Source organism: Notolabrus celidotus, chromosome 21 (assembly GCF_009762535.1).
Source record: "Notolabrus celidotus isolate fNotCel1 chromosome 21, fNotCel1.pri, whole genome shotgun sequence".
Lineage (NCBI taxonomy): Eukaryota > Metazoa > Chordata > Actinopteri > Labriformes > Labridae > Notolabrus > Notolabrus celidotus.
Genome location: NC_048292.1, coordinates 26682904 through 26754992, shown reverse-complemented (window position 1 = coordinate 26754992; position 72089 = coordinate 26682904). Strand labels below are relative to the sequence as shown.

The window sequence follows — 72089 nt, the reverse complement described above, 5'->3', positions numbered from 1 at the left end:
ACAGTCTATGATAATGACACGCATTTGAAGAAATGTATTTCTTGGGATAAAGCCCTTGAGATGTGCCATCTTGTTTTAAAGGGGGTCCCAGACAGACAATGACAAATAGAAAACAGTACAATACAAAATATACAACAAAACATGAATCCTTCAAAACAAAAAAAACAGAAAAGAACAGTCAGACATTCAACCAACTTGACTTGACTTGACTTGACTTGACTTGACTTGACTTGACCTGACTTGACAACAACAACAACAACAACAACAACAATACGGATTGGTACAACCTTAAACAAGGTACAATCGACAAGAGAAAAATAGAAGAACATTCAATAAACTAAAGCAGCATTGATTAAACACACACAGAATAATAATAATTATAATAGTCGTCATAAAAAATAAATGAACAAATAAGTAAAGGAGGTAGAGGAACAGTGAGGGCTTTACTGGAAACATAAACAGTTTGTTTTGAGATGGGAAAACAACTCATTTTTATTTTTGCTGCTTTCATTCACTTTAACTGGTCCCAGTGTCATTTCCAGCTGCAGCAAAGGGGTGGCACTGGCACTGTTAAGAGGTTTGATAAGACAACTTTAATATAATTTTCTAAATGAACTAACTGGTTACTACCCCTCATTGGAAAATAATATTACAACAGCCCCAAAGTGCATCAGCTCATTGGGGAAATCCTTGGTTTGCCAGATTGCCAGTCTATGCCTGTTATCATTGTTGTGTGGCCTGGCTCTGGTTGAGCCACTTTGTGAAACATTGCCCAATACACACATGTTAGAGTGACACAAAACCTTGTTTTATATCTAGTTTAACAGAAACTCTTAATGCAGCAGAACAGAAACAGATCTTTCTTCATGTGTGTCTGCTGAAGAGCTTCAGAGGGACGATGACTCTTAAAGAGATAGATCTTAATTTGTAAGTGGGATAAGTCTGACCACATTTCATTATTTATTGATTTCTTTTAAATCTTACAATAGTGTTTTCAAGAAAAAAAAAAAGGTAATTATATAGGCTGGAAACTTAATAGATACAGATAAAGGGTAGCAAATGAAAGGTGAAAATGATGTAGTAAATGGTAAATAGACTGGAGCGAGGATTTTTTATAAGGATTTTCTCTAGTCTTAAGTACAGAGGAACACAAATGATTCATGTCCGAGAATAGTGCAAAAAATAAATAGACAACTCTGTCAAAGTAAAGCACCCAACAGTTCTTAAAAGAGTGCAAACTTGCATCAACATTAATGTTGGGCTAGATGTTTCTTGAAATGAGCCGTATGGTAAAACTGACCCTGTTTGCAGTGGTCGATAGCCTAACTTCCAGGCCGGTCACTGCCTGCTCTCAATAAGCTGGAGCTGAACTGACTGACATGCCTGTGGGTAACACTCTTATTATTCACAAGTACCTCATACAACCCTCCTTAATAATTAAATGAAGAACTAACTCCAACAGGGTCTTATCATGACACTTTGTTAGCTCTTATTCCCTGTACTCTAATCAACCTGATCCAACATTTAAGGCTGTCTTGAGGCTTTATCCATGACTGTAATCGGTATCAGAATAAGTCATTGGTTGTTGTTGCATGTGATATGTCTCACAGATTTCACTTGGTACCTGTCAATTTAGCCACTTTAGCTTAAGAACTAAGGGGAGAAATAAGAAGCTAATGAGACATTTCAAGAGCTAGTGGCACGTTATTCTTAAAGTGGACAGAAACATGACTGAATTGCTCCTGGTCCACTCAAAATGAAGAGTATTTGCAAATACATTTACGATACTAACTTTGAAAATATGTAAGTTTGTATGCACAAATGTTGTGCTGCCCTCAAGTGGCCAAAGATCTAGTGTAACAATCTTGAGCAGTGAAGGAACAACAACTGATCAGTCAAACAAAAGTAGCATTGCTTATCAAATTCACTGCAGGACAAGAAAATTAAACAATGTGCTCATTTCAGGGTGTTTTCTCATTTCCAGAAAACAACGAGAGCCGGTGGCTGTCATTGTGCTTTCCCCCTTTAAAGTTATGTCATTTAGTAACTCACTTTTCTTCTTTCAGGCATGTGGCTCACAGCTATTTTGTGGGTGTCAGAACGACTGCTGCAGCCGCTGCGAGGTGATTAAAATCAGGTGTTGCTGTATGATTGATGCAGTGTGCGCCACATATGTGCTGCTTTCACACTGGTAATTACAACACTTTCAAAAGATGTGGAATCTTCTTTGATGTATGTTTGCCTGAGAGGACTTTAAAGAACTCGGCGGAGGACCATATGGGACTGCACAGGAAGATGGTGGCGGGAAAGAAAGGAATAGAGCGCTTCTGCAAAACTCATGTCAGAAAATTGAGCTCTATGTGTATATATATGAGTTCTATATGGAGCCTAAATGTTTCTGTATCAAGACCTTGGATGAGCTTCTGTTATGTGTCCAATATAAATGACTACCAGGGGAATGTCCTAACTGTTAATGTTAAGGGGCATGTGCTTCTGCCATTTATTTCATGGATCCAGCAGTTAGTATGTCACCTTCAGGGAAATATTCATTAGAGAGTTGTTTCAGTTTACATGATAGTGGGCTAAAGCAGATCATGTTACATGCATGCATTATTGCAATGTTCTGTGGGTTGTTCATCTCTGTATTAACAACTGGCTTAAAGCTGGGGTTGGTAATCAGATTTAGATACACTTTTTGTCATACTGGTTAAAATGATATTTATGTCCTGATGGCAATCATTACATGATGTGTTCCTAAAAAAGAGTGAAAAAAACTGCTATCTACAGCCGGAGTAAACCTGGGAAAACACCAACCAATCACTGTTTTTTGGCTCCCCAAATTTTAAACCAATCAAATCCCGTCCTGCCGTTCTGCCCTCCTCCTGAGCGTACATTTCCCCGGCGTGCACTCCTCCGAGTCCCCGTCTCCTGCCTCTACTTCCCCTGACTCTATTTACTGCCCCTCTCGCTCGTCCTCGGGCCTGTCCCCTCTGACCTGATGAGGTGCTATGCTCAGGACTGTAGTCCGGATCAGAGTCTAAAAAGCTCTCACCAACAAGCAGAATAATTAATGACGTTCAGTAAGTCCTACAGAAAATATATATTTATTGTAGCGTCCGTCCAGATGCTGTAGTGATGACGAGCCGATTCGTGAACACGTTGATCTTTAATAACCGGTCACTGTCGGCCGTGATCACGACAACCAACAAAGCAACAATCAATGTTTGAATGAATGAAGAACTTCTCTTCTCCTCTCTCCCACTCACACACTCTACACCTCTCCTGATGCCTTCACTGACCGTCAACACTGTAGGAATTAAGAACATCTACACTGAACAGGTTTAACAAACAGTAGAGCTGTTACAGTATTATATATGTGTTATAACTTTTCTCCTGATATCGTGTCACCAGTACAACTGGATAATGCTAGTGTAACCGGCTGATTAGCGCTCATGCCCCACAGCTGGGTGGGAACCAATCACCTGCGGTTACCTGGTTGTTTTGCGGGGATAAAATTGAGTGACGGAGCTCCCTTCAGTCTCTGCAGAGCTCCGGGTTGAGAGCAGGTACGAGTCGCGTGTGTTAAGTGTTTTCAATGTTCGTACATGTGAGTAACTTTCACTCTTATTCCAGGACGGTGTTCCTTTCGTGTTGGTGGATCGTTGTGTGCCGCCAGCGCATATAGTACGCGGTACGAGCGCGGGTAGTGACGTGATAGGGTCGCGGACGGCCGAGGTAAACCTCAACTGGGTTTTGTTTATCTTAATGTGCCGTTTTGTTGTAAGTGGTTAACGTTCATGTATTTTGTTGCAGATTGCCACTTTTGCCTTGTCTTTTTGGTGTCTTTTTGTCTCTTTTTGTCTCTTTTTGCCTTTCTATTTAGCTTGTCCTTGTTTTGTTCTTTTTGCCTTGAGTTACAGGCTCTGCTCAGTAACAGTGTGAGTTAAAGACTCTGCTCAGTAACAGTGTGAGTTAAAGACTCTGCTCAGTAACAGTGTGAGTTAAAGACTCTGCTCAGTAACAGTGTGAGTTAAAGACTCTGCTCAGTAACAGTGTGATTTAAAGACTCTACTCAGTAACAGTGTTAAAGTGTCCCAACACTGATTTCTAGTATGTGATTCATGTTGAAGTAATGATAATAATTGTGTTTTAAAACTATTTTTCTGCCAGTTAAATAAAGATGGTGTATATATTTTCCTAAACCATGCCTTTGTATTCATTTGTGAACTCACCTGTGTATTGTTAAAGGGGAAACCCTCTGTTAAAGGGGAGGTAACTAAAAAATAAGTATATTGTTAAAACTCTTTGGGTGAAAGTCCCAAGGTGGCGTTGTTGGTATTTTATCTTCTAATCCCAGAAATCCCTTTCCAGCCCTAGCTTGGTTACACTTTTCTGGCGTTGTCGGCAGGATTTACACAATCAAAGGCATGTGTTGGTTTTAGAAATTTGTTGCTTTAATGCTAATTGGCGATATTTTTATTGTACTGTTGTGTAGTGAGCAGACTGTGGTGTAGTGAGCAGTGAGCAGACTGTTAGCATTTTTTTTCTTCTTCCTCTTTCCATTTATTTAAAAAGACAAGGCAACTGTTGGCGCAGCGTGGGATCTGCTGTTTGTCCTGGGTGCAGACCACTGACCGACGACACGAGTGGCTGCTGCTGTAGTGTCCCACCACCATGGAGGACGAGCTGCAGGACCTCAGGGAGCAAGTGCGACAGCTACGGGCAGACAAGGAGCGGCTACAGGAAGAGGCTGGGCATCATGCCGAAGCACAAGCGGGTCCGAGTGCCCCCAGGACAATGATGAACACTGCTGCCCCTGAACGCATAATCTACCTTCCACGAGAAAGGAAGTGCCCCATGTTCAGGGGTACTCATGGTATTGGGGTAGATGAGTGGGTGGAGGAGGTACGAGCTAGCATGAGGGCTAGACATGTGGGTCTCAATGACCAGGCATGTTTTATTTTTGATCACCTAGAGGGCGAGGCTAGGGATGAGATAAAGTACAGACCATGTTTAGACCGTGGAGACCCAGATCGTGTTCTAGCCATATTAGAGGAGCTCTATGGGTGCCTAAAGTCCTATGTGTCTCTGCAGGAAGACTTCTTTTCTAGGAGACAGCTAGAGGGAGAGTCTCTGCAAGAATATTCTCATGCATTGTATTTCTTAATGGACAAAGTTGTTGCTAGTGCCCCTAATAGAATGACTAACACTTCTATCTTGCTACGTGATCAGTTCGTAGAGAATGTTAATGACTCTGATCTTCGTAGGGAACTGAAGAGGTTGGTTCGCAGTGATCCCACGCTGTCCCTACTTGATGTACGTGCTGAGGCTATCAGATGGGAACGTGAGGGTAGCCCAGCTAACAATAAACACCATTCTATCTCCCCTTTTTGTGCAGTGCAGAGCTCCAGTGTCCAGCGTAATGTTGAGTGCCCACCTAGCAGTTCCACCACCGAACAGCTTGCAGCTTTGACCGCTTTGGTACATAAACAGCAGGAACAGCTAGGTAAGCTCACTGAGGCTATCAAAGCGATGCAGGCGCCCCTAGTCCCCAGACCTAGTCGACCCAGTAGTGTTGTGTGCAGACGGTGTCAGCAGACAGGACACTATGCCCGTGAATGTGAGAATGAGCGTGTCCCACATTATCCAAACAATCCTTCACGTGCTCCTCGCACACAAGCCGCTGTTTTTCAGTCGGCGGGAAACTAGCGCCCCCTAGTGTGCAGAGCCAAACATTAGGTGGTGATCTGGAAGGCTCCACAGACCCTAGCTCAGTTGATGAGGCACTGGTGGCCCGTTTAATTGCCCCCTGTCCCCAGGTTGACATCAAAATAGCAGGTGTTGAAGTTAAGTGTGTGTTAGATACAGGGTCCATGGTATCTACCATTCGTGAGAGTTTCTTTTTGCAACACTTTCAGGATAAATTGAAGTCTTGTCACTGGTTGCAGCTTCGGGCAGCTAATGGGTTGGGAATCCCCTATGTAGGTTACATGGAACCCGATGTCGAGGTGTTTGGACGCTGCATCCCGAGGAGAGGTGTATTGGTAGTCAGAGACCCCCCTGAGCATGCCACCCCACCTGAAATCCCTGGGATTTTGGGCATGAACATTATTAAAGCTTGTTATGATGTTCTCTTTTCAAAGCACGGCCCCAAGTTGTTTGACCTCCCGTCTGTGTCTGGTGCCCCAGAGGCATGGCTGCGAGCCCTCCAGTGTTGCCACCAGGCCGAAATTAAGCCCCCTACTCCCCAGGCAGGATTGGCAAGGGTTAGGGGAAAGAGGTCGATTCGGATACCAGGAGGCACTACAAAAATGGTTGCCACTACCTGTTCGGCACAGTTTGGGTCTTCTGGGTCAGTTTTGGTAGAGCCCCTGACTTTTGAACATGCTCTCCCTGAAGGGCTATTGGTGTCTCCTTCCCTGGTTAACGTGGTCAGCGGCACTGCCTACATCCCTGTTGTTAATGTCGGTGTTTGTGCAGTAACACTTCGGCCCCGTCGTCCTCTGGGGCTCCTGTCACAGGTAGAGGTGGTAGGTCTGCCAAATGAGGTTAGTGGGGTGGGGCCTGAGCAGTCAGGACGGGTTGCTACAGTTAGCTCCCAGGTTCAAGGGATCAGTTCAGTGCAGGAACAGATCAGGGCTCTTGATTTATCTGTTCTTTCTGATGCAGAGCAGCACAATGTGAGGTCACTGTTACTGAAGCATGAGTCAGTGTTTTCTGCATTTGAGGGTGACCTCGGCTGTACCGACCTGATTACCCATGAAATTCCACTAGTCGATGATGTACCTGTGCAGCAACGTTATAGGCGAATCCCTCCGTCAGAGTATGACACAGTCAAAGCCCACATACACCAGCTGCTGGAAGCCCAGGTAATTAGAGAGAGTTGTAGTCCCTACGCTTCCCCCATTGTTCTGGTGAAGAAAAAGGATGGCACACTGCGTCTTTGTGTGGACTATCGTCAGCTCAACAAAAAGACCAGGAAGGATGCCTTTCCACTCCCCCGCATCGAGGAGTCCTTGGATGCCCTTGGCGGAGCTAAGTGGTTCACCACAATGGACTTAGCCAGCGGCTACAACCAGGTACCTGTGGCAGAGAGCGACAAAGCCAAGACTGCTTTTTGCACACCATTCGGCCTGTTTGAGTTTAACCGGATGCCGTTTGGGTTGTGCAATGCACCCGGGACCTTCCAACGGCTGATGGAAAGAATGTTTGGGGCACAGCACTGCCAATCATTATTGTTGTACCTTGATGACATTGTGGTTTTCTCTTCCAGTGTAAACGAACACTTGAGCCGCTTGGATGCCGTTCTGAGTCGCCTTCAGCAGGAAGGACTTAAAGTGAAACTCGAAAAGTGTTCGTTCTTCCAGAGGGAGGTTGAGTACCTGGGTCACCTCATCTCCCAGGAGGGAGTCTCCACGAGCCCAAGCAAGATCTCTGCTGTCGCTAACTGGCCCCATCCTACAAACGTTGCTGAAGTCAGGTCGTTCCTTGGCTTTGCAAGCTACTACAGACGCTTTGTTGAAGGTTTTGCAAAGCTGGCTGCCCCGCTGCATCGGTTGGTTGCTGAGTTGGCTGGAGCGAAGAAGCGGAGCGAACGAGGCCAAGGTTTGGGACCTAGCTGGACAGAAAACTGTGAGGAAAGTTTCCGTAAGTTGAAGGCCTGCTTAGTATGTGCCCCCACTCTTGCTTTTGCTGACTTCTCTCTCCCCTTCATCCTGGAGGTCGATGCTAGCCATAGCGGCCTAGGTGCAGTGTTGTCCCAGGAGCAGGATGGCAAGGTGAGGCCTGTCGCATATGCCAGCCGGAGTTTGCACCCAGCCGAGAAGAACTACAGTTCCATGAAACTTGAGTTCCTAGCCATGAAGTGGGCGATGACAGAAAAGTTTAAAGAATACCTGTGGGGTCAGTCGTGTGTCGTGTGGACGGACAACAATCCCTTGTGCCACCTGGAAACCGCTAAGTTGGGTGCCACTGAGCAGCGTTGGGTTGCCGAATTGTCTGCATTCAACTACAACGTCCGCTATCGGCCAGGCCGCATACACAAGAATGCTGACGCCCTCTCAAGGCAGTCAATGGCTGACGCTCCCACCGAGCTCGAGGAAGTTCTCCCTGGAACAGCAGTACCTGATGCCCTGCAGAGGACAGCGAGAAGGGGTAAGCAGCAAGTTGCCGTGCAGGCAGAGGTAACGGCCTTTCCCTCCCGCACCCCAGCGGACCTACAGGCACTCCAGCAGGCGGATCCAGCCATTGGAGCCTTTCTTCACTTCTGGCGCCAGCAGAGGGAGCCAAGTCAGGCTGAACGACAGGAGCTGAGTCCCCAGGTGCGTGGGTTGGTCCGGCAGTGGGACCGGATTGTGCAGACTGATGGCCTGCTGTATCGTCGGCTGTTTCGCCCAGATGGCGGGGAGGAGATCTACCAACTCCTGCTTCCAGAGGGTCTCAAGGAGGAAGTGTTGACGCAGCTTCACCAGAATCACGGGCACCAAGGAATCGAGCGAACTACTGAGTTGGTGAGGCAGAGGTGCTACTGGCCAAAAATGGACCTCGAGATAAAGGAGTGGTGTCAGCGTTGTGAGCGGTGTGTCCTGGCCAAATGTACACAGCCAAGAGTTCGAGTGCCCATGGGTCATCTCTTAGCAGCTAAACCGAATCAAGTGCTTGCTATAGACTTCACCTTGTTGGAGCCTTCCCGGGACGGAAAGGAGCTTGTGCTGGTGATGACAGATGTCTTTTCAAAGTTCACTCAGGCCATTCCCACCCGGGACCAGAGAGCAGCTACGGTGGCAGAAGTGCTGGTGAAAGAGTGGTTTTATCGCTATGGAGTCCCAGCCCGCATTCACTCTGATCAAGGGAGAAGTTTTGAGAGTGCAGTGGTTCGACAGTTGTGTGAGCTGTATGGAGTGAAGAAGACACGCACCACACCCTATCACCCCCAGGGTAACGGTCAGTGCGAACGGTTTAATCGGACTCTGCATAACCTGCTACGCACTCTGCCTCCTGACCAGAAGAGCCACTGGCCTGAGCATCTCCCCCAGCTTGTTTTTAATTATAACTCCACCGCTCATCAGTCGACAGGTGAGTCCCCACACTTCCTCATGTTTGGCCAGGAACCGCACTTACCTGTAGACTTTTTGTTGGGTTACCTTCCAGAACCGACTGAGGGGAGAGTGTGTGACTGGGTGGCAGAGCATCGCTGGCGGCTGGATGTTGCTTTTGACTCTGCCCGGGACCAAATGGAGGCTGCGGCAAGGCGGCGAAAGGAGCGACATGATCGGGGGGTGCTGGAGGAACCGTTGAAAGCAGGTCAGTGTGTGTACCTGCGGGACCATGCAGCACGTGGCCGTAACAAGATCCAGGATAAGTGGGGATCAACTGTCTTCGAGGTGGTGAGACCACCTGAACCAGGCGGAGTGGTCTATTCCGTAGCCCCAGTCTACGATCTAACTCGTGTGAGGCAAGTGCACCGGACAATGTTGAAACCTGCCCTGCCCCAGTCCCCTGGACAAATTCAGGTCAGGCCGCTGCACGCACCCGAAGTGGCATCGCCTTCAGAAGGTGATGAAGAGGAGGAGACGGTGGAGACTGGGTTATGGGTGGTATTGACGGCACCAGAGGACCATCGGCCCACTCCAGCTCGTCCAACACCTTATCGGAGTGCGCCAGTAAATCAACCGCCTGCAGCAGTTGCCAGTTCCTCCCCTCTCACACCGCTCCATGGAGGCCCTAGCACCAGCGCAGCTGTCCCACGCAAGTCTGTAAGGAAAACGGCAGGGCATCACACAAATGTGCATCGTCTCCCACGACCAGTGCAGGGGGAGGCAAGTAGGGCTACAACCTCTCAGGTATTGGGTTCTGGCAGTCTAGGTGCAGGTATCTTTCGTCCTTGGTCTTAATATTAGTGTTAATGTTAATGTTAGTGTTTATCAGCGGGCCGCTGATAAAAATTGGGGGGGGGTAGATGTAACCGGCTGATTAGCGCTCATGCCCCACAGCTGGGTGGGAACCAATCACCTGCGGTTACCTGGTTGTTTTGCGGGGATAAAATTGAGTGACGGAGCTCCCTTCAGTCTCTGCAGAGCTCCGGGTTGAGAGCAGGTACGAGTCGCGTGTGTTAAGTGTTTTCAATGTTCGTACATGTGAGTAACTTTCACTCTTATTCCAGGACGGTGTTCCTTTCGTGTTGGTGGATCGTTGTGTGCCGCCAGCGCATATAGTACGCGGTACGAGCGCGGGTAGTGACGTGATAGGGTCGCGGACGGCCGAGGTAAACCTCAACTGGGTTTTGTTTATCTTAATGTGCCGTTTTGTTGTAAGTGGTTAACGTTCATGTATTTTGTTGCAGATTGCCACTTTTGCCTTGTCTTTTTGGTGTCTTTTTGTCTCTTTTTGTCTCTTTTTGCCTTTCTATTTAGCTTGTCCTTGTTTTGTTCTTTTTGCCTTGAGTTACAGGCTCTGCTCAGTAACAGTGTGAGTTAAAGACTCTGCTCAGTAACAGTGTGAGTTAAAGACTCTGCTCAGTAACAGTGTGAGTTAAAGACTCTGCTCAGTAACAGTGTGAGTTAAAGACTCTGCTCAGTAACAGTGTGATTTAAAGACTCTACTCAGTAACAGTGTTAAAGTGTCCCAACACTGATTTCTAGTATGTGATTCATGTTGAAGTAATGATAATAATTGTGTTTTAAAACTATTTTTCTGCCAGTTAAATAAAGATGGTGTATATATTTTCCTAAACCATGCCTTTGTATTCATTTGTGAACTCACCTGTGTATTGTTAAAGGGGAAACCCTCTGTTAAAGGGGAGGTAACTAAAAAATAAGTATATTGTTAAAACTCTTTGGGTGAAAGTCCCAAGGTGGCGTTGTTGGTATTTTATCTTCTAATCCCAGAAATCCCTTTCCAGCCCTAGCTTGGTTACACTAGCATGACAGTTGTGAGCACTAACAGCAGCCATGTTTGTTTGTGTTTTTAACTTTCACTATGAGAATGTTTTGGTGAGGACCGGTTTTGAATCAGTCACCATCATATGATCGAGAATCAGCGGCGCTCGTGCATGTGAGCGGGGGGGGGCGTCGTTTTGGAGGAGCTCCAAGGGAGGAGGGGAGGGGTCATGAGGAAAATCTACATTCAAATTCATGCTGGTTTTCCGAGACTACCAACCCTAGCTTTAAAGGTACAGTTTTGCAAGTTACTTCCCAAGTTTCCCTTAAGTTGCTCTCACCTGCTCCGCTCATTGCTAGGATTGCTGGACATGCTCCAATATGAAAATGTCTGCAGCCTGCCGATTTAGCTTACTAACAGAAACTAACGTTATAGCCACATTGTTTTGATGCTAATGGAAACTAACGGTTTCCCCTCACCTTACGGTCTATGGTGTCTCACCTTACGGTCTATGGTGTCAACAAGCAGAAGCTAAATGTGTCTGAACTCTTTTCCGTGGATTGATTTGACATGACGTGTGATCAGTTTGCCTCTGGTGTTGCTCATTTTAGTAAAAGTTATTAACTATTGTTAAGGGATTTCGTGTGAAAATATTCTCTGAAAACTGAACTGAACTGTAAAAATGACATGTCAAAGAAACAACAGGATAGTTTTAGCCAGGACATGTCAGAGGAAAGCAACTGGATCTTATCAGGAGTATAATGGACTAGTTCAACACATATAATGTATAATTGTGCCTGTCATGCAGAAATATGCAGATGGAGCTCAGTGGTAGAGTCAATTGGAGCGTGGAGGGTTTGAACCCAGGTCGTGCTGTCCACATGTCAAAATGTCCTTGTGCAAAACACTTAACCCCAAACTGCCCTCCGGTGGCTGTTCCAGTGGGGTGTGAATTGGATTAGTTGATACTGATGACACTTTACATAGCAGCCTCTGCCATCAGTGTATGCTGAATACTTGAATTGATATCTGCTAAGATTCCTGCCTATTTGATTGTCTTGTTTTTGGTTGAAACAAAAGTTGTAAAAGTAAAAGATATTAGAATTATGAAATAATGGACTTATGTTGATGTCAAGTTTGCAATCATTACCAGAAAAATAACTTTTTGGTCGTCTGCAAATTGAATTTGTTTAATGCTGAGCTAAGCATTACTGTAACACTTGCTCATGGCTTTGTGTAAGACAAGCTGATGTTACACAAACTAACAAAAAGCCTGACTTTCATTTTCCTTAACCTTTTGGAGCATTTAGGCTCCTTCAGTGAGCGACCTGTGACGCCGCAGTGCTCCACAGAATGTCTTAGAAGGACCTTTGTTCCTGCAGCTGTCGGATTTTTTAATGAACACTTGTAGCCATGGATCTGACCCATAGCTGTTAATTATGCCTCAAATGGTGTGACTTTGTTATTTGTTTATTCATTTATTTATTTGTTGTGTTTTGTGACTGTATTGTTTATTGTTTGTTGATTCTGTGAACAGACCCTTGTGGAATATGAATTCCCCCCCACAGGAGATTAATAAAGTTCTCTAATCTAATGTAATCTTTCAGCTCTTTGTTTTGGTTTCTCTAAAGATGCTTTTATTTGTATTAAATAATAGCATGTTGGCTGTGCATGAGTTGTTTTGGGGTTCTTTTTTTTTTTTTTTTTTTGTATGGCTGTGTAAAATATATCAACTTGTTTGGTTGAACTCATATTTGTTAGTTTTGTTGAAACAAATACAAAACAAACTGTTAAAAAATTTGCTTATAATGCTTTTTCAAAAATATTTCCATTATTAACTGACCTTACAAAGACATACCCAAATATTTCCATCAACTTTTGCTCTTTAAACCTTAAACTTTTGATGTCAAGGTTTGGTGTCACAACCTTACAACCAAAATATGAAGGTTTCCTTCTATGACAACTCTGCAAAAATATAAAGCAAACAAATTGCAAGCAACACAATGACAAATGCACTGCGGAGAAGCCACAGAGACCAATTTGTCCAGCACATGTGCCTTAGAACTCTTGCTGTACCGATGTGTGTAGTTGGATTGTCTTTGTTTTTTCTTCTAGAAAAGAAAAGCTCAAGTAAAGTGACTGAAAGCAACAAGTCTAGACATGTTTCAAAGGGAGTAGAAAGGCCCTCTGGGAAATGTAGGAACACAACAAAGTGGAGAAGGAAAAGGCTTGTTGAGGAAAATAAAAAGACTTTATTAGAAACATGATTTAACTGTTCCAGAGTTGGGTGTTTTATTATATTTAAAGCAAGTCAAACTGACTTTTCATTCCATTATTTCACCAATTATGTTATTTAATGAGGTACAATTTGGATAAAACTGTGCACCCCAACATTTAACCTGACAATGGAAATCAGCTCACACCCGCGTTCTAATTTGAACAACTTCAGCAAGCTTTTGTCATGAGACTGCTCAGGAATCCCAGCCTCAAAGCAACATCTGGCTGGTTTTAAGAGTCATGGACAGTTTGCCGCAGGTGGTGGTGGGCGGAGGTTCATATGGGTTATATGGACCGTGGAAGTTTAAAAGGGTCAATACATGCAGATACAACACAACTCATGGCTCATGTGGTGAACTGGAGAAAGTGCATAATGGCAGACTTTCAGGAAATGTCTGCATTCCTTCCATGTTCTTACCGAAGAAGATCTAGACTGATTCTCTGATACAATGGCCACAGTTACATGATGTTTTTTAATTTGGAATTAATTATTCAGAATTAAATAAATCAGAATTAAAGTGTTCTCCTTCGTGTTAACATGGAAATAGTAACTCTGAATTGAGGTTTCCATGGAAAACACGTTTAATCGTCTTTATTTAATTCCGCTTAAAGGTGACATATCACGCTTTTTTCATCAATATATATTGGTCTAAGAGGTCCCCAAAACATGTCTTTAAAGTTTATGCTCAAAAAAACACTTTGAAATCAGATTTTGGTCTGCCTGAAAAACCCTCTTCTTCAGTCCTCCTCAGAACACTCTGTTTTCCCTCTGACCACGCCCCCTCAGGAAGTGGATGTGCCTCGGCTGTCCAACACGTTGATCTAATGTTTACATGTTGGCTGAATATACACGGCTGCTCAGAGATCACGTTACTTCAACCCTCTGAATCTGATCCAGAATCTGATCCTGACGGAGAGGCGCCTGTAGCAGGACCTTTCTGAAGGATTGGTCACAGATTTAGTGTTTCTTGTTGTTTTATTTATCAGTATGTCGACGTGTGTCTTGGTACACAGCTACAGCTACAGCTATGAACATGTAGCTATGTGGCTATGCTAATTAGCGCTAGCACTTATCCATGACAAATAAAAATCATCCACTAGATCTTCAAATCTGCAGACGTGGGGAGTAAAACCGACCTCTGCCAGAAAGGCAGCAGGACCTTTTCTGAAGGATTGGTCACAGATTTAGTGTTTCTTGTTGTTTTATTTGTCAGTATGTCGACGTGTGTCTTGGTACACAGCTACAGCTACGACATGTAGCTATGTAGCTATGCTAACTAGCGCTAGCACTTATCCATGATAAATAAAAATCATCCACTAGATCTTCAAATCTGCAGACGTGGGGAGTAAAACCGACCTTTGTGTTTATTAAGACAGCCTACAACTAGCATGCCTCCCTCCTAAGCTCCTTGTTAGCACACATTTGTGCAGGTAATAAAAAACGGAGGAGGGATTCAGTATTATTTTATACAGTCTATGGGCTGAACAAGCTCCGAGCTCTGACTCCGTGACAGACCGGATATTGTTGTGACGTAACAAAAACACTGAAGTCTGAAACGGCTCGTTTCACACACATTTACAGAAAGGTGGAGAAATCAGAACAGGGGCAGAATGGATTCTTTTCATTCTCGGGGGGTTTGTAGACATGCCAGGGAAACATATTTCAGGTAGAGAACCATTAAAAAGTCAATTTTGCATGATATGTCACCTTTAAGGTCTGGGGGTTAGGAAGGGTTCTGATTGGACAGGGGCGTGCGTCACGTATTTATGTCTACCAGAAGAAAACAGACTCCACTTCCTACTTCTTTTATTTTTGGTTACAACATGAAAGACCACACAACAAGTACAACTTTCACTTTGATTTTGATTATAGTTTTGAATAAGCAGCTCAACACAAACATTCTGCTTTACTTCCGTCAGCTGAGGAGGAGAAGAGAGATAGAGGACCGGAGAAGGGAGGCGGAAGACCGTACTTTGGCGAATCATCCCTGGTACTTCTACTGTTTTCAGCTGTAATTCCTTTGGTTTTGCAGCAGCTAACGACTGGAACAACTTACAAAACACCCTCAAACTCTCAACTTTGACTCCACTAACAACCTTCAAGCTAAAACCTCAACAGATTTCAATTGACTGTTGCTCCTACTGATCACTTCGGACTTTACTTGCATGCATACTTTTTTACACCTTGCGCACATTGCTTGTTACTTGTCCACTTTTGTTCTATTTATGTTTATATGTCTGTGTGTGTATGTGTTCCTGTTGGCGCCTCTTGGTCAGGTCATGTTTGTAATTGAGAACTGGTTCTCAAACATTTTTACCTGGTAAAATAAAGGTCTAATAATTTTTTTTTTTTTAAAAGTGCAACAGCTGCTCTACCTCAGCCCACTGCCACATCTCGCTCGCAAGGCCAGACAGCAGTAGATGAAAGTGCGAAGCTAGGAATGATAAATAAATAGTCTCAGCTCAAGTCCAACGCTTTCTTCGAGCGGCCATCCTGGAATATGTGCCTGCCAGCGTGGAATATGTGTGTCATCGCGACAGGACAAGGGAACGAGCATGCTCAGAACGACCGGAATTAATTTAAAGCGGAATGAACGTATACATGATCGAGGAATTATTCAATTCAGATTTTAAATCAGAATAAACCAGACACTTACTTTGGATTTAAGTTGAATTCAGAATGGTCATTTTCATTCATTAATTAGGTGTTTACATGGTCTTTTTTAAACTTTTTAAAGAGGATTTAATTTGTATTCTGAATGAAAGAGGAATTAAAAGTCTCATGTAAACGTAGCCATTGTGGACTTAACAATGCAAGTATCAACTTTTCACTAGTGGTACCTTTAAGGGACTTTTAAATCTGACTCTCTTTGTGCTTTGTTGCTTTTCTTGATCAATGTTGGGTGAGAAAAAATAGCCACAAATATCCACTTAGACACTGGAGAATCTTGTTCGAGGCCTGGACGGTGGAAATGATTATGTTGCCCCTTGCTATCATGGAAAGTAAAGCTCGGCAGCAATTTGTCCACCTGCACCTCTGAACAGCGGGTTTGGTAACAATTACTGGTCCAGGAAAGAAAACATTACAGAGTCATTACAATAATGATAGTAATTCAGGCCAGGATAGACGTAGCCTCTGCGTGCCTCTCTCTCTCTTTCTTCTCTTTCTTTCACTCGTTCCCTTTCCCCCCTATATCTTCACTTTCAATCTTTGTTTTTAACGCAAATTTATAATTTTTCTCTTTCCTTTAAAATTCTTATTCGAGCCACTTTTTAAGGTCTCCTACACTATGCAATCACAAGGTGCTTTGTGACAGTAGGACCTTTCCCCAGTAACCAGGGACCTTTTGAGGAACTCTGCACGTTTAGCAGGACGCCTAAATGTGTTGATCCACCCCTTGAAAAGTCCCTACTCATGTAGAAGTACTTTCCAAAGGTCCAGGGACTTTAAGGGCAGGGAAAGCAATGCTGAATGTTTCTGATTGGTGGAGTACTTGCAGTGTTTTTACTTCCCCCACCATCCACAATGACATTACACACAACTGTGGTTCACTTGATTTAATAACTCCTTAACATTTGTCTTCTTTGAGTCTGATAGTCTCTGTCAGCTCCCGGTGTTATAGTTTGAGGAGTGACCCTGTTAACTGGCGACTTTCAACTGAGCATGTCAATGGTTGTCCAGTTTACAACAGCTGTTAAAACACAGGAGTCCTCAGTAATGCATCTTAGTTCAGTTTTTTATTCCAATGTACTTGATGGATAAGCATTAACTGATAATCTGAAGTCATTCCTGAGGGATGCATCTTGGTGAAAGTCACCAATTAACAGGGTCACTCTTCAAATAAAAAAAAACGGTGGGTCTCTGCCGTGGCCTTTAAAATCTTTCTTCTTGCTTTAAGCTGAGTAGGTCGGGCATTTTGAAAATGCTTTGCTATTAGCGCTTGTTTCCTTCCAAGAGTTGATTTCACAAACCAATTTGCAATGGAATAAAACAAAACTTACTAACTTACTTACTTACTAACTTACTTACTTACTAACTTACTTACTTACTTACTTACTAACTTACTTACTTACTTACTAACTTACTAACTTACTTACTAACTTACTTACTTACTTACTAACTTACTTACTTACTTACTTACTAACTAACTTACTAACTTACTTAATAACTTACTTACTTGCTAACTTACTTACTAACTTACTTACTTACTAACTTACTTACTAACTAACTTACTTACTTACTTACTAACTTACTTACTTACTTACTAACTTACTAACTTACTTACTTACTAACTTACTTACTAACTTACTTACTAACTTACTTACTAACTAACTAACTTACTTACTTACTAACTAACTAACTAACTTACTTACTTACTAACTAACTTACTTACTTACTTACTAACTAACTAACTAACTTACTTACTTACTAACTTACTTACTTACTAACTTACTTACTTACTTATTTACTAACTTACTTACTTACTAACTTACTTACTTACTTACTAACTTACTTACTTACTTATTTACTAACTTACTTACTTACTAACTTACTTACTTACTTACTAACTTACTTACTAACTTACTTAATAACTTACTTACTTACTAACTTACTTACTTACTTACTAACTTACTTACTAACTAACTAACTTACTTACTTACTTACTAACTAACTAACTAACTTACTAACTAACTTATATACTTACTTACTTACTTACTTACTAACTTACTTACTTACTTACTAACTTACTTACTAACTTACTAACTTAATTACTAACTAACTTACTTACTTACTTACTTACTTACTAACTTACTTAATAACTTACTTACTAACTTACTTACTAACGTACTTACTAACTAACGTACTTACTAACTAACTAACTTACTTACTTACTAACTTACTTACTTACTTACTAACTTACTAACTTACTAACTTACTTACTTACTAACTTACTTACTAACTTACTTACTTACTAACTTACTTACTAACTAACTAACTTACTTACTTACTTACTAACTAACTAACTAACTTACTTACTTACTAACTAACTTACTTACTTACTTACTAACTAACTAACTAACTAACTAACTTACTTACTTACTAACTTACTTACTTACTAACTTACTTACTTACTTATTTACTAACTTACTTACTTACTAACTTACTTACTTACTTACTAACTTACTTACTAACTTACTTAATAACTTACTTACTTACTTACTAACTTACTTACTTACTTACTAACTTACTTACTAACTAACTTACTTACTTACTTACTTACTAACTAACTAACTAACTAACTAACTTACTAACTAACTTATATACTTACTTACTTACTAACTTACTTACTTACTAACTTACTTACTAACTTACTAACTTAATTACTAACTAACTTACTTACTTACTTACTTACTAACTTACTTAATAACTTACTTACTTACTTACTTACTAACTTACTTACTTACTTACTAACTTACTTACTAACTAACTTACTTACTTACTAACTAACTAACTAACTAACTTACTTACTTACTAACTTACTTATATACTTACTTACTAACTTACTTACTAACTTACTTATTTACTTACTTACTAACTTACTTTCTTACTAACTTACTAACTGCAGTTACTTTTATAGCTTCTCCATATGTCACTGACTGATTTGCACAATCTTCGCAGGACTCTAGGACGCAGCGGAAACACAATCAACATGGGCCACAGGAACCCAAGAGTTCCTGGAACTAAAAGCTCCTGATACTTCTGTTCAAAAAGCACCTATACACACATATCCCACAACCCTTTTAATTCTATTTTTGCAATGGTTTGGTTTCATAGTCCCATAAATCACATATATTACTCTGTAGGCACACTTTGAGTGTGGACATGAATAACATATAAATATCATTAGATTAAAAGGCTATTATTGGACTTGACAGCTTCAACGACTTCTCAGACATTCACCAACATCTAAAGTCTCCTGTTCGAACAAAGAAGAGGGGAACTTTAGACAATGGTGGAGGAGGAAAGCTGGAGCCCCCGCCTGCCAGGCAGCACTTAAACAGCCTTATTTATGTTTCAGAAACTGAACCAACGCTGCCAGGACGCGATCCAAGCCCTGACAGCGGCTGCTGCCATCCAGTCTGGAAAACATTTGAAAATCTTTGTTTTGAAAAGAGTGAAAAGATGCCCGTCCTGGCGCTGGCAGAAAGATGTCTCCGTTTTCCATCTGGAGCTCGCTGAGTCAGTGTGGGAGGACGTGTGTACATTTTGAGCACAACAGAGCAGATGATAAAATAGCTTATGAAAAAAGACAAATGGTTGCAGTCAGGCTGGGTGGGCCCACGAGCACATGACGTATTCAGCCTGTGAGGGATTATTTTTGTATTTCTCAGCAGTTTTTTAGCAGAGTTAGACTGATATATGGGGCCATTAAATGTCAGTCCCGATGTTTGGCTTTGATATGAAGTTTCTCTGTCTGAATTTTTTATTATTCTGCGCAGTTATTTAAACTGTTCTCAATCAACTGAACTAAACAGTGAAATAAATCTTGGAGTTCAAAAACTGGAAAGCTGTTTGTGCATGTAGCTGTGTTATTCTGATCTGTTTGAATTTAGCTTTTTGAGACAACTGGTTGTAAACTAAAATAGTATTTGTGATGTTTAGTAGAAGGGAAACAGGACAAATAGCAACAAAAAGGAAGACTTAAAGGTGTGCTTTGCATCAGTTAGGCAGATTTAAACTCTGGCACAGTTTTGCCGTCTAGAAATATTTTCCCTCAAAGCAATGTTGTTGTTTTTTTTTTTCAAAGCTGTGCCCAAAACAGTTGTTTGGTAAAATAAGTAACTTGAAAAGCTCTTTATTAGAGCCTATGATGAACTTTCATTGGAAAAAGTTGTAATGCATCGTGTTGGCTGCAGTTAAAGCTGGGGTTGGTAGTTAGATTTAGATAGGTGCTTTGCTCAGGACTGTAGTCCGGATCAGAGTCTAAAAAGCTCTCACCAACAAGCAGAATAATTAATGACATTTAGTAAGTCCTACAGAAATGTAGATGTATTGTAGCGTCCGTCCGGACGCTGTAGGGATGACGAGCCGATTCATGAACATGTTGATCTTTAATAACCGGTCACTGTCTGCCGTGATCACGCCAACCAACAAAACAACAATCAATGTTTGAATGAATGAAGAACTTCTCCTCTTGTCTCTCCTCTCTCCCGCTCACACTCTCTACACCTCTCCTGATGCCTTCACTGACTGTCAACACTGTAGGAATTAAGAACATCTACACTGAACACGTTTAACAAACAGTAGAGTTGTTACAGTATTATATATGTTATAACTTTTCTCCTGATATCGTGTCACCAGTACAACTGGATAATGCTAGAATGACAGTTGTGAGTACTAACAGCAGCCATGTTTGTTTGTGTTTTTAACTTTCACTATGATAATGTTTTGGTGAGGACCGGTTTTGAATCAGTCACCATCATATGGTCATGAATCAGCGGCGCTCGTGCATGTGAGCGGGGGGTCGTTTTGGAAGACCCCCGGAGGAAATGCTACAAATTCATGCTAGTTTTCCGTGACTACCAACCCTAGCTTTAAGCTATGTTAATTCTTCTTGTGCAATTCCTTCTCATTTTGCAACCATCTTTGTGTCCCTCTCTCTGCTCAGCTGGTGTCTCTGTTTAAATTGATACTGTTATAACCATAGACTGTATATATAATGGACGGCGTTGCTCCGCCTTTTCCCATTGTACTGTTTTGAAGCCAAAATATCCCTCTCCAGAAAGCAGCCATCTTGAAAATTTTCTGCAGCCAGGGTCTGCGCAGTAGGGAATTTGTGTGTTTCCATGGTAACAAGCGCCGCCCTACAGTGTAGCGTCCCAAGGTCCTATATTCTCTCTACGGCAGCTGTCAATCAAAGTAAACCCAGATGTAAAACCCTGTTTTTTAACCTCTAACTAACGAAGAAGAAACTTTTCAGAAAAAAGAGGCCTTGAACACAAAACAGTCAAATACTAACTACTTATCACCACAGCATACGGATGTGAGAAACATTCGTACCACGTGTATTTATCTTTTAAACTTTGACCGCAACCTCACTCAAATTAATGGGGGAGATGGAGTTTGTGACACATACTGCAGCCAGCCACTAGGGGGAGCAGTTTTTGTGAAGGCTTCACTTCGAGCCGAGCGAGATGGCGTCCATTTCATTTACAGTTAATGTTTATAACGCCCAAAAACGTAAATAAAAGAGTCATTATTCATCCAGGTAAATCATTTTACTCATCAAATAACATCACATTAGGAGAGATATATATTCCAGTATTGTTTCTCCTCTCTTCTCCTCTCTTCTCCTTTCTCTCAATGAACAGATTACAATTTGTCTCACCCCACCACCAAGGTTCAGATCAGTAAGACCCAACAGAAGGGTGCCAAAAAAGTAGGACGGTTCAGATTGGTTATTTTGTTACCTTTCACAGCTTTTGAAAATTCAAATGCAAATAATTGCAAACCGTACCATATCAAGCTAATCCAGAACAGTTGGTGGCGCAGAATGACTCTGCCCTTTGAGAGAGTTAACATCTGATAGTGCTTTATCATTTATTATCCAAACATTCTGTTGTTTGAAATGTTACTATGGCGGGGATTTTGGGAGAAACGCTGAGGCATTTACTTCATTTCTAAAATAGATGGACGATCGTTAGAGGTCAAATTTTACAACATTCAGCATCACTGGATATCTTCTGTCATGCATTGGCAACACCAGAGAGAAAAACGACTCTCTAAAAGATTACTTCTTCAGTGAGTGTATTTCCAGTCATCAGAGATTAACTGTCCACTGATCTTTCTAATGTCGCAAAGCCTGAGCCACTGTGCCAAGAATAAACCTCCAAAAATATCAGCTTTCAAAAACCCTTTTCAGTCAAACAATTTTTCTGTGGCTGTGGATTTTCAAAGAGAATCAGCCGAAGAAACTGTCCATCAATGCTCTGTGCAGTGCTTCTGGACAGATCTGTGCGTAGATCAGACTCAGACGTTGCTGCTTGGAGGGGAAAGTGGGAATTTCCCCCCCGAGCTGCTCCTATGCCGACAACTGATGTCATAATTTCTCACTGAAGCCTTAACCAAACAATAAATATTCGACAGCTCAGTTGTTCCAAAAAGCAGCAGTGTTTGCACAACACTGCCTGCCAGAACATGCTCAGGGTTTACCGTGTGGGAAGGTATTAGGAGGTTTTGATTGTCAGACACCAGGTTGAAATCAGAACAGCTCTATTCACTTCAAGTGATGCAAATGTGCCTTTTTTTTATGCCTGATAAACACTCCAAAGTTTCTGCACAAGAGTGTTCCTGATTCTATTTCTGTCTCTGCACTTGATTGGAGTTAAATCCTCTGAATCCTGGATCCACTTGGGGAAAATGTCAAAAAGCCAAGATTGAATTCATCACATATGGAGGAGACTGCCCGTATTGTTCTCATTAATGGCTGGCACACATGAAGAAGTCTGAGTTAATTGCTATGGAATTCCTGCCAGGATAAAAACTGAAACACTCCAAATGTTCCTTCCCAGAGAAACCACTGAAATCCAATCAGAATGTAGGCCAGTCATCAGAACCAGATCAAACTTTTGTTCTGAAGTGTTACTCCCTTGAGTGAGACTCAATGTAGCACAGCAGGTTTCCCAAACACCATTTGGCGGCCCTGGGTCTCAGTAAACAGTGGAGAGGTTAACCTATGAAAACACTCACACCCTGTTATCAGATTAAGTTTCGACAAAGAGCTCTCAGCATCAACAAAGGAGGCAGATATTTCTTCTTTTTAAAGAAAGAGGCTCGATTAGCGCCGTGTCATAGCAGTCCCCCACCTCCCCTCCGTTCTCATTCCTTGCTTTGCTTTCATTTGTTTGAGCTGTCGACAGAAGGCTTGGCCTGAAATTAAAAACCTTTTCGTGTTTGTTTGCTCGTTGTCAGCACAAGGCTTTTCCCATCATGCCTTTTGAAGCTCTATTTGGTGGGGTGGGTGGTGTGCAGGGCGTCTGGCGACAAGTTGGGGAGCTCCAGAAATAGAAAAAATGCATTAAATCCTGTCCTCTGTGACCCCAATGAAAGAAACAACAAATTTCTCTGCCTGGTCATAGATGTACCTTACATTTAGAATAAGATATTTCTGATATCAATATCTGCCTTTAAAATCCACTTTGTTTAACCCTCCTGTTCCCCTCCAATTTACAAACATCTTTTATCCTTGGGGTCAATTTGACCCCAGCAATTCAAACCTCCAGAAACTGACTGACCCAGGTTTATGTGTCAGGTACTTTAGGTTTCTTTGTTGACTACATAAATAACCCTTTAAATAAAATATATTTCAAGCATAAACACAATTTAAAGCATTAAGAAAGACTTTATTTGTAAAACAGAACATCAAACTGCTGTGAGTTTGTCATGCTCTCGTCAGCCCTGCCTTGTTTCTATGTTATCAAAACGTATGACAGGACTCATCATTGAATTTCTTTAGAGACATGGAGGCTGGAAATATTATATCTCAATATAAAGGTTGGCGATTCGATCCCAGCTCCAGCAGTCACATGTGGAAGTGTCCTTGGTCATAGTGACCTCAATGTCATCCAAAACAACCAAAACAAATGTGTGTAAAATGTTGATATTTCTTATGTCATATACTGCAAAAACAGCCTGGGGTCAAATTGACCCCAAGCAACACTGATGCATAATTTTTTTTTTTACAGGAAACTGGAACATATCAACATTTTAATTTTATGTTTTCCCAGTTGTCCCCATTAAATTCGGAAAAGTCATGAAATGTGAAGCCAAAAAACTGATGTTGGTAATTAATTTAGAGACGTTAAAGATTGAATGGGGTCTAATTGACCCCAAGGATAACAGGAGGGTTAAACAAAGGTGTAACAATGTGTGAATTTGAGGCTGTGTCTCTTTACTCATAGTTACGGGTCAAACACACTCTCAGTGACGGTGTGTTTGACTCATGAGTGTGTGAAGTGTCGATTCTCAGAGAGGTCAAAGGTCAGGTGCAGAGTGATGACAGACTAATAGCTTTATTTAAACTTTTAAAAACACCCCTGTCGACTGTTTCAGATAGATTTTTTGACAGTTATGTTCTGCCATCATCCTCACCACAATTTATTCATGTCATACTTTTCCCATGTTTCTATCTACTTGTTGTCAGTGACTTTTGTACTCAGTTCTCTATTTGCTTTCACTGTTTGCTTTGACAGTGTATCCAACAAAGATCAATACAGTTCTGTGAAATCTTTTAAGATCAGGCTCCCATCCCCCCGGCCCCCAGTAGTCTGTTGATATTATAAAAACTGGTCATGAGAAGTTCAGTAGCAGCTGTTTTTTTGGGGGGGGGGGGGGTCACTCTGAGAATAACAGTAACACTGTACATTCATGTATTTTAGTCCTGTTTGATGCTTGACTAAAGCTAAAAATTCAAAAAGTCCTGGTAGATATTTTTGTGAATATGACATAATAAGGACATACTTGGCAACTTCATCAGTCCTCTCTATTTGTGCTCTTGTAATACCATGTTTGATTTACAGTTATACCACAGGTTACTTTTCCACAGGTCACATCCTCTTGTGCTTTAACCTCACTTGAGTCAGAGGAATAGTGCCAAAGATAGACCTTGAAAGGTTTATACATGCTTTTATCTCCACCAGATTAGATTACTGCAATGGTCTGTTCACAGAACTATCAAAACAAGCTGTTCAGCAACTTCATCACATTCAAACTGCCTCTGCAAGTCATCAAAGAACTTGGAAATGTGAACACATTACTCCAGTTTAAGATATTAGCACTTGCTGCTTCTCACTCAGAGAACTGATTTAAAAAATTCTGTGTTTTGCTATAATGCAGCTCAAACCTGGAATAATCTCCCAGTCTACGCCTTTGCGTAGTAGAAAAAAAGAAGTGCCTGTGGTCCCCTTACTTGCTTGTTGGCCTGTTTTAAATTGCTGGTGTTATATGCAACCTGTTAATAAAAGACACCAGAAAATAACGCTGATGTACAATATACACCATGCTCCTATCTGAGTTTCCATCAGGTTATCTAAACAACTAAAAATAGGAAAGCACACACTCGGTGAGGGTTTGTTTGGAACCAAGAAACTTGGATAGCTTTTGATGAGAATTTTAAACCAGGACAGTTAAAAATCAGGACTCCTGGTTTGAAAAATGGGAGAATAGTTTCCAAGTTTTAAAAAACTTTTGTGACTTAACAAATAGAGATTTCTAAAATAGAAAGGAAATCCTAAAAAAAACTCCCAAACTTGACCTTTTTTTGGGGGAACTATTTTCTGGAGAACTTTTTTGGGGGTTCGCGTAGAGCAGGGGTGTCAAACATATGGCCCGAGGGCAAAATCCGGCCCGCCAGAGGTTCCAATCCGGCCCACGGGATGACTTTGCAAAGTGAGAAGTCATTAACTGCAATTTTTCAATAAAAGTACCTACTATTTCAAATTTGTCCTACAATCAAACAGCTGACAGAGGGCACCTGAACGGCAGTAAGAAACTTTTGTTTTCAAAGTGAGGAAAAAGAATATTTGCAGTTTGCATAATCGGCAGAAATTCAGACTTTTTGGACCCCTGCATACAACACTGTCCAGCAAGCAAACTGTTCATGCTGGAGCTGGGGAGTCCAAAATAGTCAACTTTACCTTGTTCATTATTATAATCTATCTTTTCTTTTACTGTAAACATTACACTCTGTGTGTCAGGTGAATGGGTAACCTGTGTGTTTGCAGCAGGTTTCAGGGGTCAAAGAATATCATATTCGGGCCCCACTATGAGACTCATCATGGCGAAAAATACAACAGCTGTTTTTGTAGAAATATAGTTCATCAAATGTGAAATATTTTCAGAATTTACTTTTTTGCACTAAAACAAAAGGAAAAATTCGGAGTTGTCCTTCTCTATAGGTTATTATGTTATGATTTTACAGGTCCGGCCCACTTCAGATCAACTTGGGCTATATGTGGCCCCTGAACTGAAATGAGTTTGACATCCCTGGCGTAGAGTAACCGTGATAACCAGGTCTTCTTGTTCATGTGTCCTCTGTTTTGTGGCTGGCAGCAACTAACGTAAAGAACCACTACCACCCCCTTCTTTGAACCAGTTGGTTACACAGTACAGCAGTATTTTCAGCACTTTATCAACTTTAAAACAAATTGTATTATGACGTTTATCAATACAGGTTACAGCCCTATATGCAATCAGTTCTGTAAAAGGGACAATGTGTCCTCGTCTACTCTGCACACTCAGTTTTTTATAGTTTTACATTTATATTTTTTCTACTCTCCAAACCTTTGCTAGTATTGTATTGAATCTTTAATCTTTGTCATCACATTATTTTTGTTAAATCTTTCCTTAAAGCTGGGGTTGGTAGTCAGATTTCAGAATCAGAATCAGAATCAGAATCAGCTTTATTGGCCAGGTACGCTTGAACACACAAGGAATTTGACTTTGGTAAACTGTGCTCTCTTTGTACAAGGCATAAGAATAAGACAAACAAATAAAAATAAATAAAAATAATAACAATAACATCAGCTATAAATACAAAAGAACAACAAATAGGCATGACTAATATGTACAGGCTAAAATAATATGATAAAGTGCAGTGGTGAGTAGCAGAGGTAGTTTTTACATTATAAGAATAGAAGTTAAATAATACAAAAAATAGAAATATGGAATTCTGCTTTGAGAATTGTTGCATTGTATATCTACATGTATATTTACAGAGAGTATTTATCTGACAGGTATGACACTGTTATGGTTTAGTGTTCATCAGAGTGTCAGCCTGGGGGAAGAAACTGTTCTTATGGCGGGTTGTTTTGGCGCACAGTGATCTGTAGTTCCTGCCGGAGGGGAGGAGTTTGAAGAATTTGTGTCCAGGGTGTGAGGGGTCAGCGGTGATGCTACCTGCCCGTTTCCTGGCCCCAGGACCGGTACAAGCCCTGGATGGGGGGCAGGTCGACACCCATGATTTTTTCTGCAGTCCTTATAGTCCGTTGCAGTCTGTGTTTGTCTAGTTTGGTTGCAGATCCAAACCAGATTAGATACACTTTTTGTTATACTGTTTACAAATGATGTGCTGATGACCGGTTTTGAAAAAAAAAATTTTTTTTATTTTTTTTAACTTTGAACTGTTGTCTGCACTTGTGTTTTTAATGACATTTTTATGAATAATTTTAATATTTTAAATCATTCACTATGCTCTTCTTAATTATATTTATGTGTGATTTTTTTATTACTCTGCAAAGCACTTTCAATCGCCTCCATGTATATGTGCTGCACAAAGAAAGCTGCCTTACCACATACTGTACACTTTTTTGTTGTTGAACACCAACTTGTATCAACATGCATTTTACTCATCAATACTCATTGTTCAATTCAATACACATTTTATAAGAAATATCCCTCCTTGTTATGAGAGGGTGAGAAAAAGTCTTAAAGGTGACATATTACGCTCTTTTTCATCAATATATATTGGTCTAAGAGGTCCCCAAAACATGTCTTTAAAGTTTATGCTCAAAAAAACACTTTGAAATCAGATTTTGGTCTGCCTGTAAACCCCTCTTTTTCAGCCCTGCTCAGAACAGGCTGTTTTCTGTGTCTGTGCCTTTAAATGAGAATGAGCTCTCTGACCACGCCCCCTCAGGAGGTGGATGGGGCCTCCGCTCTCCAGCACGTTGATCTAATGTTTACATGTTGTCTGAATATACACGGCTGCTCACAGACCCGCGTTACTTCAACCCTCTGAATCTGATCCAGAATCTGATCCTGACGGAGAGACGCCTGCAGCAGGACCTTTCTGAAGGATTGGTCACAGATTTAGTGTTTCTTGTTGTTTTATATGTCAGTATGTCGACGTGTGTCTTGGTACACAGCTACGAACATGTAGCTATGTGGCTGTGCTAACTAGCGCTAGCACTTATCCATGATAAATAAAAATCATCCACTAGATCTTCAAATCTGCATTTTCGGGGGTTTTGTAGACATGCCAGGGACGCATATTTCAGGCAGACCATTAAAAAGTCGATTTTGCATGATATGTCACCTTTAAGAGGCATAAAGGTACATTAGGTATCTACTCACTATAAAAAAAAGGTTTAACACAAGAAGGTGAGTAGAACAGACTAGCTGGTGTAATGAACCAAAAGGGTTGATACAATTCTCAGTTCTTTTGACTGTTATATAGCTAGCTACAGATACAGCCAATGAAATTTAAGCTTTGCAAAAATGAGAGGTCATTAAACCAATCAGAAAACAGCAAAAGGAGGGCTCTGCATTTAAGAAGAAACCCTAGAGCGTGATGAGAATTTATGGCTCACTGCAGCTTTTAGACATGTCGAGACACAACACTGCATTCACAACACATTAAACTTGTGCTATAAATTTATTTGACAATGGCAGCAATTTAATTATTTTATTGATGTCTGGATCTTGATTTGAGGTTTACTTTAACTCCTTTAAGTTCTGCGTGTAATTTACACCTCTGTCTCCGTTTACCTGTCTGTTGTCATGTAATATGTTTTCACTGGTGTTCTGATAATTCAATGCTCGTCTTAATTCGCTTCAACTCTGACAGAGCTTTCCAGGCACCATCAACAGAATCAAACATGCTCAAACGAATTGAGAAGATAATTGCAGGCTGCCAGAAAAAACAGCAAGCATCCACAGTGTCACAGCTAACAGTGCATTCACTGAAGGAATGCAAGGAGGCCGGAGTGTGAGATAGTGTTGACAGAACGAACGGAAACCACCTGGAATTCAAACTAAACTCGCAAGGTCACCTTTCCTCATTTTTTTCCCTCTTGTGGCTTGTTAAAAAATCCCCTGAGGTCAAGATTTCAGCAGCCTGGACTCAGTCAGGACGAGTGTTTGACTCGTGCTGAACACAGACAACAATTATCTCCTTATTGGCAATTTGTTTGGGATTATTTCTGAGGTGCTTACGTTAAGTACCACAGGCAGTTTCTCTAAACCTAGTTGATGTCTCAATGAAGTGCACTCTTGAACTGTGTGCGGTAGTGACAGACCATGTTCCCACTTCTTTTCTTGCTATCCTCCATACATGCAATCAAAGTTATTTCATTTTTTAAGAAGTGTACTTGACAGTTCGGTATGTAGAATATGCAGCGCTGCAACCAGTTCTTCCTTAGCATGCCTTTAAACAGGTACAGTATAATCACAAGGAGAAGAAGTGAAGCTGTAAATGTAAATTTGAAGAATTGCTGAGTATTCCAGGTGCAGGGAAATAGCTTAGCCTCTGGCGGTTTGTTGTCAGTGTCTAGGCTCGTAAATATCTCATCACTGCACGCCCTCACACCTAACGCCAACCCACGAATGCACACACTGGAAATGCATTTGAATCCACAGTATATCCATTTGTTTTATCAGAATAAGGGCAAATCCATCATATGACTGTCTATGGGAAAAAAAAGGCCCTTTCATTTTTAACCCTTCAACATTGCATTGCTATCTCAGTGTGTGATTATTCAGAGATGTCACAGGTGTTATGATGCGGTGGAATGGCATTGTTGTTCCGTCCTGTCAGCCTGTGAAGCTGTTACGGTCCTGCTAATACCTGTTACGTTGGTTCAGAGGTAAAACTCCTCCACCCAGCAGTTATCCCCCCTTGTCATTAACATCGATGCTGAAGTGTAACAGATGCACAACAGCCCTGCTTTAAATAGCAAAGTAAGAGGAGGTAAGGTATCACTCATCAGTCCTTTTCATATTGCAAGACCCAGACAGGGCTGTAGTTCAGTGCCGCCATTGTCCGCTGCCCGCTTCTCTGGCTCACACTGATACTGTCTTGCCTCTGTTATTGTGGGTTAATGCGGGAGCACAAGGGTGGGACGTCTTGGTCCCGGCATCTCGCCTCCGTGACTTTCAAAGACACGGCAAGACAGGGACGTATATAGGGCCTTAAGCTGACATCATTCCATAGTGTCAAATTGAGCATTTAGCATCCTTTGGCTCATTGTGTTTTCAGTCTCACAGCTCTATTTCATGTCATTTCCAAGAGATGTTTTCTGCACTTTCTGGAGAAAGCCTCCGTCATATGTACCAAACCTTTCTTGCCAAAGATGAAATAATAGTAAGGCAAGGTTTGCAACTAGCTAGCTAAAAAGGCTAAAGGAACTTAAAGGGATATTTCAGTTTTTTTGAAGTGGGGTCGTATGAGTTACATTACACTATTGCTCCTGTTAGCCACAATGAGTGCCGGTGAGCTCTTCCCCGTGCTCATGCAGCGGAGGAACACCAGTCTGCGAGGTGCGTCCGTTAATAGTGCCAAAACAAAGGGGGTTTCTGACAGCAAACTGAATAGCTCCAATTTTTTCTACTGGAGCATGCATTTGCACCATGATGAGTGCCTGGACCATATTTTCTCAACTTTGGCAAAATTACGTGAAATAGGAGACCCCGTCTGCAGAGAAAATAGCCTAGCTTGCCTGCCGGTCCTCTGGGAATTTTCTCTTTAATGGGGAAGAGCTCATAGGCACTCATTGTGGCTTGCAGGAGCAACAGTGTACTGTAACTCATATGACCTCACTTCAAAAAAACTGAAATGTCCCTTTAAGAGTCTTGTGCGTAGTACACACAAGGGCACAGATACATTCATTTTGGTTATGTTAACTCAGAATGAGACTTTTATATCTACATAGGAAGGGATCCCTTCCCACTGAGGCCACCCTCTTGCACTGCCATGTTTCTACAGTAGTGCGGAACGGACAAACTAATAACAGCCATATGCGTTTTTTAGATTAAGTGAGTGGCCGTCTTAAATGCACCAGAAGAAGATAAAATGTAGAATAGAATTTAAAATCCTTCTTTTAACCTACAAAGCCCTTAAAAATCAGGCACCCTCGTATCTTAAAGAGCTCATAGTGCCCTATTACCCCTCTAGAACTCTACGCTCCCAACATGCAGGCTTGCTAGATGTACCTAAAATCTCTAAAAGTAGTATGGGAGGTAGAACCTTCAGTTATCAGGCCCCTCTCCTTTGGAATCATCTACCAGTCAGGGTCCGGGAGGCAGACACCCTCTCCACTTTTAAGAGTAGACTTCAAACTTTCCTTTTTGATAAAGCTTATAGTTAGAGCTGGATCAGGCTTGGACCAGCTTTTGTCATGCTGCTATAGGCCTAGACTGCCGGGGGAACTGGCACACTGACACACTGGGATCCTAGCTCACCCTCTTCCCCCCAACCCCTTCATCACTTACTTTAACTCTCCCTGTCCCATTAAAGTTACTAACCATAGACCTTTCTGGAGTCCCTGAGCTCCCTTGTCTCGTAGATTCCTCTGAGCTGCCGTAGACGTCCTCCTGCTGTGGACGATCTGGACTCCAGCTGATACGGACGTGCTGGACTCCAGCGGCAACAGCTTCTACGACTCGTCTCATCACTATCACCTCTCTCTCTTACTCCCCTCTATCTGTCTTTCCAGACCCAACTCAGTCGAGGCATGATGTCTGTCTAACATGAGTCTGGTTCTGCTCGAGGTTTCTGCCTGTTAAAGGAAGTTTTTCCTCACCACTGTAACTAGCTAAATACTGCGATGTGCAATGCTCATGGTGGATTAAGGTGGGGTCAGACTGAGTCTTACCCTGTCTTGGTGTTGGGTCTCTGTTCATAATTTGACATAGAGTGGTCTAGACCTGCTATGTTTGTAAAAGCGTCTTGAAATAACGTTTGTTGTGATTTGGCGCTATACAAATAAAGATTGATTGATTGATTGATTGATTGATTGATTGATTGATTGATTGATTGAGAGTGGTTGTTGTGCTCAAAATAATTTGTATTGATAAGAGTTTTTTTTTATTGTAAATCATGCTCATCTTGCATTACAGAAGCTTCTTGTCCCTGAAGGCCACCACCACTTGTTGGCCTCCACCAACAGGAAGGACGAGCAAGGGTTTCTATTCAGAATCTGACTGCTAAACATTTCCATTTCCACACCTACAGTTGTGCTCATAAGTTTACATACCCTGGCAGAATTTAGGATTTCTTGGCCATTTTTCAGAGAATATGAATGATAAGAGAAAAACTTTTCTTTAACTCATGGTTAGTGGTTGGGTAAAGCAATTTATTATCAAACACCTGTGTTGTTATTTGCATAGCAATGGCTTTCTTCTGGCGACTCGACCATGCAGCCCATTTTTCTTCAAGTGCCTCCTTATTGTGTATCTTCAAACAGCCACACCACTTTTTTCAGAGAGTCCTGTATTTCAGCTGAAGTTATTTGTGGGTTCTTCTTTGCATCCCGAACAATTTTCCTGACAGTGCTGGCTGAAATTTTTGTTGGTCTACCTGACTGTGGTTTGGTTTCAACAGAATCCCTCATTTTCCACTTCTTAATTAGAGTCTGAACACTGCTGATTGGCATTCTCAAGTCCTTGGATATCTCTTTATATCCCTTTCCTGTTTTATACTTTTCAATTACCTTTTCATGCAGATCCTTTGACAATTCTTTTGCTTTCCCCATGACTCAGAATCCAGAAACGTCAGTGCAGCACTGGATGAAAAATGCAAGGGTCTGTCAGGAGCCCAGCAATTCACTGACCTTTTATACACACACACTGATCACAAGCAGACAGATCACAAGTGAGGATGGTTACCTTTAATAGCCATTCAAACCTGTTTGTGTCAACTTATGTGCATGTTATCAGGCCAAAATCACCAGGGTATGTAAACTTCTGAACAGGGTCATTTGGGTAGTTTCTGTTGTCGGTATGATTTAAAAAGAGTAAACACAGTTGTTTGACAATAAATGGCTTCACCCAACCACTGACCATTAGAGAAAGAAAAGTTTTTTCTCTTATCATTCATATTCTCTGAAAAATGGCCAAAAAATCTCAAGTTCTGCCAGGGTATGTAAACTTATGAGCACAACTGTATAGTCTGATTTCTCTATACGTATACATTGTGAAGGAATACATGTTTTTGTTACTCATTTGTTTTAAAGATATTAAAGGTTAAAGATAAGGCATAATTTGGGGCGTGGCTCACTTGACCGACATTGAGGCACATTGCAGCTGGTAACCAGGCGGCAAAAGGTTCACCTGAAAACACCACCCCTTACATCTTGATCGGTTGACTAAAAGTTAGGATGAGTCAGCATTTCCAATATGGCGCCTGCCATCGTTGGGCTACGTAACTACATTCAGAATCCAGTGGGTGTCTTCACTGAGACTACATGCATGTTTTTCCAATAGAAATGGATTAACAGCTTGTGTGTGACTCAAAAAAAGAGAGAAACTGAAAACAAATATTCAAAATAACTTACTGACAACTTCCATCTCTGAAGTTCATTTCTAAACAAACAGTAATGATAAAAGAGACATTTTATTAATCTCTCCTTACTTCATTCAACTATTTTCTGTGGAGTCATACCAAATGACAGATTTGGGAGTGGTTTGATCCCCTCATCTTTCTCTCTAAGAAAAACCCTTTAAAAGTATTTGACTGTTCAAAATCTAGTCTAAAAAATACTCTCTTTTAATATATGACAGACCCTGACACGTCCAAACTGCCAAACCCTTTTTATGTAGCTTTGGGATTTTATCATTTCAGTTGTTCCATCAAACTTTGTCATCTGTCAGATCAACCTCTAGAGGCTGATAAAACCTGAAGGGAAAGAAAATTGGACTCCAGTTCAAACTCTTCTTAATTGGCTTTTGCTCCTCTCAGTGTCCATGTAAGACTTTTTAAAAGTAGCAGTATGGAGGTAGAGATTTGAGTTTTAAAAGTGCCTACAAAGGGCATGTTTCTCCAATGCCTCAGAGACTGTGATTCACAGCCCCGGCCCCGTCTCAGCCATTATGGTTGTGTCTTTTACAGGCGGAGGGGTGTCAGTTACTGCCGTCCACAGACGCACAGACAGTCTGACTGATTTAGCTCCCAAGATTTGTGTGGAATTAGTCACAGTGGAGGGTTGGCTGGGACAGCAGGGTGTTAAAGACATTGTTGGGAAAGAGAAAGCCTGGAGTAGGCGGGCATCTTTTTTTTTTTCTTCTTTCTGGTTTTACGACCCCTCAGGTTTCCACCTGTGCTGACACGGCTGAGACTTTACAATTGTCCTGAAAGAGTTACAAGCAGGCTAGTAGAAATTCCAGGCCCCTTTTTTTTTTCTTCTTTCTCTTCTACTCTTTTTTTTCTTCACTTTTTACTGGAAGGGTGGGGTGGGGGCTGCAGTTATTGTGGAACATTTGTCAGGCAGCCAGTTGCAGAGGCAGGGCCAAACGGTGATTTATGGCAACATCTGCAAGATGCAAAGCCCTTGTGCATGCTTTTAATCATACAAAGAGCCGTGGCTGGATTGGAGATTGAAAAGAGATGTCTGATGGGGTCTGATGGAGTTTTATGGAGTCCGTGCTGGGATTCACACTGATGGCAATTCGTGTGAACATATTATATGACCGTGGGATTTTTCAAGCTCAGTGGTTCTAAGCCCAAGCTGCCCTCAGCCAGTTTGAGTGTGAAGTAAATGCTGTTATTGTGATTGGATATGGTCAGAAGATTCTCACAAAGCTTAAGGAAAATCTGCAAATGATCAAAATGTTTGTCACGTTCTGGAGGAAAACCCAATAGATCAACCAGGGGAAGAAAAAACATTTGTGAAAACGACACAACACAAATCTTTTTGGGTTCGTCTGTCAGCAGTTGGGAGGTCAGACCCAAAGTAGGTTACACCTCACATATTAAAAACTGGGGTCTCCTCATTTTTTAAAAATCTGTGTTTCAGCATTGACAAAGCAGATCTAATGTTGAAACAAGCTCAGTGGTCGTAAATGTCAGACACCAATCTTCCAGCAGATTTTCCTGAGCTTCATAACACAGGAATAATCATTTCTGCAAGCCGCCTTTAGCTATTTAATATAATAAACATCTGTCCACATGTCACCACATCTGGTAATAATGAAGGCAAATTAGCTACGAAATGCCGAGTGTCTGGCAATGTGATAAGGCCGTAGCATGCTAAATTCATTTTCCTGGCTCGGTCTCTGGGGTGTAAGGAGCAGAGATAGCCCGAGGAGCTGACCCTGGATCAGTGTCTGACTGCTAACTCCAACACACAAGGGTCAGTAAATGGAGATCAGACGCTGATCTGAGACCAGGGAGGGGTGGACTCCATCAGCCGTCTGCCAGTCATCGGTGGTCTGGAGGAATTGTCAACTTCCTGTCTCATTTCTCTAGACTCAGAATCAAAGAGGGGAAATTATTCTGCAATCTGGCCGGTGTTTTCTTTTTCCCCCCGGCTGGAAATGTGAAGGTTGTCACTGGCTGCAGACTCTGCAGGAGACTCCGAGATCCAGAGCTTCTTTTTTAAAAGTGGAAACCTTCTACGCCTCAGTCTCTTGTTAGGCCACAAATTGTTTTTGGTTGCAACAATTTCCGAGACTTTGCTTAAGGAGTAAATAAACCATTCTGAGGGGAATTACATCCACCCGCTTAATTGTAACATGCATAGTTCAGTGAAGTGTAAAACCTTGCCTACAATAAAGGGAATCACAAATTGTTGAGAGGAGAATTTAAATCCGCCAGAGCAGCTGCTAAACTGTGGAGGGGGGAGGCTTTTTCTTCCCACAGTTGCAATTAAGTGACCTTGAGCATGGCTGACCTTGAGTATGGCAGTTCAAGGAACCCCCCCATCCATCCACCCCCAGGCCCTCTTACGTGGCCGCAATCACCAATTTTAATTCTTAACACAATCCAAGGGGCACTTTTAGAAATGTATGGATAACTTAAGCATGCACAGGATGTAGCTTTTAAGACCTAACTGTTCTAAATGAAGAGGAAGATAAATATTCTTATATTAAACATTGATCAGCTGACTACAAATGCATCCCTGAATCAGTGCATAATCCAAACTCTGTGGTTCGAATGATTTCTTCATTAGCTCATTATTTTGTTGTTGTTGTTTTTTAAATTTAACATTTTTGTTTACCATAATGGTTCACATAATTGTAATTGTAATTATTTTTCTTGTCTAAAGCAAAGGTAAAATTTTGAGCACAAAATGCTCCAAAAACAAACACACGCTACCCACTCAACAACTAATAATGGACAGAGGCAGCAAAATTAGCAAATTAGCCTGTTGTTTGACTGGTTGAGACCAAAAATGAACAAAAAGGTAGAGTTAATATTGGAGTTATATGGTCCACCAAGTGGTCAAGTTTGGGTCCCTGGGCGCTTCACAGGAAGTGAATAGGATATGCGACAGCTAGGGAACAGCTGTATTTGTATCTCTATGTACATGCTAACTGATCTAACTATTTATTCTGCATGCATGAGCAGTGAGTTCCACATGTGTCTCATGTGCCAAACATTTCTAGAAAATGGGAGGAGCCTATTTTTATATGAAAAATATAGAATGAAAGCACTTCCCGAATGCTTTTCAAAGTAAAAGCTTGATCTTATTGTGTCTGTGGTGAGACTTCCCTTGTTTACTTACAAAGCTTCTTTCTTTGATAAAAGAAGTAACTTATAGTGTTTTAATCGAGCCAACAGTGAACTTTTGTTGTAAAAAACAACAATTTTGTACCTATATATTGGACTCCCCAATGGTGTAATATGGATGTCCCGGCATGGGATTTCACATTGGGTTATGGAAGCGGAAAAGGCACGCCATGTAAAACCCAGCAGGGCTTCACATATACATACACTCAGACATGTACACACACATTACTGTTCTGCCCTGCCTGCTCTGAAGCTACATGTCATGTCGCCACCATCTTCCCCCCTCCATTATGCCCCTGTGTGCCCCCTGACGGCAGATGAGAACAAATAGTGGAACGACTTTGTCCCACGTTTCCACCTCTAAAGTGTAAATTTCACACCTTAAACTGAAAGCTATGGAAGAGTCAACAGTGATACCTTGATTACTTCCTGGGTTTTAATTCCTATCCAAGAGTTAAAGCTAGGGTTGGTAGTCACGGAAAACTAGCATGAATTTGAGTGTAGCATTTCCTCAGGACTCCATCTAACCCCTCCCCCCCTCCCCTCGGAGCTCCTCCAAAATGACGCCCCCGCTCACATGCACGAGCGCCGCTGATTTGCGACCACATGATGGTGACTGATTCAAAAGCGGAACAAACAAACATGAAATGTACGCTTTGCAGGAGGCGGGCAGAACGTCAGGACGGGATTTGATTGGTTTCATCATTTGGCTCCTGATGGCAGGGATTGGTTGGTGTTTTCCCAGGTTTACTCCGCCTGTAGATAGCAGCTTTTTTTATCTCTTTTTTAAGAACACATTATGTATTTATTACCATCAGGACATAAAGATCATTTAAACCCTCCTGTTATGTTCGTTTCTCTGGAACAGCAATAATGTTCCTGGGTCAATTTGACCCGAGGCATATTCAATCATCCAAAAGTCCCAGAACCCCAAAAAATCCCAATACACATTTTTTTTAAATCTAATTTTTAACTCCATTACTAACCATTTAAATCAGGGGTGTCAAACATGCGGCCCGCGGACCAAGACCGGGCCGCCAGAGGTTCCAATCCGGCCCGCGGAACGACTTTGCAAAGTGAAAAATGACAGAGAAGACATTAACTGCAATTTTTCAATAAAAGTAACTACTATTTCAAATTTGTCCTCTGGGGGTCACATAAAATCATAGCGCTGAGGGAGCGCACCTGAACAGCACTTTTTTTTGTACCGGGACTTTCTCTCTCAAAGTGAGAAAATAGATTACTTGCTGTTTGCATAATACAACAGCTGTTTTTGTAGAAAGATGGTTCATTAAATGTGAACATTTTCAGAATGTACTTGTACCTTTTTGCACTAAAACAAAGGGAAAATTTTGAGTTGTCGTTATTTATAGGTAATTATGTTATGATTTTACTGGTCCGGCCCACTTCAGATCAACTTGGGCTGTATGTGGCCCCTGAACTGAAATGAGTTTAACATCCCTGATTTAAATCAAGATTTAGTCCTTTGGTGTTTTTTAATACTCATAGATCATGGTTCAATGAGGATAACTCACTCGTTTTTCATTAAAATAAATGTTAAAACTTTTTAAAAAAACTTTTTCAATATACATTGGTAAACCCTAAATATAAATATATACAATAGTTTTACATGTCATTGATTTTTTTGAATTGTTTTTTTTATGAAGTGATGTTGATAAATTAACAAGACACCTCTTCTGTCACATGCTGCCCAGATTTTTTATGCTGCATTTAGCTGGATTGGAAGGCATATATTGCCTAAATAGACTTTAAAGGTGACATATCACGCTTTTTTCATCAATATATATTGGTCTAAGAGGTCCCCAAAACAAGTCTTTAAAGTTTATGCTCAAAAAAACACTTTGAAATCAGATTTTGACATGCCTGAAAATCACTCTTCTTCAGTCCTCCTCAGAACACTCTGTTTTCTCTCTGACCACGCCCCCTCAGGAAGTGGATGTGCCTCGGCTCTCCAGCACGTTGATCTAATGTTTACATGTACAGCTACAGCTACAGCTACAGCTATGAACATGTAGCTATGTGGCTATGCTAATTATCGCTAGCACTTATCCATGACAAATAAAAAACATCCACTAGATCTTCAAATCTGCAGACGTGGGGAGTAAAACCGACCTCTGCCAGAAAGGCAGCGGGACTTTTCTGAAGGATTGGTCACAGATTTAGTGTTTCTTGTTGTTTTATTTGTCAGTATGTAGATGTGTGTCTTGCTACACAGCTACAGCTACGACATGTAGCTATGTAGCTATGCTAACTAGCGCTAGCACTTATCCATGATAAATAAAAATCATCCACTAGATCTTCAAATCTGCAGACGTGGGGAGTAAAACTGACCTTTGTGTTTATTAAGACAGCCTACAACTAGCATGCCTCCCTCCTAAGCTCCTTGTTAGCACACATTTGTGCAGGTAATGAAAAACGGGGGAGGGATTCAGTATTATTTTATACAGTCTATGGGCTGAACAAGCTCCGAGCTCTGACTCCGTGACAGACCGGATATTGTTGTTACGTAACAAAAACACTGAAGTCTGAAACGACTCGTTTCACACACATTTACAGAAAGGTGGAGAAATCAGAACAGGGGCAGAATGGATTTTTTTCATTCTCGGGGGGTTTGTAGACATGCCAGGGAAACATATTTCAGGTAGAGAACCATTAAAAAGTCCATTTTGCATGATATGTCACCTTTAAAAAGGGTCAATTCGACCCGCAACATAACAGGAGGGTTAACCAGTATAACAAAAAGTGTATCTAAATCTGACTCCCAACCCCAGCTTTAACTATAAAGCTATAAAATGATTTCTTGTGCTCCATGTGAATCTAATATTCAAGAGAACAAGAAAAACACACCAAAGTCAATGCTTTATGGATTATATGTAAATGTGTATGCCAAAAGGTGTTTCAAATGATAAAACTAATGTACTTTTATGTACGTTCTTGTGATAAAAACTGCTCTAAAACTCTAAGTTACCCTAACTGTATTTGTTTTACATCTGTTTAAGTACGTCATACATGTTTCACCATTTCATCATACATCATTTTGCCAATAGAAAGGATGAATATGTATTTCCAAACATGTCTGCACAAACATTGTGATCTACAAATTGCTATTAGAATTCACTGAGTGTCCTCATCAATCACTCCCAAGCTTCATCGATAAATCATATTTGTAAGACATGGATTCTGCTTTAGCCTAACAAGGCTCTGCTCACAGATAAGATTATTATCTAGAGGTATACTGGTCTTTGAATGTTGCCTCAGCAGCAGAAGCAGCAGCTGTTTCCCAGGTGTTTGGATGTGTGTGGCTTCACCATCTTGTCTTAATCGCAGCCTCCTCAAAGAACTGGCAACACTTCCAACAAACCCCCCCCCCCTCATTCCTTTTCAGTGGGGTAAAGGCAGAGAAACTGGCGCAGCACAGCTAGCAACCAGGTGGACTTAAACATTAGTCAGCCAGAAGGATGGGAATAAAATAACACATCTTGTGAAAGCAAATATCATCATCAGCATTTCCATACACAAAGAGAGCGAGTGGGAATCCAAACAGCTTCAGGGTTACAACAGAAAGCCTTACATTCTATTACTTCATATTTCTGTTCTGAAGAATACATGCAAGACTGAATCAACTGCTGGCACCACTATCATGAATCTGCCATTTTGTAAACAGAGCTCCACTGTGGTGGGCAGGGAGCCGCTTTCCAAGTGCAAGTTTCAACAGCTAGCCCGGTGCACAAGCACACCTTTTTCCCTCCTGTTGGAGAGGAGAGGCCTAAAACAACAAACCACCAGGCAAGGAGGGCTGGAAGGGGGGATGAGGGTGGGAGGGAGACAGAGGGAATGACTCATCCAGTAAACAGAGAGAGTCTAGTTTAAGCCTTGCTTTATTGTGCCATACTGTTCTAACAGCGATTTGTGGGTTTAAAATGTGGACACATGAGTATCTTAGGTAATATTTAATTATGAGCTTCAGTATTAATGGGGTCATTAACAGAAATAGTTTTAACAGTAGCTTTATTACACTCTGCAAACAGCCAGCCTTTTCAGCAGCGGTCTGCTGTGGCTTACTGTCCTTGTGGGGGGTGTCGTTGAGTCTTCTGGACAACTCTCAAGTCAGCAGTTTCTGTTATGATGTGTACTGAACTAGACAGATACAGTGTTTAAACTAATTAGATAGTATTTACTCAAGCTTGAAATTAAATATTCCAATATTTGGAGTCATGCATTTGTAATTTTTTGACCTGTAGGCCATAATTATTAGAATAAGAATGAAACAATGCTTGAATCTGTTTATGTGTAATGAATCTTGGAATGAATCTAGATTTTCAGGTGATACATTTGTCTTTTACATGCCAGTCTGAAGCTCCTGCATATCTTAAGGGCAGTTTTCTAACATAGGTTCAGAAATAAATAGGAGAATACAGCTCAAGTATATCATGTAGTGATGTTTTACAAACACAGTTGTGGAATATGCTTTCATACCTGTTGATGAACCAAACAGAATTTGTTCCATTAAAGGCAAATAGTACTTTTTGAAAGAAAGGTTTGTTAGCTACTTAGCTACTTGGACTGGCTAGCTTACTGCTTTTTTTTGCTACTTGGAAGATGCACTATTAATCATTTCTTGAGAAGTTCCCTTGAGAATGGGATACTAAGTATGTATGTTTTAAGACTCTGTTTTCTCATCTTGTTTTTTTTTTTCAGATTAAAACAAATCCGTTTTATAAACTGTGCAGTTCTTCTGGACTTTGGAAAAGGAGGACCTACTGGTGGACTTGTGGGGAGCGCAAGAATGCCTCTTGGACAAGTCCCCCCATTTGTAAGGGAAACAAAAGAGTGGAGAAGGACACAAAAAGGAACAGAAATAGCTAATTCTCTTGAAACCCCCAGTGCTATAGCTAGCTAGCGAAAGGTGCATTTCGACCAAGAGTTCCAGAGTCTTTTAGCCCCCAGAAATACTTTACCCTGAACTAAAAGGTTCCTGTGCCATCCCGGGTAGATTGTGCAAATCAGGCCAGTGACGTATGGAGAAAAAAAAAAAGTAAATGCACTACACCACCGGACCAGTAGAGGGCAGTAAAACAAAGAGGAATGCCATTCATCACAGATGACACCATAGAAGCAGACGGACAGGCAGGTATCATTATGAGTAACACAACAGTTAGCCTGTTAGCATGAAGAGACTCAGCTGGCTCTGTTTTAGATGGTGCTATATTTCATCTTCATTGATTCACTGAATCAACACGTGAGAGGAGATAAGCGCGAGTAGCAAAGACCTTTCAACACGGCTTTAAAATCCTTTTGAACTCAAAAAGCCGTGGCAGATATCGGCCGGTGTTTTGGTTTAAACAGTGACCCAGTTAACTGGAGACTCTCAGCCGGATGCATCCCTCATAAACATCTTTAGACGATCATTAAATATCTGATGAGGATATTTTGAAATCTTAATAAACAAAAAACTAGTTTGCATTCCCAGGAACTCCCTCTGTGTTTCAACAGCTGTGTAAACTCCACAAACACTGACACGTTCAGCTGAAGGGCTCCAGTTTACAGGGCCACTTTTAAAACCGTAACACCGGGAGAGACGCATTCACGGTGGGCTGAGAGAAGACTACTGTTACAAGCTGCTAAATCAAGAGAATCACAGCTTCTTCTTTTGAAAAGTACACACACATACAAAAAACATAGAACAAATAAAAACTAATGAAAGAAAGAGAAATCAAGTGAATCACAGATGTGTGTGATGTTATTGTGGACAGGGGGCGGAATAAAAACACTGCGGTTAATCTACCAATCAGACACGTTCAGCATTGCAGGCCCTGCCCCCCAAAAGTCCCGGGACCTTTGAAAAGTACTACTCCCCTAGCAGGGGCTTTTTAGGGTGGAGATTATCTACCCCTGAACCAAATTTAGACCCTGGGTCCACCGGTAGAGGTGCATGTAGTTCCGGGGTAAAGTTCCTCTGGTCGAAAAATGCCTTAAATAGCTATCCCCTGTCCTGAAAGGGACAATGAATCTAGAGATAGTCTGTGACTACAACTGTGACCTGCTGACACATCGTTTATTTGAAGTGAGAGGGGGTCAGACAATGGTCTTCTTGAAGTAAATTTAAAGTTTTTTTCTAGTGTATGGAAGGCATCAGTTGTGATAGAGTACTGCACTGTTATGAATTGTGGTAGTAATAACAGGAGACAGAGTACTGAATCGCACTAGGCTTTGTTATTAATGGCAGAATTAGTTAAGAGAAGTGTGAGCAGCAATGATAGCTTATGCATTTTTTGTGTTCTAGTGAAAAATGTAATCCTTCTCTATGAAAAAGAACTTGCTGGTAGTGAAGAGGTTTAAGTTGTTGCAGTAGTGTAAGTATAATTAGTGGTGTAGAGGCCTGTCAGTAACAGCTGTAGTAGCAGAAGTGCCATGACCCTGGATTTAATCAATCCAGGGTCATGCAACCTGACTAAAACACACGTACCTATGATAGAGCTGGATAACATGGTGGATTCTGTACATATAATTGAGGGTCATTTCCTTTTTGTGAATCATGGAGGAAAGTCTTTGGCTTAATTGGATTCCCTCATTCAGATGAATCTTAATTTGCTGAACAATAGCAAAAGACCATATCATCACCACATGCTTCCTCTGAAACTGGATACATAAATATTTGTATTTACTTCTCAACTTTGCATGAATTGTGATAGCAAACAGTTAAACATCCTCTTCCTTCCACATCCTCTGTTTCTCTTTCTCTCTCAGTGGGGGGGCTGACTGATGACAGTCCTGAACTGTCCTTGGCGGTTTGTGGTTCCGTCTTTAAAGGCCTGCATGTAACACCCACGACCAGCACCACTTTGTCTTCAACTAAAATAAATATCTAGCATGATGTAGATGGTAATATCATTGAAGACATATTACACTTAGATGAATGTAGCAGCACACATAAAGGTGTTTTTTTTTTATTGTTAACATATGTGCAAAACAGTGCTTCATTCAAAGCTGAAATAATTGAATAGACAAGGCTGCAACATACTTATACACACAAAGTAAGCAAAAATAATGGAATCTGTTTATATACAATTTACAAAATATAATAAACTTTATATAAAAATGTATATAATCATCTATATTATTCAACTGAAGCCGTGTCCTTAAAAACAGCTGCTATTTTGCTCCTTTTATTTCATCTCGGAACATTAAATGTCAGTTACATTCACTTGTTGCACATTTGAGGAGTCCTTTATTGCAAAAGCGTCCATTCAGTGAGGTAGAATTGTTCAGATTTTTGGTTGTCCTTCTCTCTGAAAACTTAGAGTCACTCGGCTAAGTGCTCGTTCTCCTCTGCGGGATGGGATCAGTTCTGCTGCCGTCAAACGGCTGTTCGTAAACACAGTTGCTCTGCTCTGAAAAAGAGTCCTTAATGAGACCGTTCTCCTCCAGGTCTGAATCAGCATCTGCTGCAGCGTACGGATTCTCGTGGAGAGTTATTCCATTATGCTTCACTGATGGTGGGCCGAAGCCTGTGTATGGATCCTTATGAGACCTCCAAGGAGTTTTTCCAAATGTTCCTGATGGAGAAAAGAAGCAAAAGAAGTCAGACTTGTACTGACAAGATCTTGATATGGTTCTGAAAACTGACTATCCTAAGACCTACCCATGAAGGAGTTATAGGGAGGAGGGCATTCAACATTTCTCCCATAGTCGTTGGGTTCTGCCTCCTCTGTGGACGGTCTGCGGTCGCTCTGCTGGTGGAAGGGGCCATGGTGGAGACCGGCGTTGGGGAGTTGCATCAGGACAGTGGATGAGCAGAGATCAAAATGCTCAGACAGGAAGTAATCCCTTCTTTTAGAGCTGCTCAGGCTGTCACAGTAGGGGTCGATGGTGGCAGGCTTTTGGTCGATGGAACAGCCTGAATGTAAGAACACATGAATTATCAGCACCAGTGAAAGAGATAAGGGATGTCCTTGAACAAAACTTTCAGGATCAGTAACAGTCCCTCTGATCAAGGCAAGAGTTCCCCATTCGACTGACCTGTGAAGACTTCTGATGGGTCGGTGCAGTACATGTTGTCTCGTCGAAACAGTGACCCGATGGGACCTTGATAATGGCACAGAAGTGGATCGATTGCTGCCTCGATGTCTGTTTCACTTCCTGTATCCATCTGACAAAGACCTGTAATGATGAAAGAACAGTGTTACTTGGGAATGCTGCAAAGGATTCAATCTCAAGTCAAGAAAGAAAGGGAAAGGGTTTGTACCATTCATGTCTTTCGGTTGCAGATAGAAGCCGCTAATTGATGACGTCATATACTGATGACTACTGCCGCTCTCTGATGGGATGTAGCCGTCTTGTCGGTCAGCAAGTGTGCCTTGGGAGGACAGGTAGCTTGGGATGTCGGCAGGCAGATTGGTCTCATCTGAAGCACAAGGAAAACAGGCTATCAGATTTATCCTTAAAACATTCCTGTGACACTTTGAAGGTTGTGAAAATCTCTCCTCTTACATACCTGTATTGGTGACGCTGCAGTCCTCATTGCGTCGCCTGGTGTGGTAGATGATCACCACCCAAACAAGAGATGTTCCCACCACGCAGCACACGACGGCTATGATGACGATCCCCACTGTGGTCCACCCGTCGTCATCCGATCCTGCCCCACCAACATTACCAACACTCACACCGCCCTGCACTCCGGAATCGCAGTTGGGATTTGGTATCACTGCCAGGCGAACGTTCCCCCTCTCTGTGCCCAGAGCATTGGACATCTCGCAAGTGTACTTCCCTGCATCAGCTTCGGCGACATCGACGATGATGAGGAGCTGGTTGGCCGCTGCAAAAAAGTGGCGCTCGGTCACTACAAGCGGGCTGTCGTCTTTGGTCCAATTCAGCCTTGGAGGAGGGCTGCCACCGGCTATGCACTGGAGGACGGCGGTTTCACCCTTGGCCACGGTGCGATCCATGAGGGGCCGCAAGAAGGATGGGGTTTCTGAAACAAGGAACAAGGCAAGGAAATATGTTAGCATGACAAAGACCAAGCTTCACTGATTCATCATCAGACTTTCTGTTCCAACAGTGCCGTTTCTCACCGAGAACAGTCAGCGTAGCATTCGCTGAAATAGCTCCAGCTGTGTTCTGAGCTGTGCAGCTGTAAACACCGATGTCTTCAGTCTTGACGTCCACAATGAAAAATACATCGTCCTCAGGCATAACATGCATGCGGCGTTCACGGGCAGCAGGGAAGTCTGTGCCTCCGTCTTTCTGCCAGGCAATCTGAGGTGTTGGGTGACCCACGGCGGCACACTCCAGTCGGGCTGTTGCACCAGCTCGGATACTCAGGTCCATTGGCATCTTGGTGAAGGAGGGTAGCACTGTAAATGAGGAGAAGACCTTCAGTTTGGTTCATTCAAGAATTTGTAAGCCATCTTATTATCCTTACAGTTAAAGATATAATCAAAACATTTTCTGCCCTTCCCAAACTTACTGTTGACAGTTAGCCTGGCCTTGGTGGAATAGGATGATCCAAAGTGGTTTGAGATGACACACTGGTACTTTCCCTCAGTGGAGAATTCCACATTACGTAGCTGCAAGGTGGTCGTGTACTCCGTCACCTCAGTCTCGCCTCCCACACCTCCTTGCACCCGCAGGTGGGCTTGGTTGTGGATCTCTGCATCATTCAGGCCCTCGTTGTCTTTCTTCCAGGCAAAAGTCATTGGTGAGTCACTGGAGCTAGCCGCAGAGCAGACAAACGTGACATTGGTGCCTCTGAGGGCTGACTGCGTCTCTGGCTGCACCGTGATCTGAGGCTTTGGGAAGTCATCTGGAAAAACAAAAGGGTAAATATTAAATTGTGATTCAAACATTTTTATATTTTTAGCTCTGGAATTGAAACAGTTTTGGGTGTTTTTTGGCTTTTTGTGGGGAAAACTGAAGTAAAATATTCCTCAGTTGTACCCCAGGAAAGTTAAAAAACTTAGTACATTTCCATAACTGTTCCTGCCTGACACTCATTAGCTTGTTCAGGAATCAGGTAGGAAAACAGTGCACAATCTGGGTCAGTTTGTAAATGGAAAACCGGCCATGGGTGTTTTTAAGGCATCACAGTGTGTGTCAGGGTGTTGCACCACGTGAATGCATCACTTACCACACACAAACTCCTCCTGGCTGACGGCGAACAGGCTCCTGCCCTTCAGCATCTGCGGGTGGGCACAGCTGGCGTTGATGCTGGGCAGGAAGGTTTGTTCTGCCACCCAGACGGGAAGCCACTTCAGCTGGCAATCGCACAGGAGGCTGGAGGTGTTGAGATGTCTGCCAAGGGAGGAGATTACCAAAACATTCAATGCATCATGCAATAAAATCACGTTAAAGGATTGGAGATTTTGGACTTGCACGGACATGAAAATACGGACATACATACAATCTGTTCACTTGGAATAAAATATATAGGTCCCCTTGCATGCACCATTACTTTAGCTATACTTGGTAGAAGGATGCCATGGAAAATGTAAACACTGAAGTAGGCACAGTTTGGAGCTGACTTTCCCAGCAGACCATAATGACTTTCACCTGGTTTTCATTCCTACATCATCACTGATAATCAAGCTCAAACAGGGTTATACTCACAGCTCCTGCAGGTTCTTCATCTGAGAGAATGCATTAGCTTGGATGGACATGATGGCGTTGTTGCTCAGGTCTCTGTGAAGACGAGAAAAGAAATTAGGACTTGTGTGATCCTCATAGAGAGAAGGCAGCTTTCTCTGCCAACATCAGCCATGCTCAGGGAAGGCTTCAGAAACTTCAATCAGGGAGAAGAAAACGGTCTGGGCTTCAGAACAATAAAACTCTGGGCAGCAGTTTGCTGTGTTAATCAAGAGAGGCCCAGCTCTGGGCCGCTTTGAGCTCTGGCAACGGCTGGGAAAAAACTTTAATTAGAATCAAATGCAGCTGTTGCACACTCTCACACACACCGTTCCCTTCCCCTCGCCTTGTTGATCGATAAAGTCTGGCACACATTTAAAGATACTAAAGGCATAGTTTTTGTGATTCCACATCAAAGGGAAGGAACTGGAGAAGACAGTTTGGCTTTATGGCTCTGACAAACAGTCTCTGTGTCTCGATGTGATTCACCCTGCTTAGTTTACAGCTTACACTTTGAGAACAATCACTAAAACACAAGGTCAACTCACAGGTGCTGCAACGCGTCCAAGCCAGAGAAAGACTTCTTGGTCACTGAGCGGATCTGGTTCCCCTGCAGAAATCTGGGAAAACAGAACAAACTGATTACTTTCAAACCTCCCTTTTTATGCCTGTAAAGTCATATCTTGTTTATATTCCACTGTCATACAATCAGGAGTGAAAAATATGACACTGATCATGAACTCACAGTTTTTTCAGCTTGTCCAAAGCCGAGAAAGGCCCATTCATGTCCTCAATGGTCCAAGAGATTTCATTATTTTGGAGGTCCCTTCACAAAGAAACAAAGACATGCCGCTTAGTAAAAAACCACACCCAGAAAACAACTGCACTTGCTATGTTAATAAAACTGTATGTGGCTTTACATTTCGTGTGAGGGGGGAAACATTCGAGACTTTAAAATTATATTCAAAGCCGCTCTATGCCTTACAGGAAGTTCCTTCCTGGTGTTTGCGGCACTTTTAAAAGTCTGTGATGGCTGTTCTGTGTTGTATAGAAAAAAGTTTTACAAGAGAGTGCTGCATTATAACATGTGTGCTGCACTTTGATCGCAATTTAGGGGGGACTATACTCTGCATGCAACCAAAATATGTATGTGTGCTACAGATCATAAACCCCGCTGTTATGTGCAAGATGAATCCTTGACTTTGAACACATTGTTTGGATTCATCTGTGGCCAAAGGAGTTTCATATTAACCCCAAAACAAGTTGATGAATTCCAATAAGCTCAGTGATAATGTTATTCCTATAGTGTTATCAAAACCTGTAGAGTCTTGCTTATCAATCAGAACCCAACCTGCCTTATAGTTGCACCTGGAGATCTAAAGATCAATTATATAACAATGCTGAACCACACATCACAGCAACTGAGTGGAATCTGGCTGACATTACAAATTTATACAGTGACTGTCAACTAGCCTGATAAAAGACTAAATAACCAAACAATATCTTATAACAACTCTCAAGGGAGGAGATTACCAAAACAGACCAACCTTTCAAACAGTAATTTGATGTTAATAAAGCTACAAAACGCAGCCACACAGTCACAGTAGCACATACTGCATCAACCGTGAGCTAACTGTATTGTTGCATCCCTTATGTATTAATCTAATACAGTTTTCTGTAGCTTACTTTGTACAGTTAGCTTAGCTAGCCTTGCTTGGAAGACAGGACAATGAAAAGTCAATCAATTGGTGGGGCATGATCATGTGTGGCTTGTCATGACATAACAGTGGAATCTAAGTGAGCAAAGCTAGCTAAACTTACTGTACAATGTAAGCTAACACATGTTTGGCTAGTTTTCCTAGACATGTAGTATTAGTTACATATCAGTAACATCTTAATAAGTAAACATAAATTAGCCAAATGTACAAAGTAAGCTAATGCAAGTTTTGCTAGTTTTTCCATAGGCCTACATGTAGTTTGTGTTAAATAACAGTGACATCTAAGGAAAGTTAAATAAACTAACTGTACAGTGTAAGCTAACACATGTTTGGCTAGTTTTCCCAGACATGTAGTATTAGTTACATAACAGTGACATCTAAGTGAGCAAAGCTATGCTAAACTAACTTTACAAAGTAAGCTAGCGCAAGTTTTTTGCTAGTTTTCCTAGACATGTAGTATAAGTTACATAACAGTGACATAAGTTAACTAAACTAACTGTACAAAGTAAGCTGTAATGTATGTTTTTGCTAGTTTTCCTAGACATGTAGTATTAGTTACATAACAGTGACATCTTTAGTAAGCAAACATATATTAGCCAACTGTAAAAAGTAAGCTAACGCAAGTTTTGCTAGTTTTCTCAGACATGTATTAGTCAATAACAGTGACATCTAAGTAAGCAGAGCTAGCAGAGCTAACTGGTAAAGAGTGAGCTAATGTAACGTTTTGCAAGTTTGTCCAGACATGTAATAGTTACATTAAAAATCCCATCAAAGTTAGCAAAGTTAATTAAGCTAACTCTACAAACTAAGCTAACTTAACTTTTGCTAGGTTTCCTACATATTTAGCATTAAGTACATAACAGTGACATATTAGTATGTAGCTTGTTTGTGAAAAAGACAACCAAAGGCAACTATTAGACCTAGCATATTGTTGTGTAAACTTTAAATGTAGTGTTGTCTAAATGCCACAGCTAATCAAAATATAACTTAGCTTATGTTACAGTTAAGCACGTAAACAGCTGCTGTACCAACTTCCAGTTTAGTTCCCACTTCTTTAGAGACATCAGAACTGGAACCATTTCTTTAGAGGATTTCTCCCTGTGTGATTTTGCAACATCTGGTCAAGGTAGAAACTCTGATAGAAGCTATTCCTCTTTGATTTTGCAGAAATGACACCAGTGCCAGACCTCATACATCTCCTCTCAAACTCAGAATGTGAAACATCTAAACACATTCTTCCTGCTATCCACTGAAAGATACACCCAACAACTTAATACACAGCAGTCCAGTACAACCATCACTAAAAGCCAAGAATTTCCCGGAGAAATTGCCTCCTTTGATCCCTCAGCTGCTCTAATGCTTTCAAACAGTTATTTTCCTCCTCGCCATGCCTGGTTATGGCTGATTGAGATTGAGGAAGGGTGTGTGTATGTGTGTGTGTGTGTGTGTGTGTGTGTGTGTGTGTATTAGGGGGGGGTTGAAGCCCTTAAGCAATCTATGTCCACCTAGCTGCACACCTGCCCTACGGTGACCTCAGCAGCGCAGCTCACATTTGGTTCTAGTTAAAAGAGCCTAACCAGGGGGGATGTCTGAAACTTTTGTGGGAAAGGGGGGATGGGTGGGTGGATGTGTGTATGTGTGTGTGTGTGTTTGAGAGAGGGGTTGAGGTCGGGGTTGTGCCTTTTGGAGGGTTTTTTATGTGTGGAGAGACCTCAACACAGTAATCTATTTCACATCCCCAAAACAAATCAGGCAGGATATTTCCACTCAGGCGGAGGATTGATGGTGGAGGTGGATTTAACAAGGGGGTGGGGGAAATAGAGAAGCATATGAACTTTTTATAGAATTACACAAATTATTTCCTACCATTCCAAATAGTTTGGCATTATAGGAATACTCCATTGTGTGTACCAAGTATTGGATAAGAATATGGATGCCACTGTGATGTCTGCATGTTACACAAGGGAGTTACTGCCAATCAATTGCAGTGGCTTCCTTTCTCTGGTGGCTGGTTTCAGTATTGATTAAACATAAAAAAAACAACGTCCATGACAAGGGGAAAAATAAGAGTGTGTTTTGTAGAAGTCTTTGTGATTTTAACTCACAGCATGTGCAGGTTTGAGAGACCACGGAAAGCTCCGTCTGCGATGAAGCTCACGCGGTTGTTTCCGATGTGGAGCTCGTCAAGGAGGCTGAGCCCCACAAAGCTGGATTCCTCCAGTCTGGACAGATGGTTCGAGGAGAGATTGCTGTAGAACAAACAAAACATGAGTACTGTGGAAAATATCACAGAAGGAATAACTCAGTGTTAAAGGACTGTGGTTCATCATGTGTTTCATATGGATGAGTTTGATTGCAGTGAGATGTTATTTGGAAGGATAAAAGAAGCCCAAAAAGACCCACTCCATGCACAACACAGCTTTATTTTCCCCTTATGTAAAAGAGTCACATATGTTTCTGTATATTTCAGTTCCTTGTGGATACAATACCACAATATATACGTGGCAACTGTTAAAATATCATTTGTAGGACCTCGAAATTTTGTTCAAGTTGTGTGTTTTGATGTGCAGCCCCTCCTTCCTGTTGTTTTCGTCTTCTGTGGTTTCTATACATTTGTTTTCCCCCCCTCCATTCTCCCCTTAAGACACTGTCTGAATCCATCCTATTATTTATTTAATTGTTTTCTGTATACTTTTGTTCCATAGGATTTTGTTATGTGTTTTACTATCTGTAGGTATTCTGATTTCATTCACATCTTTTATTTTTGTATGTTTAGAGAGCTAGCTAACATGCATGGCATCAATCCATCCATCCATCCATCCATCCATCCATCCATCCATCCATCCATCCATCCATCCATCCATCCATCCATCCATCCATCCAATCCATCCATCCATCCATCCATCCATCCATCCATCCATCCATCCAATCCATTCATCCATCCATCCATCCATCCATCCACCCATCCATCCAGACAGCTTATCCCGTTCTGGGTCGCGGGGGCTGGAGCCTAACCCAGCTGACATTGGGCGGGTCGCCAGCCTATCACAGGGCAAACATGGAGAGACAGACAACCATTCACGCACACACTCACACCTCCTGGAAATTCAGTGACCGATGAACCCGGTGTGTCCTTTTTTTGGACTGTGGGAGGAAGCCTGAGTACCCGGAGAGAATCCACGCATGTACAGGGAGAACATACAAACTCCACACAGAAAGGCACCTGCCCGACCAGGGGATTCAAACCAGGCCACAGTGCTACCCACTGCACCACCATGCACAGCAAGTTATGCTATTTTACATGCATGGAATGTGATGTTGTCATTTTATTTGTGTAGGAGCTGGCTGTGCCTTTACATGGATATGCTGTGTGTGTGCCACATTAAAACAGAAGTGCAGAATCCTGGTGTCATAGCATCATAAGCATTAATAACACAATGCAGAAGTCAACTGTTACACATAAATTCATATTTCTGCTGGTCTACAGTTAGAAAGATTTTTGTCTTGACTTCCCTTCCCCTTTCATTTTGTTGTAACTCTTCTTTTGTACTACTTCTAAGAGATAACTAAATATTTCTACAAGCTATTTCTTTAAGTAAACTCACATGAGGACACGTCAGATATCTTGGCACGAAAGCCGGCTTGTTTACTTTTAGGTTCATGTGTGATAAGAGAGAGAAACTCAACAACAACCTTTCTGTGAAAAAACCCCCCGCCCCAGACGCTGCGAGTACTAAACTGACCGCTGCTGTAAACAACAGCCACAACAAAGGAATCCAATCTGCCTGCCGGAATGTGTGTTGATGGGTGGGAAACACTTAAGTTTCTGGTTTAAGTAGTGTTTCACAAGAAACTGCAATTAATAATGGAATTCACAAGAGAGAGAAAAAAATATGCAGGACTTCTAGGGGACATGATTTGGCTCAAGGGAGAACAGAACAGAGAAAAGGCAAAGGGGTGTGTAATACGCTGGCAATGCTTTAAAGTAGGCACTGACTGGCAGAGATCTGCTTTGTCTGTGTGTGTCTCTCTCTCTCTGTGTGTGTCTCTCTGTGTGTGTATGTGTGAAGGGGGGATTGGCGACAGGAGGAACTAGAGTGTGAGGAAGGGCAGGCGGGAGTGCCAGAGAGGAAAAGAGGGCGACACAGAGACGTGTTGGGAGTTCAGAGTGTGAATGGAAAGTGAGGAGGGAATATCAGGAGGGAGGGGAGGGGGAATGAGAGAGAAGGCGAAGAGGGGGAAAAAAAGGAGGGAACGAGAAAAAAAAAAAAAAGAAGTGGACTCACAGCTCACTGAGTTTCTGGCAGAACTCCCAGGCATCGGGTCGGATCCTGCTGATGGCGTTGTGGCTGAGGTGGAGCTGCTGCAGAGTCAGCAGGCCGTACAGCCAGCCCTTACTCACCTCCGTCAGGTTGTTGTAGTCCAGCTGCCTGCAGGGCCCACACACACACAATCAGACTTTATACCAAAATGGAAGAGCTGGAACTCAATGCACTGCTGTTGCAAATGTACATACAGGACTTCCATGTTGCTGAGGCCCCAGAAGGCCCCGTCCATCAGGCGGCTGAGGCCGTTTCTCTGCATCTTTAGGGAGCGGAGAGCGTGCAGGCCGTGGAACGTCAGGCCCTCCACTCTGCGGACTCGGTTCCTGCTCAGCTCCCTGAAACACACACAGTGCAGTTAGACACATGGTGGTTTAATGTGGTCAACTGTACAAGTTTGACTTACATCGTGCTAATATTTAACAACTTATTGACAAGCTATTCACCAAGCAGAGTGATCTCATGCTGGAAAGTCCTAAGAGAAGCACTCTGACCAGCTCAAAGTCTCAGTCGTCACCACAGAGATAGTGGATGACATAATCCTGGTACATGCCTTTTCCTTAAAGGGCTAATGCCATGTCAGCAAATTAGGTTGGGGAAATTATATAGTAGGAAGTGTATTTTATGACAGCTGTTAGCCACACCGAGGAGCTAAGCAGCTTTTCTATCTTTCCTCTGCTAGGAAAGTCTCCTAAAGTGTCAAGATGTACAAGATGTAAGTGAAATCTTAAATTACCACACATGTAAAGCTCTCACTGTGATATTTCTGGATGAAAGATAATAAAGCTTACAGGTGCTGGAGGTTGGGCAGCTGGAAGATCTTGGCCGGGATGGCGGAGAGGCGGTTGCGGTTGAGCCTAAGAACTTGCAGACTGCTGGACAGGTTGGTGAAGCAGCCGGTCTCCAGCGACGAGATCCGGTTGTTGTTCAGGAACCTGGGAAAGAACAATTGAATGACAAGGTTTGTTAAATGTGCAGACAAGAAGTTATAACAGCAAATGTACCCTACAGAATTTGTACACTCTGATCATTTCCCAGCAATAAGTCTAACGTTCTCCTGACAATCAGTCCAAAAAAGAAGAGGTGACACTCACAGGTTCTTGAGCGGCAGAGCGGGGAACGAGCCGGCCTTTATGTCCACAATGTTGTTGTTGCTGAGGTCGAGTGTTTCCAGGGCGAGGAAAGGCCGGAGCTGCTCCTCAGAGATCCTGGTGATCCTGTTGTTTGCTCTGAAAATACAGACAGCATCGCTCCAATAAATGACAAAATACTGTGTATTTGAATAGTGGCGCACACCAGTATCAAGTTTCCAAATACACAAACTGTTGAATCCCTAAATTAGCTGCTGGTTTAAAAAAAAAAAATTGAACTCTCACGCGCCTGTACGGCTAAAACTTACCACCCAACGTGACACATTTATTTTGCTGATCTTGCATACTTGTTTAACAATTTGCTCTGTCTGATCGATGCTGCTGTTCCAAACACCAGCTCCCAACAACCTGTCCATTTATTGATGTGTTATTTTGTTTATAAGGTAATTACCAACAAGGTATTTAAAAAGGTAACCTGCCAATTACTTGGCTGATGAATACCATTCCCTCAGTGAAAGCATGCCTCGGCAGAGGCCAGCAATTTCCTGAGCTGCACGCCTCCTAAATTGCAGTGCAGGGACTGCTTAGTTATAAACAGAGGCTGTACAGTGCCCTCTTTGTGTATGGGACTCGGCTGTAGAGAGAGAGTGAAGGGGGGAGCAGGAATTCCCTCCAATGCACCAGACTACAGGCCTCGTTTTCAGTATTCATTGGGATGGTTGAAGCCCCCCCCCCCTCCTCTCTCCAGCTACACCTTACTGACCAGAGAGCTGTTAGCTTTTCTCCTCCATTTTCCAACAAGTCTCAAATATGAAGAAACCTGAGGAGAGTTTTATTTGGGATGTGTTGACATTAGGGACTTGTTTGTTCAAATCTGACCATCAAGTGGCCTGTTATAAAGACTGCTTCAGGCGGGTGACACTTGTCCAAAGTGTATTAGTTGATCTTTGATAGTTGGTCAACTGTTTTATAAATTTTTCAGGCAAAAAATATCAAACATGCCCAAGTTCCAAATTCTCTGTTATGATCTTCTCAGGCTTGTGCAATAATAAAAGAAGCTAAGACTGCTGATTTGACAGCAGAAGTGATCTGATAAGGTATTTGAGGGCATTAACTTGACTTTGAGTAATCTGTAATCAGCATTAACACCGTTTCTGGCAGTTTAAGGACCGAAAACTGTTCAATCCTGCACTAAAAAGTCTGCAGATGAATTGAAATTGAAGTAATTTTTTAGTCCCACCCATCAAGTGAAGGATGATTTACACATTTCAAGTGGTTTTCTTGGGTAAAAAGAGCATAAACATGAAAATAAAGGTGTAAATAATCAGCATTTAAAGGGACAGTATTTTGAAAAATAACATTGATGCTGTCCCAATCTCGTATATCCGAAACTTAAGCTTTTTAAGCACAAAACTGATTTTAAATAACTAAACAATGAATGGGATTCAGTCACAAGCTCTTTTTAATGCTTTTCATTGGCTGAAATTTTGGGGTGTCCAATGACAGGCACAAAGGGTGACCAAAAAAAATCATACAAGGAGATACAAGGTTTCTCGCTGACAGCAAGGCTTCAAAACTGAATGATTTCTTTACTGAAATGAAACTTTAAAAAGAAAGATGTCTGGTCTTGGTTTTAACAATGATTCAAAGCAAGCACACTGCCTGTTTACTCTCACTAAGGCCTTCCCCTCTAGCAGACTCAGCTGCTCTATCTAATCTCAATCTCAGATTATTGTCTATCTGGTTCTCCTCAGGCAGAGTGGCAGCATGGCACCACACTGCTGTGAATCTTAGATGTCTCACCTGTTAAAACCACAGTGTGGTTACTCTGACCCAATTTACACACACACGCTGCATGTTGACTGCTTTCAGAGCACAGGTCTCCAGAGCAACAAGGCTCTCAGTTTCGGAAAGTTCAACACCTTTTGGAAATCTACATATACAATCGCACAGGAGGGAAGATTCCCTTAGTCAATAAATATCCAAGATGGATGGCGTCCTGGAGAGTTTGGCGAGCAGTGTGGAGCAGTAATGGAATAAAACTCGCCAGAGCATGTTTCTGAGCTCAGCGCTTGAGTCAATACTGATGCTGTTGCACGGAGAGACAAGAGGTTAGGGGGCAGAAGCTTTGAAAGATGGTACATTTCACAAGGATTATATTTAATGATGCCTTGAAACTTCTTAAATAATGAAAATAAAACCACTGCTGGATTAAACAGCTTTTTAAAATACCCCAATCAAACGCCTTGTGGAAAGCCCCTAGAGCAAAGTTGTAACCTCATTAGGCCACAGAAAATATTGATGTGACTCAATCAGTCATTGCAGCCTCAAACATCCCAAATACTTAAAAACCGGAGGACAGTTTTTTGATGTGCAGTAACTACAGTCAAATCCACATCAGTCTCTGCAATAAAAACAGCACAGGCAGCTCTTTTGTTTGCAGATTTGCAGAGGGCTTTCCACGCACCACAGCCCCCAGGTCCTAAACAAAAGGGCTGCACACCACCTGTATCTCAGTTTTCATGTTTCCCCTGACTGGTCGCTGAGAGAAGGGAGGTCGCCTCGTGAGAAAGAACCAGTCTTTCCAGTTTCTCTGGGGTGGGGAGTCGGGGAGGGGGCAGGAAGAGTGGCTGGTGGACATCAAGGATACAGACCCTGAAGTCAAGAAATCTGGCCCACTAATTATCCCATTCTCCTCTAAACTCTCTTAGATTAGTCATACTTAGTTAGCAGTAAAAAATTAAGCCATAGTGTTCCATTAAACCTTCAACCTCACACAATGTAGTAGACAGACAATTGCTAATACTTGCACCAAAATGGCAAACTCCACTAATTTCTCTCTGCAGAGCCACTTAATGAGCACTCTGCTCCAAACAATCCAAGCATTGTACACTTCACACACACACTTCATATTTTATCTTCCTCTTTGGTATCAGACAACATGATTACAGAGTCTTCACAACTGTGGTTGCATGCCTTGGATGCTGTTCATAGTGGTCAATGGAAGGCCAAGCATGTGTCTATAACAGCTTGAGGCATCTTGGGTGATGATAAAATGTGTATGTAGTATTTGACTGTAGCAAGTAGTAGAAACATATGTTCTATATTTGTTTTATCTTCTTCGAATTCCATTTAGTTTACAAAGTTATGTGACACCATCTCTTCCTTAAACCACTTTAAATGTGCACATGGCAGCTCTCCACGTTGTTTTAATACATTTAAAAACCTCTGCTCAGGAAGATTTCAATATTGCAGAGTTTCTGAATATGTTTGCTGTGAACAAGGAGTCGCTCTACGAGTTACATGACTGTATTTTGTATTGTGTCACCCACTTGATTGGTGAAAATTGTAAAGTGCAAACATTTTTTGAACTTATACGTAGTTCAGCATGTGATTAATTTCCATTTCACATTTCAAGTAACACAGTCCATGCAACAAATGAAGAATATATATATTTGCTATCTTAACAGCATCTAGATTTTTTTATCAACTTGGGGCTAAGAAAGAGAAAGAGTTAGAGAGGGAGTGAAAGAGAGACCGATAGGCTACCAAAAATATCTATCAAAATATGACACTATTTCCTATTCTTGTTTTTCATTTATGGATAAAATACAGAGGTCATGTGATTACTTTAACCCTCCTGTTATGTTAGTTTCTCAGGAACAGCAATAATGTTCCTGGGTCAACTTGACCCAGGGCATAATTAATTATATAAAAGTGTCAGAACCCAAAAAATCCCAATAAACAATCTTTTAATCTCATTATTAGCTACATTACTAACCTGTAAAATCAATATTTAGTGCAGTGGTGTTCTTTAAATCTCACAGATCATGGTTCAAAGAGGATAACTCACTTTTTTTTTAAGGAAAATTCATGTTAAACCTTTTTTTAATGTATATATGAAAGAGCTTAATATAAATACAGTAGTTTTACATTATTTAGGTTTTTGTTTTTACATTTTGATTTTTTTTTTCATTTTATTAACAATTTCTTTTGAGATTTTTGAACTTTAAAATGGGTCAATTTGACCCGCAACATAACAGGAGGGTTAAGTAACAGTACTTTGGGCTAACAAAAGGCTCACAATAAAGTAAAAGTAAAGGCATTTCAGTGAGCAGTTGTCAATTTATTATTTAGACATATATTCACACACATTAAGCTACTCTACTTCATGTCAAAGGAAAAGAGCAGAAAACTATATATATATTTATATATATTGCTAGTTTAAGTCTTTTGAGTTTTTTTTAATCCTCTATCTTTTTTTACTTTGACATTATTAACATGTCACTTCCGTTTTCCGTCTGCCCAACCTTTTACTGTCTGCTCTGAATGAGAAACACAAAAGGAATATTCCAAAATCAAAAATAAAGCTTGGTTTTCCCATCTTTCATTGGCAAACAAAAAAAAAACCCAAACAACTAGAACATGTGATTTTGTTGGTTTAAGAAGGAAAAACCAAAAACCATTGGACTTCTGTTACTCTGTCCAAAAAGGAAAAAGAAACAAGGAGTAACCAAAAAAAGAAAAATGGGCCACTGTTGAATGGTTTTATGATTTATTTGACTCAGACTGTAAATGATTTCTGGTTTGAAAACAAAAAACAGAATTACTTTGTTTTGGGATCACACGTGAATCACAGATTGTCCAATAATACCCTGACCAGTTAGCTCAGATTTAGGAAAAAGCTAGCATGTTTTTGAACTCTGTGACATCAAAACTGGTTAAAGTTACTGAAACAAAGTGCTAATCCAAACCGGATCACACTTAGATAGCATGTAGCTTTAGCACTATGTCCTTTACTGTGCCCTTAACTGGAAACTATCATGGTATGATACTTTAAAGTCAATGCACAACACTGCAAATAAAGCCAAACAGCCAACATGTGTCACTGTGGTTATTTCACACATCAACATGTTGAGTTCATCACCAACATTAGCATGGGTTCTTAGAAAACCGTCTGAATTGCTTGTTACTCCCTTCTTAAAAATCTGTTTTAAAATTTGGAATTCCGGATACATTTGGAAGAATCCCATCCCTGCATTTGTACTCCCGACTGTACTCGACTTTATTTTTAACCTCCACCACCACGACCACATGTACACACTGGAAAAATACACTCTTATGTAAAATTCTGAGATGCCTCGTGACGCTTTTGGTTTTTAGCACGACACTATCCACTAATGCTTTTAATGCTTTTAATAGTGAGAGCTCTTTAAATGGAAAGAAGCATTTTTCAACACCCATCTCACTCCTAGTGTGTGAGACAGTTCAGTGTGTGTGTGTGTGTGTGTGTGCGCACATGTGTGGTGGTGAGTTTGTGTGTGTGTGTGTGTGTGGTATTTCCTATTGGAAAAAGAACAGAGTTTTGAAAAGCCATCCGATGACTCCTTCTCTCTGCAGTGGCGCCTGTAAATGAAAACCAGGGCTGCGTTTGCTTTTGAGACGCCATATTAAACAGTGCGCATATCTCACTCACATGGCTGATCATCTTAACACGTCTGCGCGCAGTTGGAGAGGAGAGAAAGACGGATCGAATGAACGTGTGGACTGTGGGACCTTCAAATAAAAGAAGAGGGGAGCTGTTAAATTATTGATGTATCATCAGATTACTGTATCGCCTGGAAAACTAAGAAAGAAAAACAGGAGAATTCTCCTCTGAAATAAATATCTTAAAAAATAGACTCATTTAGTTATAGTTTTGAAAAAGTGAAGTATGCTTGCTGACCCCAAAGTCTCAGATTTAAGGACCCTCTTCACTGTCTTCTGTATTTTTGATCCCTTTAGTGTCATGAGTTGATCTTTAGTTTTATTTTTGTCTTGTGTTTCATGCCATGTTTCCTTCCTGTCTGCTTTCTGTATTAGTTATCCTATGTCTTTCTTGTGTTATTAGTAGTGTTGTAGTCAAGACCACATTAACCGAGACCAGAGTGCACCGAGACCAAGACAAGACCAGGACATTTAGGGATCAATACCGAGTCAAGACCATACCGAGACAAGACCAAGACCACATATATATCAGATGGATGAAGGTATATCACCTTGGACTTTGTGAAACTGTAAAAGGCAGCAATAATGGTAATGTCAAAAAAAACAAACAAGTAATACAACTTTCATCAGCTGCTCTGGTCTGTACACTCATGTATTCGTTACTTCAATTTCATGGATTATTGACATAATTGCATCTGTTTTGGTCAGTGATTCTAATTTTTTACAAGTCTCCCATTTCCTCGACATACCATGAGGTTCACCTCCTAATAAACCTAATCAGACCTGGAATCTCCAGGTCATTTGTTGAACCCCCCCCTGAACACAGGCGCAGGGATTTAGCGGCGGTGGGGTTTACCCCCTCCATAAATTCCAGGGAAATTGTTCAATTAATTAAGATGATCACGACTCAATTACTACCAGCTGCAGGGTTATTGCCGTTTGTTTTTACTCGGAGCTGTGAGGTCAAAGAAGTCGGCGAGAGCTGCCGCTATGTCTGACTGGCTGTTTGAATAAGTGCTATTCGATACCCCGAGGTCTTTTTTCTTTCTTTACTACCCTCCCAGCTCGCAGAAACTGAAGAAGGGAGAAAAATTCTGGAAAAATCACACTGCGTCACCTTAACTGAAGGAGGAAGGCGGCGGCCAAGACAGACAGTGTGAAATCAAACTCAAGTGTGATTTTCTTCTTCTTCTCCTCCTTCAGTGTGCTCTTTTTCTCCAGAGCTCCACTGAGTCATCTAAGTTTGCTCATGACTTCCTCAGCTGACTGCAGCCTTATGGATTCACAATGTGGTGTCATTTTTGGGTTTGACCCGGGACTTTTTGAGGGCAAACTTGCCAAAGCTGCTGATAACAATCATCCAGTTTGACCACATTTTATTCTTTAAATGCAAAAAAAAAAAAAAGTGTTGGGAGCAGAGAAATGCTTTTGTTTTCTTGACTGTTGTTGCTTTGAAAACTGATCTTTATCTGGAGTTTGTAAAAGCAGCTTGAATGACGCCAGATTGACCTCAAAGATTGCAGCTGGAGGACTAACTGAAACAACCCTGGAACTTTAATGTGATGTAATTTTTTTGTCAGCCTTGTTTACAGGAGATCGAGCCCACTAAAAACAGAAAAGTATTTATTTTGTAAATTTAAAAAAAAATGGCATGACAATGCAAAAATTGACTGAAAAAGCTGTAGTATGCATGCCAGACCAGTAGTTGGCAGTATAACTTTGTAATGAACACAACTGAGCAGTGTGTAGAAAAACAAATTAACAAGAAAACTATGCAGAACGCATTCGTTACATTTTCAAAAATACATGTACAGTTACGTTTTTAAAAATTAGACTCTGGCACCTGTTTTCAAAAGTTGGTGTTCTTAGTCCCTAACCCAAAGCGCAGTTTCAACAGTATAAAGATTTCCATTGAAAACATTTCCACATAAACAAGGTCTTAAACAATGACAACTTCGTTAACAACTCTAAAGAATTTTCAAAACTGTGACTTTCTACCTGCTTGAAAACCAGCATCAGTGTTCGCTATGAAATCTTCATAAGCATTAGCATTAGCATAAGAAAACCAGAGTTCTTACACCCATCTCCAGCCCTTCTTTTAACTGATTTATTTGTGGATCTCAACACTGTCCAAAATACATGAAATTAGTCCAAACTACACTGAGCTTAACAAAAAAAAAAAGCTGAAAAGTTGCTATTCTATCACTCATCTGGTACATCAGATAGCTAGCCCTCGCAAATGTTAGCGAAGGCTGCTGGATAGTTCTGCGAAACCACCGTCAAACAGACATCTCTGCATGTTCGCCAATTTTCCCAAACTAACACATCTTGGTCAAAGTTGTTTCAGTTCAACAAGTTACAAAGATCCTCCTCAGATTTTAGAGAAGGTTTGATGAAGCACAGCATCATGGTAACAAATCTTGAAATTACTAGACATTCTCATTTTCACCACTTCTCAATCTAGCTTTAAGTAGACCGGGCCTTTTTTCAGTGTACCAGCACTTCTTTGCAGCTAGTCCCCTTTCCTGTCTTCTCCTATTAGGGAAAACCACTCTCTCAGTGGTTCCAAACAGAAGCTAAAATACATTACCCATGGCAAACTACATGGCTCTTGCATCCTTCTACGGGCCTTACATGCCTTACATGATTGTCTGTCTCTGTGGGAGAGTAGCGTCAGACTTGTAAATTCTCTACAGAGCAGGATAAAAGAGGAAAATCTGAGTAAAAAGAAAACAACAGCATTTGTGATTTCTATTTAGAATTTCTCACCACATGGACGGCTAACTCTTTTTCTAATTGAATTTTCTTTCCCTAACAGCCACTGTCCTCTCCTATTCATATCTGTCTTGTATCACTATACACGCCAACCACTAAGGTGAGCACCAGTACTTAAAGCACTACCCCTAATAAGTATATTATATTCTCATTTTACTTCCATTCAGTTGTTATTTAATGTACTCCATTAGCTACAATAAGCATTACTTTTTTGTGTCCAAAACTTAACCTCTCAGGGATTTTCAACAGTTCCACAGAGATTTTTAATGTTATGTTCCATTTTTCAGATAAATAAGCATGTGTCTTGTTACTCTGCATCTCCAAAAGCTGCGGTATTGTCTTGATTTTGATCGGGCCGAGTTTGCATGTCACAACTTGAGGTAAACTGAACTGAACTGAACAACATCCTCAAATCTAATAAAGAATTTTTGGTTTGGAGAAAATCTGGAATTTGTGATTCTTTGCAGGAACTCTGCACTCCAGTCAAGAGTCACTCGAGGGTGCTTGGACAGCCCACACAGCAACTGTGGCTGATGTAACCTCTGAACTCTCTCAAGAGGAACAAGCAGCCATTCACATCAGGTGTTCTTTGTATGCGTTACAAATTGAGCTTTTTTCTTTAGCCTGGAAGACAAATCTGTATTGAAATCTAAACCTGTTACATTGTGCAGAACAAACTCTTTATCTGTCAAATACTGCAGCAAAATAGGACACCTGAGGTGTTAAAAGCACCCCACCCGTCTTCCTCTACTGAAACTCATAGCTGGAGGTGACACTCCAGCGCCAAACGTGCAAACAAATCGTCGATGGCAAACACCTCCACACCCTGCGGCTGCTGCAGAGCGTCTTGTCAGGGCTTGATGAGGAATACGCCTCATCAAGCTGGGAGAGGGATACATTTTTCCACAATAACTTCACGTCGCCTGGTTTTGGAAAGACGTGCCACAGAGAGCAAATAAATTGTTGAGGTTTCACACACTAATATCTGCTGTTCTTCTCAGAGCACGTATTGCACAACAATATTCCAACGGATCTTTCGGTCGGAGTCTGAACGAGATCAGCTCTGACAAGTTAAATGCTTTCTGCTGGGTTTATCAACAGAAGTAAACTCGTTGGTCATATTTATGCTGCGCACACAGAATTCTGGATTAAGTGGCTGCTTCAGGGCAGAGGACTTACACTTTGAAAGAATAAGTCATTTAAAGAAAAGTCAGTCATTTCAAAATGTATAAAAGTCCCAGTGCAGGGCTTCACAGAAACATGTCATCCATCCACTGAGGCTCAACATAAAAATGACCAAATTTGGCTTCCTGTCATTTTCACAGGACATTTTGTCTTTCTTTCCAGCGTCACGTCACTGCCTCCAGGTTAAAAATACACCAAAAGCAGCTACAGCCACCAGACAAAACATTTCCATTTCTGTTGATGGCATTTGTCTTGCAACCATGTGACCCGTCTGGGGCTGGCTGCCATGTCTCAAACTGCCCCGTCTGGGAACCAGCTCAACCAAATGGGGCTGCTCTCCAGAGGAAAGAAAGGGGGAGGAACCACTTCGCTCTCTGCTTAAACCAGCAACGACAACTCTGGCACAAGGAAAAGCCTCCACAGCAGGCTGAGAGCCAGAGGTGAAATCATCCGCTTTAAGAAGAGTGTACTTACAGAATCAGTGTTGTGATGTTTGAAGCGTAAGGGCCCAAATCAGGTACAGCATCCAGTTCATTGTGGTTCAGCTTTCTGTATGTGGTTAGAAGAAGAAGAAGCAGTTGAAAGAACAGCTTTTCACATGGAGGGAAATCTTCAAACTTTTGGAAGTGTCAAGAAAACAAAAGGCGTACTTACATTTCACTTAGGTGTTGTAAGTTGGAGAAAAGTGAGCTGTCAAGCACCTGCAATTTGTTATGGCTCAGGTCCCTGTGAAGGAAACAAAGGAAAGATGAAGGGGCATGTGTGTTTCTCAGCTGCTGCAGTCCTCCATTTGGGTCTCAAACATAATTACATACAAATTTCCAGCGTTATTGTGCCTAAACACTGTAAGCAGAGTGAAGGGATCAAAGAAAACTCCCTGTAATTAACCCTGTGATAGTGCTAAACTTGTGGTGGGATGAAATGAAGCAGAAAGGTCAGAAAAATAAGCAAGAAAGGGGCTGATTGCTGACTGGCAACAAGGAGATATCATCAACTCTCTCTGTGCTTCTGAAAGGAACTAAAAATATCCAAAATGAAGCTTAAAAAAAAGGGTTGCTAGCTCGACATCTTTTGTTGCCTTTTCATTCCTGATTTATAACATGGAAGAAAAAGGTCCATGCCAAAACAGTCTACTTCGTATCCAGGCCTCGGTCCAGAAGTAGAGCCAAAACAGACAGATGATAAGTTATTAAGGAGCACAATTTTTCGTGTTCATAGGAGGCCAAAACCTGGGTAGGAAAGCCCATAAAATGCTGGAGTCAAGGTTTTACTACTGGATGAGGCTCAGTCCAGAGCTTTATATTTGTGTGTGTGTGTGTGTGCAGCATCCAGTCACAATGAGACTTTTTTGTCCACACACCTTCGAACCAAGTCTAAAAACATCCACTTACACTGATAATGATGTATCCAATGTTAAGCTGGAATGTAGTCTGTGCTTATGAGCTAAGATATGCGTCAGATCTCATCAGGGATGCAGTATATTTGTGGAAACTTGTGATCAGTCAGCACCTTCAAAAGCATGTGTTCCTCTGTTGTTTATTACTCATTCTAGTCTTTAGGTGCTGTGTTATTAGTGCTGGTTTCTGTCTTGATTTCGTCTGAGGCTTTCTTGGATGTGTGCCCGACAAAAACTCAGCCTGGATTTGGAAGCAGTCCTGGCTGCAGCTCACTCAGACTGAGATTCTTGTTTTCGCTGCCTGTTTTGAAAAGAAGCCTGAAAACCAGCTCAAGGAGTCTGGCAAGCGGGGCCTCGTGCGCCAGAAAGCGGTGGAGTTATTGACGCTGCTGCGCACGATCAACATTGTGGTGCCAGACACTTTTTTTTTTTGTTGCACCCCCTCGCCCTCCACCCCTTCCTCCTGCTCCCTACCTCCCTCATCTGGAATCCATCAAAGAGCTCTGGGAGGAGGGGAAGAACCTATCAACTGGTAATGTATTCACAATGCCAGGAAAAGCGAGAGGGACGCCTTTTAAACGTCTAAAACACCCCTGCTGAATTTTCTGGGGCCTGTTTTATTTTTTTGTTCTTCAGTGGAAACTTTCATGAACCACTCAACCAGAGTTTTACTCGCCTTGCTAACGCTAACCCCCACCTCCCTAATCCTTCTCTTTCCAGGCATGGAACTGTGCGATGTTGTTGTTGTTGTTGTAGTAGTTCCAGCGCTGGGGGCCATATGGGAAAGGTGTCCTATCATACTCCCTAGATAAAAACTAAGTAGCTCTGTCACTTCCACTTCCCTCACAAAGCAGGCTCTGAGTAAAGCAAGATAACACAGAGCTGCATACAGGCTCCAGCCTGTGTCTGCTGCTCTGGTGGAAATGTGCGGCTTGACTTTCTTATCAAAGAGTGAGAAGTGAATAAATGAACCACTCTTTACACTACAAGAGCTGTCAGTAACTTTTTAGATGTTGATAATAAGCCCCAGTAGCTGACTTCAAGCTAAGTTCAGTGTTGACTCAGTAATACCTCTGTGGATTAAACCAAGAAACAACAAGCTAGCCAAATAGCATGAGTCCAATGCAGAAGTGTTAAAAACTGCAGTTCATTGAGGATCCACTTGAGGCTGGCTCTGGATTTATATATTTTAGAATAAAACTCTTATACATCAAGAAATATGCAAGCACTCTGTATTGTACATATGTCCAATCAGTTATATTACATGATAATGTGCAGTTATATTTATATAATCATAATTTCTCACTGATGTCCAGTGATCCCTGGTTGATGTAACAGCCTTTGCACTTGTCAGGAGTTCCAGTTTGGTTGCAGTTTCATACAGGTCCTGTATATGTGACACTGTATAAGTGTTAAAAACTGCAGTTCATTGAGGATCCATTTGAGGCTGGCTCTGGAAGTACCGGAAACCACATACACACCAATTCAAAGAAGCTGATCTTTACAGCAGAAATAAACATGTTTACAGCCTGGTTCAAAAGATGAGTGTAGTCTGGATAGCTCATTTCTTGATCAGAATCTTCCAATGAGAGGCACAGCTGACTTGATTGACAGGCGGGAACACTGTAGCTGTTGGCTAGGAGGCTCAAAGCCCGCCTCCTTACATAACAACCGCTTGACAGCAGCAATATGGCCGCCGCCGCCGATTGGCCTTAAACAGCTCTTGAGAATCAGATGGGTGACGTCACAGATACTACGTCCATATTTTATACAGTCTATGGTTTTAGCTAACACCTAATACAGCTACTGAAAATGGTTATATCTTCCTCCTTTACTAATAAATAAAGAAACATAATTAGCAAATCAAAGTAATTATGATTTATGCTCTGTAATAACTTTCCCATTTGTGATCACAAAGGCTAAATATCAACCAGTTTGTGTCTATTAGCCATTAGCCCTTTGATGACCACTAAGAGTTATTCTACCATCACATAGTGTTTTTTCTTTGGCTGTTACAATAAACTGAACAAAATTAAAGAAGTTCTTTGACTCCAAAACTAACAACATTCACAAAATAAATGTATGGAGATCCTACATTCTCTAGAAAGGATGTAACATTTTCCAGAAGTGTATGTTGTTTATTCTGTTATCTAAAGCTCTTGTGTTTAATACCATTTCATGACTCACAGAATTCTCTTGTAGTTAAAAAAAATACTGGATTGGGTGTTGGTATGTTGTCCTGACACCGAACACTTTTAATTCTTTCAATTCCTAGCAAGTTCAAACTTAGACATGTACCTTAAACTCTAATCTGCAGGTTGACCTGGGACTTCTGATCATTTGTAGTATAAGCGGAGCAGGTTTGGCTATTTTGTAAAGTTAAAATTCTATATCATCATCGCCATATCATATTTTGGGATGCACAGAGGTTCTCTGATAATATTAATCCAGTCTGAATCGGTGTCTCTGTAATTTGGGGTAATCATATTTATAAGATGGTCTTGGAGGATTTCTCTGCCCTTCTCTGGTCAAAAAACAATGGAGGCTTTGACAGCATTTTGGGTGCAAATTCAACTGAATCGTTTTACGACACAATATTGAGACCCGTCGGTAGAAAGAGCTAACTAAAATCTCAAAAGATCCCAGTGTTAATGCTTTGGCTGGAAACCACAAAATCACATGGGCCAAATCTCTCAATTCAATATCTCTGACTACGAAAAGGGAGGGGGTTGGTCTCAATACAAACTGCTTTATACCATGGTGGCTTATAAACCAGACATAGTTATAAACTTCATACAGCATTTCCTAAAGTATTTAATGCAAGTTACTTGTCGAAGTTAACTGAATGTGGACGTCTTCCTCTTTACATGGATTTCCTGCTGGCTATATGCTGTACAGTGTGATGCTGCCCCCCAGAGACTGGGTGGATATCATGCAGCGCCTTGGCGTTTGCAATCAGAGATGTCAGTACATTTCAAATAAATTACAGACATGGCTTATCCAGTGCAAATTCACCACACCAAACACTGACGACACAGGGTTATTCATAAATTACCAGAGGTCCCCAGGTAGCGCTATTAATCACATATGACTGGTGCTTAAGTTACTAACTTCCAGTCATTTTTAACTGTTGAAAAAAACAGGGGTCGTCTCTGCGATGTCACCCACTAGTTTCTGAAGAGATGTTTTGAAGCCCAACCAAGAAACTACGATGCACCTGCATGAACGCCAATACTGCTGTGCCCCTTACTATGCAAAATGATGTAGAAATACGACCCTTAGCTGTGGAAAAATTGCACAATGTGTGTGAAAACATAAATGAGCTACGTACTGAAAACTTTTCTTTGAACCAGGCTGCAAACTTGTTTAATATGCTAAGAGGCTTTTGCAGCTTCAAGTGGACACTTGAGGAACTACAGTATTTGGCAGCATCACATTGGATTTATTTTTCAGCACTTCAGGTTGCCACTTAAACTTTGCAAAAACGTAAAAAAGTTTTCTCTAACTTAAGAAACTTCCTATATTATCCACTTCTTATTGTACTGTCTGTTTTCCTTAACATGGTAAGTGGTATATGGCTGTATAAATACAGTTCCTTTGCTCCTGAGCATTGGCTAGCACAGATATTTAAAACTGCAAGATAAGATGCTAACGAACATTAGCATTGGTTGTAATGCAAACCACTTCCTGTTGTTATTGTTAGTATCTTATAGACGAATAAATACAACTCTTTCAAAAATCCTCTGAAAAAAGAATCCATAAAATGTAAAGGGGTTCTGTATATTCTCTCTGAAGGTAATCTGGGCACTCAAGATCTTGATCACTTAAAAGTTTTACATTGTAGGTGGCCTTTGAAGAAATGTATTTATTGGGATAAACCCCCGTGAGATGTGCCATCTCGTTTCAGAGGGGGTCCCAGAGAGCCTTTTTTATGTACCATGAACTAGAATCTGGAGTCCTGCCCCACTTTCAAAGTAAAAAGATATTAAATCTGTAGCCGATCCCCCCCCCCCCCCCAACAACCTCCTTAGATATTCATGGCTTGATCCTACTCCTCTCTTCTTCTCCCTCCTACTTTCTCCTTCCCCCTTTTGTTGCTGTGAGTTTGTTTCAAACTAATCCTCCACGCTCCTCCTTAATCAGTACCATCGCTGGCTCTGGAGTTGCTAATTCAGCAGAAATAATGGGGTGCTGGAAAACAAAGGGTCGGGTGGTTTAAGGGGTTTAAGATGTGCTGGAGAGCCACTTGTAAATTAGCATGCCAGAGTGAAAAGAATTTTTCCCCCCATGTGGAACCTTTTTTTTTTTTTTTTTTTCACTTTCTTTAGGAGGCCAGCCTCGGTTATGAGGCTCAGGCTGGGTCTGTTTTCTCTGGCAACGTCAAGTTTCCAGAGCAGCACATTTTAGAAAGAGAAAAACTAAATTCAACAGGCAGGGAACGCGGCCTACACCAGCCAGTGAATCAAGCACTGAAGCCTAACACAGGACAATAAAAATCAAGTGCTGGAGCTTAACCCAGGGCAATTAAAAATAAAGTCAGGATAATTATCTGTAAAGTAGAAGAACAGACTGAGGAACATGCCGTTAAAGTTGTCTTTACATTTCAGCTCCAATAAGCTTCAGGCTGAGCTCAGCCTTGTCTCAACTTAAGGAGCCAGTAGACAAACAGGGGTGTAATGGAGATATTACTTTAGGAAACAGTCCAGGGCTGCACACACACACACACACACACACCAACACACACACTGCATCTGATTTATGCTTCTCTGGCTTTAAAGGCCTCAGGGTCTGTGAAGCTGAAATCTGAAGACTGAACCAACACTGGAACATCAACACGACCAACACCAATCACTGCATAGAAGAATGTGGATGCAACCACACTGTCAGAGCATGAAAACAAAGTAGATGTCTAAGTTTCAGTTAAATGTATGACCTGGTAGAAGACTGGAGGAGTGAAGCACTTACAGTGTTATACACATGTTGCTAAAACTGCCTGTGCATGGATCATTACTGTGATTTTGAAGTTCTACAACTGTATAAACCTTGCAATGAAACACTAGAAAGCCTTATATTAAAGCCCTGCAGGCATGGGAGGGTTTATTCATAATACTTAACACTTTAATGAAGAGGTTTTAGGAGATTGACAATAGTGTATTCATGTGTAAAAACACACTGAAGCCTGCCTTTGCCTCCCTGCTGGCCTCAAAGAGTCTGAAAGCCTGGCATGGTGCTGAAAAGCCTAATGTAATCTATTTAGATTATAGATAGGCTGAGGTTGATGAATGGGTGTTTTTAAAAAAGGGGGAAATAGACAGACTTTCAATCAATTATATAAGCTCTAAAGTAAAGTTGAATGTCCTTCTGTAGTGTCAGATCAGGCTGAGGAAGATCTGAAGTCAAATTAAGGCAAATGTCGTTCAATGTGGTTTACAACACATTCCGTTTTCACTACAGGAATGTGAGTCGTCCCGTGGTGCTGAAGGAAAACACCACACCAAATCTGTTGTTCCACAAAGTGCATAGGTTTGAAAACTTAAACACAGCACAAATAAACAAATGAGTAATAACAACAATCTAAGCCACACAAAGGGGTTTCACAGGACTCACAGTTGAACTGTCCATTCCGGGATCCTGTTTGGAATTTGGCCCCTTTTCAGCCGACTGCAGTCCACAAGCTCCCCAGAACACACGCAGGGAGGGGGACACGTCCTTGTGTCAGCCCCACATCCACGCTGTAGGCTCAAAACGAGCAGAAAAACCACGGCAAACCTTGCAAAACTGCGAGGCTGCGTAAAGGCGCACATTTTCTCTGACCACACAAGAGAACACTCCGCTTTCAGTTGTGTCTTCAGATGCAATCCAAAGTGGGAGAAATCACGAAGAAAATCCAAACTCTGGTGCGTCTGTTCGGTCCAATAGGTCTTTATATCCACTCCTTTGTTCCTCTGATGATCGTAGAGGGGAAATGTAAAGATAAAACGTTCTTCTCAAACTTGCCCATTCCTGTGGAGAAACTTTTTCACGGTGCGCCTCGCTGCTGCTGCTGCTGTTGGGGCAACTTGTGCTGTGTAGGATCTCCACAGCGCAGCGTGAGCACACAGCAGAGGTATGCGGGGGGAGGGGCCTCAGGGGTTCATGGGACATGTAGTCGATGCTGTTGCATCTGATCCCTGAATGTTTGTAGTCAGAATAACTTTATTAGAAGTAGTTTTATTCCAAATGGAGACATCTGACTTCACATCAGCCTGATGTGTGTTCTTATTTTTATACTTGCTGAAGCTGAATATGTATTTTAAGCAATGCAATCACATCAGCATCCAGATGTTAAAAGTTGCAGGACCTAAAGAAAAGTTGGACATTGGGTTCCCAGTTAAAACACCTAAATGTTGGCTTACTCAAACTGATCCTCAATATTTCAGCAGGAAGTTGACTTAAATACTTACAGATGAAGTTTCAGTTCTCCTGAACACATTGTAAGTTCTATTCAAAGAACTCTTTGAGAGAATAAATGAATCAATGCATTCAAAATGTGAAGAAGGAAGAATTATTTACTTCATTTTCTTGATGTCTTAATTCAAGACACTAAATAAGTAACTTTCTTACCCCACTGCCATCTTTTACAATTATTTTCTCGCAAGCCAGGTCTCAATTTTGACTTGTAATATCTTGAAATAAGACTTTTATATGGACTATAGCCAGGTGACTATGGATTATATTGACTGTAATTAACATTTTTTTCTTTACATTTGTACTAACAGACAAAAACACTTACTACGTTTTGAGTTTTTGTAAGTGTGAATCTTCACTTTGACAGA

The 72089-nt window shown here is 41.5% G+C and overlaps 1 protein-coding gene across 1 annotated transcript; it reads right to left on the bottom strand.

Annotated features, from left to right (window-relative positions):
* Window positions 1–43601: 43601 nt before the first annotated feature.
* Window positions 43602–71367, bottom strand: lrig3 (leucine-rich repeats and immunoglobulin-like domains 3). The gene is made up of 19 exons (XM_034673991.1): window positions 70882–71367; window positions 64533–64604; window positions 64353–64427; window positions 54435–54569; window positions 54132–54275; window positions 53535–53678; window positions 53305–53448; window positions 51124–51267; window positions 48046–48126; window positions 47849–47920; window positions 47286–47357; window positions 46807–46970; window positions 46147–46482; window positions 45752–46033; window positions 45175–45651; window positions 44926–45084; window positions 44700–44840; window positions 44323–44577; window positions 43602–44236 (listed from the first exon to the last, which is right to left on the bottom strand). Exons 1-19 carry the CDS (start codon window positions 71076–71078, stop codon window positions 43992–43994), a joined length of 3339 nt encoding a protein of 1112 aa, XP_034529882.1. The 5' UTR covers window positions 71079–71367; the 3' UTR covers window positions 43602–43991.
* Window positions 71368–72089: the final 722 nt, after the last annotated feature.

Excerpts from the sequence above, each read along its gene's own strand:
- lrig3 (XM_034673991.1), bottom strand. The coding sequence starts at position 71,078 with ATGTGCGCCTTTACGCAGCCTCGCAGTTTTGCAAGGTTTGCCGTGGTT. Across the intron at positions 54,570-64,352 it reads AACATCACAACACTGATTCT|AGCAAACAACAGGATCACCA; the intron begins GTAAGTACACTC and ends CTGTATTTTCAG. Across the intron at positions 45,085-45,174 it reads CTGCAGCGTCACCAATACAG|ATGAGACCAATCTGCCTGCC; the intron begins GTATGTAAGAGG and ends CTTGTGCTTCAG.